The sequence below is a fragment of the Scardinius erythrophthalmus genome (genome assembly GCF_964197995.2).
Source record: "Scardinius erythrophthalmus genome assembly, chromosome: 13".
Classification (NCBI taxonomy): Eukaryota; Metazoa; Chordata; class Actinopteri; order Cypriniformes; family Leuciscidae; genus Scardinius; species Scardinius erythrophthalmus.
This window is the reverse complement of record NC_138233.1, coordinates 37,676,923-37,748,652: the sequence shown is the minus strand read 5'-3', so window position 1 is coordinate 37,748,652 and position 71,730 is coordinate 37,676,923. Positions and strand designations below refer to the sequence as shown.

The window sequence follows — 71,730 nt, the reverse complement described above, 5'->3', positions numbered from 1 at the left end:
GAGGGATGAGATGAGGGATAATCTCAACCAAGAAGCAAGGGACAAGAGAAAGGTTCAAACTAAAGAATCAGAACAACAGTGTGATATAAAAGAAAATACTTTAATAATGACTAAAGAGAACTTTCTAGCCTTTATTGTTAAGGTAATTAATGTTACTGCTATGCTGCCAAGCAGATCGGCAAAGATTAAAACAATTCTTGAAGCTGCATCAGAATTTCTAGGGATATCTGGGATTACAGTAAGCGCAATACATGAAATTCTATCTAGAGCAACAATAGTAGAAGGTTCACAGGGATCGGAGTAGACCAATGGTGATAAATGTAATGCAATGGAACGCAAGGAGCCTTGTGGCAAATGGTCAAGAATTTAAAAAATATGTACTCGATTTAGAATATAAACCAAGTGTAATTTGTGTTCAAGAGTCTTGGCTCAAGCCAAATCTGCAATTTGCGTTACCAGGATATAAATCTGTTCGAAAGGATAGGGTTGGGAAACAAGGGGGAGGAGTGGTAACTTTTATAAAAGAAGGAACTATTTATAGGGAATTAAGTGAGATTAAAGATATGGAATGTGTTGTAGTTGAGATATATTTTAGAGAAGAATCAATTGTAATATATAATTTTTATAACCCGTGTAAGAAGATTTCAATAAAGTTGTTTGAAAAGATTAGGAAAGAGACAAAGGAATTATGGTGTGGTGATTTTAATGCACATAATTGGCTATGGGGAAGTAAAAATATAGATTATAATGGGGAAGTAATTGAACAGCTCATGGATGATAGATCATTAGTATGTTTAAACACAGGAGAAGGAACTAGGTATAATTTAAGAGAGAATACGGTATCAAGTATAGATTTAACATTAATTTCAAATGGTATGGCTGATTTATGTGAATGGAAAGTAATTAGCGAGAACACAGTTGGGAGTGATCATTTTCCAATTATTTGTAAAATAAATGTAAATAATAATCCAGAATGTGTACTACAAAAGAAATGGTTGTATGAGAAGGCAGATTGGAATTCCTTTAGTAAGCATTGTGAAGATAATAAAGACTCAGTGGCTGAAGATACAGTAGAAACTTTTTGTGATTCAGTTACAAATTTAATAATGGAAGCTGCAACATTATTTATACCACAAAGAATAGCAGGTCAGAAAAACAGAAATATTCCATGGTGGAAGGAAGAATGCAGTAATGCAATTAAAGAAAGAAATAAAGCATTTAAACAACTTAGGGAAAATATGAGTATGAGAAATTTGGTAGAGTATAAGAAAGCAAGAGCTAAAACAAGAAGAATAATTAAGAATGCGAAGAGAGAAGGATGGAGAGAATTTTGTTCTACCATAGGAAAAGATACTCCTATGGAAAAAATATGGAATATGCTAAGGAATATGAGTGGGAAAGGAAAGAAGTCTGCTCTAATACCAGTTTTAATTGAAGAAGATAAAGTTGCAGTATTAGATATAGATAAAGCAAACATGTTAGGTAAGGTTTTGGAAAGAGCACATAGAATAGAATTGGGAGAAGAATATGAGATAAGGAAAAGGGATATTTTAGACAAAAATCCAGATATAATGAAGAAAAGAAATAGCAATAGTAGATGTATGGATATAGAGTTTACACTTACAGAATTGAAGGTTGCATTACAAAAATGTGCCAATACCGCTCCTGGGGTGGATAGGGTAAGTTATAAAATGATAAAGCATTTGTCAGATAGTATATTGTTAAAGATACTTGAGTTATATAATAAAATATGGATGGAAGGAATTATGCCAAAAATTTGGAAGAAAGCTGTAGTAATCCCTATTGTAAAGCCAGGAAAAAATTCAACAAACCCAGGAAGTTATCGACCAATTGCTCTGACTTCAAATTTATGTAAATTAATGGAAAAGATTATAGTCCAGAGGTTAACATATGAACTAGAGAAAAAGGGTAGATTTAGTAAGTATCAATGTGGATTTAGAGGTAAAAGGTCAACTATGGATGCATTAATCAAGGTTAGTAATGAAGTAGAGAAGACAATAGCTATGAAAGAAATCATGGCAGTTGTGTATTTTGATATAGAAAAAGCGTATGACACGGTATGGAGAGAAGGGCTATTAATCAAAGCATCAAGGATAGGAATAGATGGAAATATGTATAATTGGTTATCTCAATTTTTGTTTGAAAGAACATTTGTAGTTCAAGTGGGAATGTGTCAGTCATTAATTTATAAGGCAGAAAATGGTATTCCTCAAGGGAGTGTTATAAGTCCAATTCTTTTTAATATTATGATTAATGATATATTTGACAATGTAGGATTTGGTGTGGGATGTGCTTTATATGCTGATGACGGGGATATTTGGAAGAGAGGGCGAAATACAAAGCAAGTGATTTCAGGTATGCAAACAGCTATTAAAAAGGTGGAAGAATGGAGTATAGAATGGAGTTTTAAAATGTCAACTAGTAAATCAAGTTATATGATATTCAGTAGGAAAAAGGAAGATTTTAAGGATATTCAATTATTATTATATGGAAAGCCTTTAGAACAAGTTAAAAGTTTTAAATATTTAGGAATGTGGTTAGATGGGAGATATACCTGGAAAAAACATATTGAGGAAATAGATAAAAAATGCAGGAGGGTTTTAAATGTGATGAGGGCAATAGCTGGGAAAGAATGGGGAGCAGAAAGAGACTCAATGATAATAATTTATCAAGCCTTGATAAGATCGACAGTTGATTATGGATGCATGATTTATGGGTCGGCATCAGAATCATTGTTAAAAAAGCTAGATAGAATTCAATATAGAGCTATTAGAATATGCTTAGGAGCAGTTAAAACAACTCCAGTCAATGCATTATTAGTAGAAGCAAATGAAATGCCATTGAAATTACGGAGAGTTAAATTGTCTTTGGTATTTTGGACATCTTTAAAGAGTTACACTGGAGAAAGTATAGCTAAAGATGTTTTAAATAATTGTTGGGAATACTTAAGTAACGAGAGAGGATATGGATGGAAGATAAATCAGTTAGCAGAGAAATATCAGATTGCTAATATGGAATGTAGTGTGTCACCTGTATGGGGAGAGGTTCCGAAATGGATTATTTCTGAGGTTAAAATTGATTTAGGAATATTAGATAAGAAACGGGAATGGGAGGAAATGGGTATGATTAAGTACCATGTTAATAAATACATACAGGAAAGATTCTATGCAAGTATGCACATCTATACTGATGGATCTAAAGAACCAAGATCAGGAAATACAGGAATAGGAGTGTATATTCCAGAGTTTAAAATATCAATATCTAAACGATTAACATCTAAATTGTCAATATATACTGTGGAAATGGTCGCTATAATAATAGGATTAACATGGGTAGAGGAGGTAAAACCGGACAGAGTAGTCATATGCTCTGACTCTTCTTCTGTCTTAACATCACTGTTTACTTATTGTACTGCTAGAGAAGATTTGATGTGTGAAATATTTTCATTATTATGGAGAATACAAAGGATAGGAATAGAAGTTGGATTCTGCTGGGTGCCAGCGCATACAGGAGTAGCTGGTAATGAATCTGCTGATGAATTAGCAAAAAATGCTTTAAAAAGGGAAGAAATAGATTTTAATGTTTCATTAAGTAAATGCGAAATCAAATCTATTATTAAGGAAAATATTATTAAAGAGTGGCAGGAAAACTGGAATACAGATAATAAGGGGCGGCATTTATATAATATTAAAAAAATGGTAGGTAAGAAATGTATAAATGGTAGAAATAGGAAAGAAGAGGTTATAATGACTAGGATGAGACTTGGACACTCAAGACTTAACGCATCACTTTTTATAATTGGAGTTCATGAGACTGGTTTATGTGAGAATTGTGGGGAGAAAGAAACAGTAGAACATGTGATATACGATTGTAAAAGGTTTGATGAGGAAAGGAAGGAGTTGATGTCATATTTAAACGAAAGAGGGAAGGTTAATAAGGATTTGGCATATTTGTTAGGTTATGATTTTAATAGAGATAGAGTAGGATACAGAATGTTAATAGAATACATATATACTACAGGTTTAAGTGAAAGGATTTAATATAAATATGCTTTGGTCTATTCCAGATTTCATAGGCCGGTCTGGAGGAGCTGAACACGCAGCGCCAGATCGGATATGGGAGATGGAATGAGATGGAGCATCAAAAAATTATATATAAGGATTAATATGTGAGGAAGAGGCAAGTGAGAATGAAAAAAGAAAAAGAAAAAGAAAAGAAAAAAGGTAAAACTGACTATAAGAAATCATGACTGCATAACAGCAAAGGTAGGTGGCGCTATGCACTGAGAATGCAATGCGCCAAAAAACGAAAGAAGAAGAAGAAGAAGTCCGAAGCCATTTATTTTTAACAGCTTTACCAAAATTTTACTCCAAAAACACATATTTATATTTTTTTTTAATTCTTTTTAAGAGTCACAAAATGTTAGAGTGTAAAACTAGAAAATATTTATATTTTAAAAGCTATTTCATGATGCTGAAAGTCATGATATCATACTGTCCTTAGTGGGTGGTACTTTTTTCAAACAAAATATGCATTAAACATGTTTTAAATTACAAATTTCAGGTTGGGGTTTTAATTATTTTGTTTATAAATTATTATTGGTGACAGTTTCCAAATTATGCTAAATTAATTTGTTTAAAAGTAACTTTTATTGTTGAAAAATACCAATCCATAAATTCTGTGTCAATTCTGTTACTACATGTTATTGTCTCTTTAAATTATGCTTATCTGTCGCATCAGTATCCTAAGCAACGCAAGATGATGTCACTTCCCTTTTGGTATTAAACTCTGAAGAACTAGGAGGTATGTGTTTTGTTCTCTCTGAAGACATGTAATCTTACAGGCACTTGCACCAAGAGTTCTTATATAACATGTCAAAACTGTTTCAACAATCTCATAGGGAAAGCAAAGTTTAAAGATATTAACAAAAGGAGGTATTAAAAGTTTTTAAAATCATCTTTAGTATCAGGCCATGTGATCTTAGCCTTTATGCTAGCATGTGGTGTTATTAGTAAAAAATGCTAAAAATGTCAACTCTGTTACTGTCAATTCTGTTACCAAGGTACGGTAACAGAATTGACCAATGTCCATGCCTTGGTTTTCACCCTACCTTGGTTACAATCACACAATGATGCAAACACAAACAAAAATGCATAATGTGTGTTCATAGCCACACACACACACACACACACACACACACACACACACCACCAAACAAAGACATTCAAGTTCCCTGCTGATCCTCTCACATTAAATGGAAAGCAGAGAGTTGGACAAGAGAGAGCTGTTGGAGAGGAGAGAACCGTTGGAGAAGAGAGAACCGTTGGAGAAGAGAGAGCAGTTGGAGAAGAGAGCCGTTGGAGAAGAGAGAGCCGTTGGAGAAGAGAGCCGTTGGAGAAGAGAGAGCCGTTGGAGAAGAGAGAGCCGTTGGAGAAGAGAGAACCGTTGGAGAAGAGAGAACCGTTGGAGAAGAGAGCCGTTGGAGAAGAGAGAGCCGTTGGAGAAGAGAGAACCGTTGGAGAAGAGAGAGCCGTTGGAGAAGAGAGAACCGTTGGAGAAGAGAGAACCGTTGGAGAAGAGAGCCGTTGGAGAAGAGAGAGCCGTTGGAGAAGAGAGAACCGTTGGAGAGCCGTTGGAGAAGAGAGAACCGTTGGAGAAGAGAGAACCGTTGGAGAAGAGAGCCGTTGGAGAAGAGAGAGCCGTTGGAGAAGAGAGAACCGTTGGAGAAGAGAGCCGTTGGAGAAGAGAGAGCCGTTGGAGAAGAGAGAGCCGTTGGAGAAGAGAGAGCCGTTGGAGAAGAGAGAGCCGTTGGAGAAGAGAGAGCCGTTGGAGAAGAGAGAACCGTTGGAGAAGAGAGAGCCGTTGGAGAAGAGAGAGCCGTTGGAGAAGAGAGAGCCGTTGGAGAAGAGAGAGCCGTTGGAGAAGAGAGAGCCGTTGGAGAAGAGAGAACCGTTGGAGAAGAGAGCCGTTGGAGAAGAGAGAACCGTTGGAGAAGAGAGCCGTTGGAGAAGAGAGAGCCGTTGGAGAAGAGAGAGCCGTTGGAGAAGAGAGAGCCGTTGGAGAAGAGAGAACCGTTGGAGAGCCGTTGGAGAAGAGAGAACCGTTGGAGAAGAGAGAACCGTTGGAGAAGAGAGAGCCGTTGGAGAAGAGAGAGCCGTTGGAGAAGAGAGAGCCGTTGGAGAAGAGAGAGCCGTTGGAGAAGAGAGAACCGTTGGAGAAGAGAGCCGTTGGAGAAGAGAGAACCGTTGGAGAAGAGAGAACCGTTGGAGAAGAGAGCCGTTGGAGAAGAGAGAGCCGTTGGAGAAGAGAGAGCCGTTGGAGAAGAGAGAGCCGTTGGAGAAGAGAGAGCCGTTGGAGAAGAGAGAGCCGTTGGAGAGCCGTTGGAGAAGAGAGAGCCGTTGGAGAAGAGAGAACCGTTGGAGAAGAGAGAGCCGTTGGAGAAGAGAGAGCCGTTGGAGAAGAGAGAGCCGTTGGAGAAGAGAGAGCCGTTGGAGAAGAGAGAACCGTTGGAGAGCCGTTGGAGAAGAGAGAGCCGTTGGAGAAGAGAGAACCGTTGGAGAAGAGAGAGCCGTTGGAGAAGAGAGAGCCGTTGGAGAAGAGAGAGCCGTTGGAGAAGAGAGAGCCGTTGGAGAAGAGAGAACCGTTGGAGAAGAGAGCCGTTGGAGAAGAGAGAACCGTTGGAGAAGAGAGAACCGTTGGAGAAGAGAGCCGTTGGAGAAGAGAGAGCCGTTGGAGAAGAGAGAGCCGTTGGAGAAGAGAGAGCCGTTGGAGAAGAGAGAGCCGTTGGAGAGCCGTTGGAGAAGAGAGAACCGTTGGAGAAGAGAGAACCGTTGGAGAAGAGAGCCGTTGGAGAAGAGAGAGCCGTTGCAGAAGAGAGAACCGTTGGAGAAGAGAGAGCCGTTGGAGAAGAGAGAACCGTTGGAGAAGAGAGAACCGTTGGAGAAGAGAGAACCGTTGGAGAAGAGAGCCGTTGGAGAAGAGAGAGCCGTTGGAGAAGAGAGAACCGTTGGAGAAGAGAGCCGTTGGAGAAGAGAGAACCGTTGGAGAAGAGAACCGTTGGAGAAGAGAGCCGTTGGAGAAGAGAGAGCCGTTGGAGAAGAGAGAGCCGTTGGAGAAGAGAGAGCCGTTGGAGAAGAGAACCGTTGGAGAAGAGAGAACCGTTGGAGAAGAGAGAGCTGTTGGAGAAGAGAGAACCGTTGGAGAAGAGAGAGCCATTGGAGAAGAGAGAGCCGTTGGAGAAGAGAGCCGTTGGAGAAGAGAGAGCCGTTGGAGAAGAGAGAGCCGTTGGAGAAGAGAGCCGTTGGAGAAGAGAGAGCCGTTGGAGAAGAGAGAACCGTTGGAGAAGAGAGAGCCGTTGGAGAAGAGAGAGCAGAGCCGTTGGAGAAGAGAGAGCCGTTGGAGAAGAGAGAGCCGTTGGAGAAGAGAGAGCCGTTGGAGAAGAGAGAGCAGAGCCGTTGGAGAAGAGAGAGCCATGGAGAAGAGAGAGCCATGGAGAAGAGAGAGCCGTTGGAGAAGAGAGAGCCGTTGGAGAAGAGAGAGCAGAGCCGTTGGAGAAGAGAGACCCGTTGAAGAGAGAGATGAAGACCAACAGACAGACATACACTGGGAGAGCCAGGATGTGGTTGGACAATGGTGTGTCCTCACATATGACCATGATATCTATCCTGGTACCATCCTGGAGGTCAATGAGACTCATGTGAGGGTCAAGTGCATGCACCAAATAGGAAAAAATAGATTCTTTTGGCCTGGTCGTGAAGATGTTCATTGGTACCCACATGAGGACATCCTCAGATTAATTCCACCCCCGACCAAGGTTGCAACACGGCATGTAGAGATCCAGAGGGATATCTGGTCGAGTATTTCTCAAAAACTCAGCAGTTATTTTCTTGTTATAGGCATGTTCTGGTTGGTTTGGGTCAATTCTGTTGCCAGATGTGTCCATTCTGTTTTTAGTCTTTCATCTTGAATATTAATGAGATAAAACATTGAAATATCAAACTACTTAATATTGTTATTTTTATATTGTGCAAGAGTAAGATATATGTTATAGTTTTATCTCTACCCTGTAATGTTCAAGTAATTTGATAAAAAAATAAGTGCACCCTTTGGATAATCCACTATTGCCTGGGGGTGAATCTAATTTTGAAGTTGTATAAATATAACATTTAATATCTGTTTTAAAGGCCTGAATAAAAGGACTACATGACAAATGAAACTAAAAAGATTTATCATTTTTTGATGTACTGTTACTTCTATATATTTGGTTGTTCGTCCGTAACAGAATTGACGAGAAAAACTATGAACAGGTGATATTTTGATAAAATAGAGAAAATAATAAACTATCTGTATTTGTATAGCACTGAATATATCAACTTTAAAGTGTTTTCAAGGTAATTCTTAAACAATGGTTCTGTATGACAACCTTTTGAAAAAAAAAAAAAAATTGAAATGCAAAATGTATCTCCAATTATAGAATCACCCAGGTGACTGTGAGCCGGATCCGTCTTCAAACCGGCAAATCCGCGTCACAGTCACCTCCGTTTCACTGCTCTAAAACGGATCCACGCCGGGCCCGGTTTCAGTGGGTGGGAACAACAGTCGCAAAACAGATTCGGGCCGTATCCGTGGAAACGAGCGCGCATTTTTTCTGGAGTATAGAAGAGGAGGCTGCCACAGTCGGTACTCGGTATTCTACACTTCACCAAGGTAAGTCACACATGGTTAAACTGTTTTATTAATTAATAAATTTCTTATTGATTATATTGTGTACTCGTTAGCTTAACTAACTAACTAATTTTTAACTTAAGTTTTGGAGTTTGTATTGCTCCTTAGATCGGCACTGAATCGTAATGTTAGCTAGCCTAACTCTTATGTTTTCAGAGGGCATATGCTAACACGAAGACGACCCAGAGGATTGTAATTATATGTAATTGACGAATTTGAACTGCTTAAATTTATTTTCACTGTTGTTAAAGTTTTTACTGCGGTAATGTTAGTGATAGGCTAGCGTTAGCTTAGGTATAAGGCCTGCCGCAGACCTTCACTTTATAAGGTTTCATTTGTTAACATTAGTTAATATTAATTACAATTAACTAACCATGAACAATACATCTGTTACTGTATTTGTTAATGTTAGTTAATATAAATACTAACAGTTGTTCATTGTTTGGTCGGTTAACAAACAGCCTACAACATTTTATTTTAATAATGCATGTAGAAATCTTACTTTAATAAATGCAAATACATGCTGTTCAACTTGAACTTTATATTTATCAAAGAAGTCCTCTTCCCTGCTCTTAGCAGATCTCGCCTTAGGAGCCCTTTTAAGCGCTAGGAATCTTGAGGAATAGCTTTTATATTAACTAGGATTTTTGTGTCACTTTTAGGGGAAATTCTAAGAAAACGTCATGACTCTGATCATTTTCTTAGAATTTGGCCGCTAGGAGCCACTTTTGCACAAAAATTCTTTAGGGATACGGGCCCTGAACTGTAAAAGCTGTTAACCTTCCCTGATTGAGCAGAGGATACATCTTCCCTTACTTTACAGAGAATGACTCTTCTGGCATTGCTGTGCGTTAACCTTCCCTGATTAGACAGGATAAACCAACTTCCTCGACTATACAGAGGATGAAACACTTGTCGACACAGAGGATAACCACATGTACTCCCACAAAGAGAAGTATTTTTTTTTTACCAAAAACTCCAATCAACCAAAAATATTTCATTAAACGATTTATTTGGTGATAAACAGGGAACGTTCAAAACGAATAAAGCACTGAATTGATTTGTATGAGAACTTCAGCATGAGTTCAGCAAAATCAATGTCATGCTCCACAGCGGCCATCACGGTGATCATAACCACAGCAGCCATCACGGTGATCATAACCACAGCGGCCGTCACGGTGATCATAACCACGGCGGCCGTCACGACGCCCTAAGAGGGCGTGACCTAGGAGGAGGTGACCTAGAAGGCCGTGACCAAGGAGGCCGAAGTCATCAGCAGGTGTCAAGGAAGGCTTTGGCGGTTCAGCCGCAGGTGTCACGAAAGGCTTTGGCGGTTCGGCCACCGTTGTCATTGGAGGCTTTGGCGGTTCGGCCGCAGGTGTTGGTGGTTCGGCCGCAGACTTCACTGCAGGCTTCGGCGGTTCGGCCGCAGGTGTTGGTGGTTCGGCCGCAGACTTCACTGCAGGCTTTGGCGGTTCGGCCGCAGGTGTTGGTGGTTCGGCCGCAGACTTCACTGCAGGCTTTGGCGGTTCGGCCGCAGGTGTTGGTGGTTCGGCCGCAGACTCCACTGCAGGCTTCGGCGGTTCGGCCACAGGTGTCATGGGAAGCTTTGGAGGTTCAGCCGCAGGCGTCACTGGAGGGATACAGAGTCACCTTTAGTCTCTCAAATCATGAATGGCAAAAGTTACAGAGTGAATTGCATTTTAAATATTTATCATCTTTAATAATTTTGTAAAGCTATTCTGTGAAACTATATGAAAATGTATGTTATGGAGTAGGATGTCAAAAATAATTATAGAAGACAGTTCTATAGAAGTTCTCAAACTTTATAGGTCTCAAACTTGAAAATATGCATATTTATCTGCATAAAATCAAGAATACATTTATCACTAAACTGTCAATCAGTTTTGATGACAAGAGTAGTGAGGTGTGTAATACAAGCACAATGCACATAGGAGACATGGACAGTTAATGTGTTTTTCATAAGTTGCAACTAAATGTACTGTAGCTTCATTTTCAAAAGAAGTCATTTTGTAAGGCATTCATTTATGCATTTCTTCAGACTGTGCAATGAAGCTAAAAGATTCTCACCTGTGACTCCATTGTGTGTTGTGCACAAACATGCAGACAGGCACAATAAAACAACACTCAACGAGCAGTACACTCGAGTTGTCATTCTCTCGACCTGTGATATAAAGAGCTCTGCTGTAAAACACACTGAATTAATCAGTCAGAAGGAACAGTGATGCACAGAATACTCCAATGCAAACACGTGCTGCTGAACCGCTGTATAAAAGTTTTCTGAAAACGCGTTTTTAAAGATCCAAGGAGGTCTGGGTAACTCCAACCCTGATGAAACTCACCTGCGTGTAGCTTTCTAGTAGCCTAATCTTGAAGACCTTGATTAGCTTGTTCAGGTGTGTTTGATTAGGTTTGGAGGAGCGGAGCGCTGCGTTCATGCCAGATGTCGTAATACTACACACTTTAGTCTTGCAAAAAATGCAAGTGTTTACAGAGCTTTTATTTATTATATTTTCAATACTTTGCATAAAAAAATGTCTGTTCAGTATTTGCTATGTAAAGTAAGAAAACACAAATTTAAAAATTAAAACTGACCCTAAACTTTTGAACAGTAGTGTTTAATGTTACATAAGCTTTAGATTTCAGATAAATATTGTTCTTTTGAACTTTCTATTCATCATAGCATCATTGGGCATTGGAAAAGCGCTATATAAATAAAAAATAATTATAATTATTATTATTTTTAACCACAAAAACACAATTTAACACAAACTGCATGATACCAGTGCTCTGTGAAAAAGTCAGTAATTATTTAATGCCATTTACAAGGCTAAGGCATTCTTTCACAAAAACAAACAAATTGCTCAAACTTTCCATTTGCATTTGAAATTAACTCAAAGATGGCAGCATTTCTCCACTCTTGTACATTTCTGTGTGATTGTCATCAATGTCATTGTCTCTTGATGGTGCTGTCTCTGAAATTTTGGATTAAGCTGAGATTAGCTGAGAGATTTGTGCAAAGCTTTAAGAATGCACTACGGGCCATGACATGTGAAAAGATCACACTGAACCAGAAGCTACACAATTTCTTGTTTGCATATCGAAATGCAACTCATGTCACCACAAATCGAACACCTGCCATGTTGTTCCTTGGTAGACCCTTACGTTCAAGGCTGGATTTGTTGAAACGTAATTTGAGGATGACCGTACACGACAGACAAAGCAATCACAAGGAAGGGGAAAAACGAGAGAGATGGAAATAGGAGAGAGTGTGCTTGCTAGGAACTACAGAGGAGATCACAAATGGACACCTGCAAAGGTCAAAGAAAGAACAGGACCACTCTCATATACAGTTGAGATTGCACCAGATACTATCTGGAGACGACACATTGATCAGTTGAGAAGATCAAATGTTCCTCTGGAAAGTGTTCCCTCGAGTGTTCCATTCACCACTACTGATACTGTTTCCAGTGGAAGTGATACAACAACACTTCAAGATGGCACTTTATCTTCCAGTGAAGTGCCACAAGCACTAACTCCAACTTGTGAAGAGAAACGTTACCCTACCCAGGGGCGGACTGGGACCAAAAAGTGGCCCTGGACTTTCTGGCCCACAGCAGCCCACCACATAACGCATTGTCTCATTAATGTGCAGAATATTTTTTAACACCACTTATAGCATAAAAATATAACAAAATACAAGAAATGAGAAATTACACGAAATGCTATTTAAACATTTATTTTAATTAACGCAACATATATTAGGTAATATTTGTAAAGCAAAGGGGAAACAAACAAGAACATACAAGACATACAAGATTATTAATATAAAACTATTACGACAGTATATCAGCTAGTCATAAAGATCCAGGGCACCTTCTGGGAGCAGGTCAGCAGTTTATGAGGAGAAGGAGATGGCTTGTGTATGTGCACATTTGAAAGAGAGATTTGAGGATTCCTGTTAAGGAGACAAAACAGATTAGGGATTAATCAGCATTATCTGTTATAAATATTTGTTAGTGTAAAGTAAAGTGTAAAGCAAGTAGCCAAGACAACATAGAAATATGGTTAAACAGGGCTTATTGTACATACATCTGAAAATGACTACCTTCTTTTCCTTTTAATTAGGTGAGCAATTTCTGTAGTTGCTCACTTCTCTCAGCAATGCCATCTATGATCTGATCACTATCCAAGGCCATTAAAACATCTATTTCTGAAGCCATGAGCATGAAAGCTTCTAGATGCTGTTGTGTGAGAGAGCTCCTGAGCCTACTCTTTATGAATTTAAGAGTGCAGAAGCTTTGTTCGCAAGCTACCTGGGTGACTGACAGTGTAAGTAAGAACTTGTAAGCAAGTCCCAAAATGGGGTATGCATTTGTCAATAGGTTGAATTGACTAAGAATACGGTAACAACACACTGGACAGCTCTTGCAAGATGAACAGCTCTTGTTCACAATCTCCACCCCATCGTCTCCTTCAGGTACATCCTCTGTTGTCCTGATAGTGTATTCATCAAATGTTGATCTTTTCAATCTAGGCCACTGTTCAGCCAGACTTGAGAGCTCACTTTGTAAATTGGTCACTGTTGCTGTACTGTCAAACTTAAGCAAGCATTTGCTTAGTTCTTGAAGTGCGGTCTGCGGAAGATCGCTGGTGCTGGTCAAAATCTGGTCAAAGTTCTTAGGGTCCAGAAGAGCCAAGTCAGCATACAAAGTGCCATTACTCAGAAATCGTCGATGAAGGCTCTCAATAACTGTATCCATAATCAAATTATGGACCTCAATTCTATATGCACTCTCTGCATCAGTAAAAGTTTCATGTTCAGCCATCTCTCCAGGCATAGTTTTCTTCCTCCGTATACTTTTTGATGGCAGAGTGCCCTGCAGCTCCAAGTCTGTTTCTGCATCCCGCTCCAGTGTCTTCCTGTTGGCCCGCTGAACAAATGTGTCTGCAGCTGCTTTGACACTCTCAAAATCTCGTGCCACTTTTTTCAGCTGTTCCTCTGAGGAGACAATCATACGATGGGCAGAAAGGATATCCATGCCACTTGTCTGCAGATATTTAGACACTGGAGAGGTTACATCAAATATTCTCAGGAATATCTGGGCTGTGAGGATAGTCTCATATTTCAGAAGACCTTCGATGAAGCCTTGGGCCCTTATCCGTGCATTTGTGTTGAAATTTGTCTGGTCTTTCATGGCTGAAAGTGTGAAGAGAAGAGCAACATACATTCCACTCTCTGGCTTACCAAAATCTCCAAATACCTTCCTCAACATGCTGTCTTTGGACCACCACCTTGTTTCTCCAATGGGGGCGAGGCGTTTGTGTTTTGGGTCTTTGCCTTCGTTCTCCCAGATGCTCATCCTCTGGTATGATTCTCGAAGGAAAACAGCAGTGTCATTCAAAAGGGAAAAAAGTGATCCACTTGCCAACACACTCTCTGTAGTGTCTGCCAATACCAGGTTCAACACATGAGAATAGCACCATACGTGTACCTGATTAGGAGATTTTGCAGAAAGCAAGGCACTGAAGCCCTTATACTTCCCCTGCATACTAGCAGCTCCATCAGTAGAGTTGCTAATGCAACAGCTCAAGTCTAGCTTCATCCTTTCCAGTACATCAGTCAACACCTGGACAAAGTACTGCCCTGTAGATGCCTCACATTTCACCACTGCAACAAGCCTCTCGTGGATGTTGTTATCAGCGACGTATCTGACAATAACAGAACACTGATCTTGTGTTGTAATGTCCTGTGTTGTATCAATCTGCACAGAGAACATACCTGCATTCTTAATTTGTCTGGCCATGGTGGCTTGCATCGTCTGATGAATGGTGGTAATGACGTTATTGACAGTAGTTTTGGACAACAATGTGATGAGAGCACCTCTTCCCCCTCTTGACACAGACTTGTGGAGTGCTTGGCTTTTCTTTATACAATCAACAAGATGCTCATTCATACAAATGTCATATTTCCCCAACAGGATTATCATCTCTAAAAAGTTGCCATGGTCAAGACTGCTATCATCAAGGGTGTATGCTGCTTCAGACTTTTTGCCTCTGTAACTCAGCCCTCTTTTGCCAATGACTTTAATAACATCAATGATTCGTTCTAGCACTTGCCTTCTCCTGCGTACTTGTTCTCTGTGAGCTGATAACTGACTCCCCATAAGCAGACCCTCAATGTTACTTTTGGAGACCCTCAGAAAATATGCCTCAGCATAATCTCTGTGCATTTTGCTCTTCTCATGCTCTTCTATTCTTTGATGAACATGCTTCCAATCTACCATTCCAGATATAAAGGGGCTGGTGTCTGTGGGCTTTGCAAATGCCATACAAATGAAGCAATGTAATGCATGGTTCTCCTCATTGTATGACAACCACCTTCTGTTGGTGCCATCTTTACAGCAGAAAACCTTTTGAACCAAAGCTTTGCTTGAATTTTGTTGAGGGTGGAACTTGAAAAATATATCTAGATTTTCTGATGTCGGTACAGTGAAGAAATCAAAGCTGGTGATGGCTTCCTGACTCTGACTCTGTCTATCTTCCTGAATCTGAATGAATGAATAAATGAATAATAATAATAATAATAATAATAATAATAATAAAAGGTTGTTTAAGTTTATTTAACATATAGGTGCAGACAGTTCTTCACAAAATAGACTCATCTGTGTGTTGGCACACTCTTACCTAGCACTAAAATGCAAAAAGACAAATATATTAATACTCATAAAACCTGCCCAGAAAGCAACACGGACAAAAAGGTGCAAACTACTTGTGTAAGATGTGTTGGTCCTATCTGCAATGTCATAGCTACAAAATCTACAAAGGATAGTAACAAATTTACATTTCTCTAAAACACTATAACATAAAGATAAAAGATAAACATAAAACAAGGAACTAGTTTTTGGAAGAAAATAATATAATTTAATAGGGTTTATTATTTAAATTTTATACTAATGGTTGAGTTAAGAACTAATTTCTCAGCACTCAGCAGTGTTTGGAATTAATATTACCACCATTGTTAAAATGTGTAACTAGTTTACTAGTGCGAGTTAAATAATGCTAATGATTTCATTTTTAGCTTACCGGTTCAGTTTGATTGTCATCTTCACTACTAGGCTCAGGTACAGGTAGGGAGGGGGAGAGTAGTTCTTGTTCATCATCAGCAGGCGCTGGTTCATCATCAATGACCTTGGTGCTGGGTCCAGCCTCGCTATCATTGGCCTTGGCTGTAAAACTTGAGCTGTCAGAGCCTGCTGCTGAACCGCAACTTCCCTTCGCGCCGATTCCGCCAAATGCATAATCAGTTAATTTGAAACATTTCACAGCATCGAACTCTAATGCTTTTTTTTTTTACGCGTAACTTTTCAGCTCCACCTTTTCTTTTCTTCCCCCTTTCATCCATAGACAATTATTTGTTATTGTCTTATCTGATCAGAGAAATTCGCTGTACCGGATAAATCTCTTTCTCTCTCGCTCTGTAAATTAGACGACGTGAAAGGGGGCGTGTTTCAAGATACGCAATGGAGTAGACCAAACAGGGAGGGAGGGCAAAACACTCACATGCAAACAAAACACACTCCTTGTCGGCCGCGCCCGCGCGATAGACTTATTTATACATTTGCATATAAAGAGATGTAATATTATGATTTCCATCATTTAAAAAAAAAATGAAAAAAAAAAAAATGTGTACCGGATGGGCCGGCCCACATTGGCCAGCGGCCCACCGGGAAAAGTCCCGGTGCTCCAGATGGACAGTCCGCCCCTGACCCTACCCATGTACGGAAACCACCAACCTGTCTGGATTTATAAAAAGAAACCTGGAGTGGCACATTATAGTCATACAATAGCATAAGTTTGTTCCTTTTGAAAAAGAAAAAAAAAGTTTTGTTAACAGAGAAATATTGTTTGTTAAGATTTTCTTATCTAGGGGGAGGAAGTGTAGTGTATTGAGTAGAATGCACTCAGAGTAAACTCAGGAATAAGCACTGATTGGCCACTCTAGATTAACTCGGGGTTAGATTTTGGTTAATTGTCTAAAAAAGAAGAAATACAAAGTTGGTAATTCTGATATTGAACAGTAAAAAGAAAAGAAGAATTGCCCATCGTTGTCTCGACTCTGATTTGTGTTGTTTAAACAATAGACAAAAACGTGGCGCTTTTCTAAGCGGGTAAAAAGGATAACCATAATGTATGGCGGAATAGCACTTGGGAGCACTTCGCCTCGGCGCAGTAAAAAGACATGTTGGTTCTAATGACAGAAGTGAGAGGGAGAGGGGAAGAGGATTTTTCAGGCGTGACTTTTTACTACGCCGAGTTGAAGTGCTCCCAGTGCTATTCCGCCATACATTATAGTTATCCTTTTTACCGGCTTAGAAAAGCGCCACGTTTTATTTTGTGTCACCATACTTGGTCGTGTAACTACTCGTGTAACTGTATTTAAATAGGGAAAACGTGGAGGTGTTTGGTCGCTTCTAACTTCATCGTTTGGATCCTAATGAATTAACTGGGCTAAGCTAAGTACTATCAAAGTGTCACCGCGCGACAGAGCAATTGAGTGTATGCACTGAGATGAGAGAGGTATGTATCAACTCGTCTTAGTTAAGGGAATAACATGTTTAATATGAAAAAACGTTGAAGTATCCCTTTAATGGTCCTTTACAGTCTATTCATAACTTCATAACTCTTTTTTGAAACTAGACACTTGAAATTTTGTTACCCAAGAGACATAATAACTCAAAGTAGTATAGGAACAGAGTAAAACAAGGTAAAATATACATGAACGTGACAAACGATTTCTTTACTGTATGTTGCACCTTTTTTACTGGGTGGCAGTGTTAAACTGCTGACTGTTATTACTTGTATTAACAATCAACTGAACTTTTTGAATTTAAAAAAGCACAAAAATACACCATATTACTTACCATGTCCTTGTGCTTCCCAAGGCAGAGTAAAATCATCAGAGGGACTGCACGCTGCTTCGGTGTCCGTTTTCTCTTCACAGCAGGGATGGCGTTGCACAGCACTGTCCTCTCTCTGAGTGTCTTTCTGAGCTCACCAAGTCTCCAAAAATGCAGGAGAGAGCACGAACACAGTCGCAACACTGCCAGTAAGGCAGTCAAGATTGTACATTTGGGGAATTCGCAGGGATCAGCACAGCCGGAGTGCAATGGATGAACCACTTTCACGTTTTTAAGTAAACGACAAATAACATCTGAAATCAACATTTATTTTTACTTAAGTGTCAAATACCTTCTCCAGGGCCCAGAAAACGTACTCGGTTACTAACGTAACCTCGGTTCTCTCTAGAAGAGGGAACGAGTACTGCGTTTTATCAAAACGCTACGGGAAAAGTCTCTTTTCACGAAACACTGAAGCAAAAAATTATCCTTTAATTTTCATATATGTAAAACGCGTTGCGGCAGCAGCAGACAGCTATGGCGAGACGGCTTGCTCGCTCATTGGCTGCTCTGCGGCAACTGCTTAAGCCTATCGAGCGAGGCCTGAGATGACATCAGGCCAATGAGGGCGCTTCGCGCCCTCCTCGCCACTTCCCGCCGAAACGGGCGTGGCTTACCTCTATAAAAGGAGCTCGAGAAGGCTGACTCACTTGATTTTGATCGCCGAAGCGAACCAGAGTGAACCGTACGCACGGCAGAGAACGCAGTACTCGTTCCCTCTTCTAGAGAGAACCGAGGTTACGTTAGTAACCGAGTACGTTCTCTTACGAGAGTCCTCTCGTACTGCGTTTTATCAAAACGCTACGGGAACCCCTTGCAAAACGCCGTGCGTGCTGGGATAAAAAACACTGATCACCGGAAGCTATTTCAGGCATACAGTGCATAATCACCAGATTGACTCACACAGAGTCAGGGAATAAGGGTGGGAGCCTTAATTCCCTAAACTGTAGCGTCGTAGAATAGACATGTCCACAGACGCAAGTATAACATCACATAGACAGGGTAGGGAACCTGAACTAATGCGGAAAATGTGGGTCTTACACAGTTCTGCCCAAGATAGTCGGTAGCGCATAGCGCATGAGTTTCAGCGGTCTGACTAGACGGCTGAACGGATTACACCGACAAAAGCTTAGCCTGCAAGGCGGGAACCTCTAGGTTATAAAACCTGATAAATGTAGACGGCGAGGCCCAGCCTGCCGCCGTACATATATCCTGTAGGGAAATCCCGCTGGACCAAGCCCACGAAGAAGCAACGTTTCTCTTAGAGTGCGCTCTGACTCCCAAAGGGCATGGAATGCCCTTGGCAGTATACGCCAGTGCTATGGCGTCAACTATCCATCTGGATAGACTTTGTTTCGAAACAGCCATTCCTTTGGAACGTCCACTGAACGAGACAAAGAGCTGCTCTGTCTGTCTGAAGACAGCAGAGCGGGACATATAAGCTCTTAAAGCCCTAACAGGGCAAAGAAAACTCGAGTCCCCTTCCTCACTCGATGCCGGCAGGGCAGCCAGGGAAATGACCTGAGCCCGAAAAGGCGTGTTGAGGGATTTCGGCACATAGCCGTGCTTAGGTTTGAGTATGACTTTAGAGTCATTAGGACCAAACTCCAAGCACGCCGGGCTCACAGAGAGCGCGTGCAGGTCGCCTATGCGCTTCACTGAAGCGAGAGCCATCAAAAACACTGTTTTGAAAGACAAGTGTTTGAGGCTAATAGACTGGATAGGCTCGAAAGGGGCACCTTTCATGGCCGCCAGGACCGTAGAAAGGTCCCACAAAGGAACTGAAGGAGGTCTGGGCGGATTCAGTCTCCTAGCTCCCCTGAGGAAGCGGATGACTAAATCATTCCTTCCCAGCGACTGACCCAGCGTTGAACCAAAGAACGCTGAAATAGCCGCCACATACACTTTGAGCGTGGAAGGGGATCTGCCCTTATCCAACAGCTCTTGTAGGAAGGAGAAAACCTCCGTTACCTCACATTCGAGGGGTGAAATGCTCCGAGCTGTACACCAGCCGGAGAAAACCGACCACTTCGAAGCATAAAGCCGCCTTGTCGACGGCGCTCTAGCCTGAGTGATGGTATTCACGACTCCCTCTGTGAGACCAACGGGTATCCGTTGAGCACCCACACATGAAGGGACCACAGTTCCGGGTGTGGGTGCCAAATCGAGCCCCCGGCCTGCGAGAGGAGATCTCTCCTCAACGGCAGTGGCCATGGATCGATATCTGTCAACTGCATCAGAACTGGGAACCATATCTGGTTCTCCCAGAACGGAGCTACAAGCAGGACTGGGCATTTCGTTTCCCTGACCCGTTCCAGCACCTGTGGCAGGAGGGAGACGGGGGGAAAAACATATAACGGGCAGCGCGGCCACCTTCGGGACAGCGCGCTGTCGGTCTTTGAAAAGAACGCGGGGCAGTGCGCGTTTTCGCGGGACGCGAAAAGGTCCACCTCCGCTCTGCCTAATCTCTCCCACAACAGCCGGACTGTTTGTGGGTGTAGAGACCATTCGCCCGGGGGAACATTGTTCCTGGACAGTCTGTCTGGGCCCACATTCTGAAGCCCAGGTACATGCACTGCTCTCAGCGAGCGTAAGTTGTGCTGAGCCCATAATAGGAGGCGTTTCGCCAGCCTGTACAGGGATATGGACTTCAGACCGCCCTGGCGATTTATGTAGGACACCACAGCCATGTTGTCCGAACGGACTATGACGTGTTCGTCCTTGATGTGGGGACAAAAACGCGTCATCGCGTTGTGCACTGCCAGCATTTCTAGGCAGTTTATGTGTTGGAGCTTTTCTCGTTCCGACCACAGGCCGAAGAACGGTCTGCCCTCGAGCAGAGCTCCCCATCCCGAGGTGGATGCGTCTGTCGACACCATCCTCACTCTCGAGGAAGTCCCCAGGCTTACACCTGATTGGTACCAGCCGTCCAAGGCGCCAGGGCTGAAACACAGCTCTGATCGACCTTGAGGCGTAATCGACCGGTCGCCCACGCTCTGCGCGGTACCCGCGTTTTCAACCAGAACTGCAGCGGGCGCATGCGGAGCAGGCCCAGCCGGAGAACTGACGATGCTGAAGCCATGAGACCCAGCATCTTTTGAAACTTCCTGAGCGGGGTGACAGCGCCGCGGCGGAAAGACCTCGCCGCGCGCTGAATGATCAACACGCGCTGTGGTGACAGCCGCGCTGTCATAGACTGTGAGTCCAGAACGACGCCCAGAAACAAAATCGTTTGACTGGGGTTCAATGAACTCTTTGTCCAGTTGACTGTGATACCAAGATTCTCGAGGTGATCGAGTAAAATGGTTCTGTGCTCCACGAGCTGTGATCGTGATTGAGCTAGGATCAACCAGTCGTCCAAATAGTTCAGCACTCGCATGCCTCTGAGTCTGAGAGGAGCGAGCGCTGCGTCCCAGCATTTCGTAAATGTACGAGGTGCTAGGCGGCAAAACGGCATAACAGACTCACTTGCTGCAATAATTTTTCCAGTCGCCGAACAGGGAACTGAGAAATATGAGAGAAAAGAGGTGAGACCGACCAATGGTGGGACTGAGAACACTCTTTTCTCCTTCGCCGGTGAATGACACGCGCGGAGGCAGGGTAGCTTTTCTTGTAACGTAAAGAAAAACTAATCCCGCCGTCCGCTTCCAGGAAGGGCAGCCTCGGAAGGATGCCTGGCGAGTCCTCAGAGTCACCGTAGGCAATTGGCTCGGAGTAAGGGCATTTCGCCGTCAGCGAGCGCGAGCGCTGCATGAGAAGGCGTCTTGAAAAAGACGCAGCTCTTTTAGGGGTGAGTGTTGCAGCGAACACACACACACACACACACACAGAAAACAGAGCAATATAGCAATAAAGGATATAGGCGTCGGAAAGCGCAGCAGGTACGGCTGTAGAAGGCGGCGTTGGCCAGCGGCTTCGAGGGCTCGTCCCGCTGAAGTGCTTGCTTCGAACGACGCTTGCTTCCGTGATCCAGCGATGCGTGCGCTTCGCTGAAGAGATTAAAATCAAGTGAGTCAGCCTTCTCAAGCTCCTTTTATAGAGGTAAGCCACGCCCGTTTCGGCGGGAAGTGGCGAGGAGGGCGCGAAGCGCCCTCATTGGCCTGATGTCATCTCAGGCCTCGCTCGATAGGCTTAAGCAGTTGCCGCAGAGCAGCCAATGAGCGAGCAAGCCGTCTCGCCATAGCTGTCTGCTGCTGACGCAACGCGTTTTACATATATGAAAATTAAAGGATAATTTTTTGCTTCAGTGTTTCGTGAAAAGAGACTTTTCCCGTAGCGTTTTGATAAAACGCAGTACGAGAGGACTCTCGTAAGAGAACCCCTCAGACCCCGGAGGTTAATGTGCATTGTAGCCTTCTTCCAAGTGTCTTGTGGAGACTCTCCACCTTCCTATGGTTCTGTCCCATGGCAAGCACAGTTATCATATCTCCTCTGAATTTAAAAGACAAAACAGATAAGAACATTGTGTGTCAAACACAAGGGTTTACCCTTTTTCAACCAACCTGACTTGGTCATGTACTTTGTAGCAAGAGCTGCCCTTGAAAGAAAGCTATTGACCTGTTCCACCAAAAAATGTCTGTTGAAAAACATCACTGATAGTAATGTTAAAAATAAAAAAACTATGTTTTAAAAGTTCATAAGCATGTGTGTGTGTGTATAGGCTATATATATATTGTAGTGACTATCCTTAATCAAATTGTCCTGTTAGTCACTACTTGGGTCTGCTGAGGGGTTTGACGCTTCCTTTGTCTTAAAAATTCATTGTCCACCAAGTTGCACATGCTTTTCTTGTTGTTTATTATAAACTTGATTATAGATAATAAACTAATGTAAACTGAGAGAAGGTAATGCAATGTTTTTTGCTGGCAAACAAACAGAAGGCAAGGTCTAAAGAGCACACACTCCTACAAGACAGGCCGAGTGTAACGGATGACAGACAGGATGTATATGCAACGATGCTCTTTATTGAAAACACACAGGTGGTCAGAAACACAGAACTCAGATGAACGCCAACACAGCGGGACAGGTGGGCGGACACAAACGCTGGTGGTATGGTGACGCAGGGACCTCAGTGGGTAACTGGTGCTGGTGCAGTAATCCAGTGATGATCCCTCGTGAAGTGCTTGATGATCCAGTGAAGAGTGCAGGTAATCCAGGAAGACACGACGAAGACAGGAAGATCCAAAACGGCACGAGGAACACAGGAACAAGCACGGGAAACACACCAGGAGAACCACAACGATCTGACAACATGAGACACCAGTTACTGAGCTTATAAAGGGACAAACAATTGAAACCAGCTGGCGCTACTGATCACTGATGATTAGTGACCACGCCCACAGACACACACACACACACACACACACACACACACACACACACAACAGCACGTTAGACGAGAGAGAGACAGTGAATTCATGAACCGTGACACAGAGGCCTTTACGCTTTCCCTGTCCTGCATAGGGTGCACCTCTCAAGAAAACACAGATTAACACAATTATCCTTCAAATAAGGCAAATAAAAGGCTCCTATATATTAAGTATATTCACCCAACACACACATACTAAATAAGTGGTTTTAAACTTGTTCTTGAGGACTGCCAGCACTACACATTTTCACTATACACACTACACAATCTCACTTATATGACACACTTGATTTAACTCATCAGCTCATTAGTAGAGACAGCAAGACCTGAATATGGTGTGTCAGATAAGGGAGACATACTGTACACAATGCAGTGCTGGGGTCCTCAGGACCGGTGAAACGTGCATATTTACAGAGATAAAAATCAAACTACATTTTGTCTGATGCTGCAAGAATATGTTTCTAAAAACTGTGACGTAAACTAAACTCGCACACTGTACCTCACATTTGCCAGTGTGAGCCTTGGCACGCATTACAGATAGAAAAGGCTTCATCATGGGAAGTGGTTGGAGCTCGGATAACTTTTCTGCCATATTTTCCAAATGAGGCCAGTACCTGTAATGGGGAAATTTGCAAAACTGGTCAGGAGACAAACCAGGACCTATGTGACTTGTACAATTCCTGTAACCAATCAAAGATCACTACAGTATGTAGTCATATGTCTGGTAATCTGTGGTATCAGTAGTACTGATAACACGGTAGCCATATTAACTTTCTAAGTCCATAATATATTAAATGTGTGATTTTTAGCTAGTCATGGTGTTATTTCCATGCATGGCATAGATTAATAAAGGTAAAACATTAGTAAAAATTTCAGTTTACTTTCAAACACTTTTGTAATTGTAAAAGCATTTACGTTTGAATGTGAAGCAATCACACATTTGACACATGTTGTTACTTTCCATGAATTTCAAATAAAAGTATAATTATATAATGCCTAGAGCCAACATTTTTAAGTCAAAGAAATATGTTCAGATACCACAAAATGATTGTTACATGTTACAGCAATAAGGTGCAGCATAGTTTCTCTACAAATAACTATCAGTTCATCCAACCAATCGCTATACTTGCTTTGCCTTTAGAGGGTCATGGGGGTCTAGAGCCTATCCCATCATGCACTGGGTGAGAGGTGAGGTGCAGCATGGACGTATCTGCCGCTCTATTGCAGGGCTACACAAATACACCACTGCACCACTCTGTCACCCTATATCTAAATTGAAAAAAAAAAAAAAAAAAAAACAGTTCCACTGACCCTTTGGACTTCTTGAACCGGTAATGTTTTCTATTACCATCTGCAGTCTGGTGTGCATGCTGGGCATTTATAGGGCGCCATCAGGCACAGATCTTTTTTTTTTAAATTGCAGAAGGCAAACTCCCGAAAGACTCTGTGGAAGGTATCACCACAAATACCACCCGTCTGGAAAGAAGGATGGTATTATTTTGGTTAATTAAAGATTTTGAAGTCTGGAATTCAAAACCTTTGGAAATGATAACAGCCCTTACCTGACCTGTGCAAAGAGATCAATGTTCAAGAATTTTGAGAAATGCTTGTTGGGATAAAGCTAGTCTAGCTAATTTCATCTCCTCAAATGATGTGAACACATCAAACTTGAACAGCATTTGGCAGCGGGTGTTTGCTGGACAGTGTCTATATTCAAGCAAGTCATTAATCCCAGGAGTCCATTTAGAAGAACAAAGTGGACCGCATATACAAAGCAGGCACAGGTTTTATGGACCTTAAAACGAACATGTGTTTGCTATTTGACCAGTATTTGTACAGCACAGGACAAAACAATAATAGTAAGTCATTATTATGCTTGACTTCATCTGGTCAGATTTAAAAAGGTAGAAGGAAATGACAACACATACCGTTGATAGTCACCAAGACAGTCTGCGTTCCTGGGATAACTGTGAAGTCTTGGTTTGGACTGCAGGAGCAGATTTGCATCAGTGGAGGAATTGGAAGCACACACACTGCAGTAAATCAAATTTCAGAAAGTAATATCAGTAATGTCTACACATTTACTCAACAAAGTAAAAAAAAGAAAGAAATCAGTTAAAGGAAACTGCAGAGGACACCTACTACATTATCTGAACATACCTTGTTCACTGAGTTGATATTGGCCACTTTCATCAACCACCACTAAGGATGTTGTTAGATCAAACCATCAAACATAGCTTCTCTATCATGGAGAAAAAGACTTCTGTGGATCTCAGAGTCACATGTTGAACAGTAAAACTGACCTCCAGAGGGAACACAGTCTAGGCACCGGACAACAGCATCAACAGTTTTTGCATTTTAATAAAGCAAATTAGCAAATTCTTATATGGCTTTGACTCTTCATATGCATGATGGAAATGGGCATTACATACTTTTGACAGTTGCCTATACAGTATGTGACATTTTAAATGAGAGATTATATGATTAATTGTTATTATACATTTATACATATAATACATATGTATAATACATATTGTACATACAATTATATTATTATATTATTAATAATATTAAATTATAAAGACTGAAATTATTTAGGCTTTCAATTCAGTATGCTTACTAAGACTTGGGACCTCTTGCAGAATGTCATTAATCTGCACCTCCTCAACCTCTGAGAGTGCCGGCAGGTTTAACTGCAAACACAAAATGTAATGATATAGAAAACATTACTGCTGACTAAAAGCATAAACACTTGTGAACAACAGTACCCTTACGGAAAAGAAGTATACTTCAAGTTAATTTTATAAAGTATACTTAAGTATCAATCTTTTTTTTTCCCTTTTAGTCTTTTTTCTTTTTCTCTCTACAAGTCCATCCTCTTAGGTGGGTGTGACACTCTTCCTGAGCGGGTCACATAAAAACGAATCACTCCATCCTCTGTGCCAATCAGATAAGATCTCAGGACTGACGACACCACAGATCCCTGCATTTTCTCCAACAGCATGAAACATTTTCAGTATCTCTTGCCACATGGATCTGGGTATGACAATCCTTTGTCCTCTTAAAAGGAGGTGTCCCGCTATAGAAAAATGCCCTCGTTCTTGCTAATATGGCTACAGCTCTTTCTGCTGGTGCCTTTTCTCTGGCCACCCAGACTGGCAGTACTGACGGATTTTCTCACACACTGAGTCAGCTTATTGTTCTTCAACTATTTGTTCCAGCCTTGTTTCTGTGGCTGGCAAGCTCTGCACTTTCAGGAGTCAAGTTTGATTCCTCAGCTTGTTTCTCTTCTCCCTCTCCTTCATGTGCGCTCTCCCACAGCTGAACACAATGCCAGCAGCCATAGCACCCTGTAGCCCAAGACTGGTGGCCCACTGAAGCTAAGCAGGGCTGAGCCTGGTTAGTACCTGGATGAGAGACTCCTGGGAAAACCAGGTTGCTGATGGAAGAGGTGTTAGTGAGGCCAGCAGGGGGCGCTGTTCACCCTGTGGTCTGTGTGGGTCATAATGCCCCAGTGTAGTGACGGGGACACTATACTGTAACAAGCACCGTCCTTCGGATGAGACGTTAAAACAAGGTCCTGACTCTCTGTGGTCATTAAAAATCCCATGGCACTTCTTGTAAAGAGTAGAGGTGATACCCCGGTGCCCTGGCTAAATTCCCTCCAATGGCCCTTGCCATTCATGATCTCCTAATAATCCCCATCCACTGAACTGGCTCTATCACTCTCTCTCCTCTCCACCTGTAGCTGGTGTGTGTGTGAGTGCACTGGCGCCGTTGTTCTGTGGTTGCTGTCTCATCATCCCAGTGGATGCTGCACACTGGTGGTGGATGAGGAGAGATTCCCCTGACATGATTGTAAAGCGCTTTGGGTGTACAGTAGTGCATATGAAAAGTACTATATAAATGCCTCACTCACTCAATCTCAATCTGTGTTCGCGCCCTCACTCATCTTCCCACACCTGTTTCCCATTTGCCCTAATCTTCTTGCTATTTAGATCTGGTGTTCTTCTCCCCTCTTTGTTGGTTTATTGTTTGTTCATTCATGCCCTTTACAGACGCCTCATCATTGTGATTTACCTCTGCCTAATCTAGTCCTGTTCCGTCCTGTGTGTGTGTATCAGACGAGAGATATCACCTGTTATCCTGTGCCAAGCCTGCTAGTCTGTGCTGCTGTATCCGCAAAGTGGAGTCAGTGCTCCTGTGTGAACTTCCTGACAGCAACTCCCTGTGCCTTTCACCCTGCCTGGTTGTAGCCTGGTCCTTCAGTTTCATTGTTCTGTTCTGATCCTCAATAAACATTTGCAACCAGCTTTTGCTTTTGGGTCCTTTTCACACTGTGACAGAATAAACCAACCATGATGGACCCAGCAAACGAGACAACCATCCGCTCAGCTGTTGAACTGCAGGGAGCGATGCTGGGCAGACATGCCGAGGAATTAGATCCCGCCAAGTATGCCGTGGATACACTCGTTGCCCAGGTGTCAGATTTGACTGGTCAGCTACACCACCTGTGCCAAGACTAGCCATCATCGTCTGGGTCACGACACACCTCCGAGCCTCATATCAACATACTGAGGCCTACTGAGGTGGTGTTTTCCCTTAAGCTCCCAGGTATGTGTGTGAACAGAGAGTTTGGCTCTCCACACGCAATTTACCCCTTCAGGCGCCCACTCGGAAATTGGCTCCCTGTTTCATTGGGCCTTATGCCATCACTAAAGTTATCAGTCCGCTTAAGAGGAGCTCTTGACATCACATCTGCTGTGATCAGCTGCTTCCCAGGCACATGAATTATGTTCATACACATTGCAGACTCTTTTGAAAGTGGACAGGGGTCATCATAGGCACTCTGATTGGTCTTTGGCCCCATACACAGCAGAATGTGATGCACTGTGTGTTGTGACACATTCCTCCCATGTAAAGCGATCTTGAGCTATGGAAAGGCGTTTATTATAAATAAAACTTCTTCTTCCCATAACATCATTAAAGTTGTGTGTGACTTATGGCACACTAGACCTTCTGTTGGCTTGGACCAGACGGGATAGCCTTCATTGCCCTCGTCCATCGATGAGTCTTGGGTGTCCAACACCTTGTCGCCGGTGTGTGTTCGTCCCTCCTCGGACACTGTTGGTAAATCCTCACCACTGCTGACCGGCAGCGACACACAAGCCTTGAGTTTCAGAGATACTCTGACCCAGTCACCTTGCCATAACAATCTGGCCCTTGTCAAAGTCGCTCAGATCTTTATTCCTGCCCATTACACTGACAAAGATTTGAGCATGACAGAACATTAATGTCGAATTTTATGATTGGTCTTTGATCTTTGCGCTCTTTTTTTGTTTCTTAGATATTTATTTTGTTGTACAGCACAATGGCCAACCACTGAGTTCAACTATACTGAGTAAAAAAGTGAGTTTTTGCTTAAAACAAGCAAAATTATCTGTCCATGGGGTAAGAAAAATAATCTTGTTTCTGTTTGAATTAAGATTATTTTTCTTACCCCATGGACAGATAATTTTGCTTATTTTAAGCAAAAACTCACTTAATTTTGATTTATTTCCCCAGAAATCAAGACATAATATCTTATCTAATTCTACTTATCTAGTAAATGCATCTTGATTTAAGAATTTTTAGATATTTGGACTGGAAACCAGACAAAAATACTAAGTAAGACAAGCATTTTTTGCAGTGATCATAAACTCCTCCCTCTTACAACACTAACCAGGAAGAGACTGACTTGTTATTTCTCCTTTCTGTCACACCGACTTTGTCTCAACAAAAGCAATAAAGAATAAGCAATCAATGGAGAATGAAGAGAAAAACTTTACAGAAGGATTTTTGTGATGTTCATTTCTGAACAGACAGCAGATCTTTGATCTGGAAAACCGTCGTTCAGAAAGTGAAAGTAGAGTTTAGTTTGCGAGACTCAAACGGAGAAAATGGCTTCAGCAGCTGAAGATGATTATATTTGTCCTGTTTGCTATGAAATCTTCAAGGTTCCTGTTTTTCTGTCCTGTAGTCACAGTATTTGTAAAGAGTGTCTACAACAGTTCTGGAAAACTAAGGAAACTCAGGAGTGTCCTGTCTGCAGGAGGAGATCCTCAAAAGAATATCCTCTAGTTAATCTAGCGTTAAAAAACTTGTGTGAGTCGTTCCTGAAGGAGAGAAATGAGAAACGTTCATCAGGATCTGAGGAGATCTGCAGTTTACACAGTGAGAAACTCAAACTCTTCTGTCTGGAGGACAAACAGCCTGTGTGTTTAGTGTGCAGAGACTCAGAGAAACACACCAATCACACATTCAGACCCATCAGTGAAGTGCTTTCATCTTACAAGGTAAGACTAATGTTTCTTGTTTCACATGTAAAGAACAATAATTAGTCATTAACATAGATATCATCACATTCATGCATTACTATTTCAATGTCATTTTACTCAACTTTATATGACATTTACTGTGCTGTAAAAGTATTTGCCCATCCTGATTTCATATGTTTTTGTGTCTCATACTAAATAGTGGGGCCTTTTTCATAGATATCAATATTTTGCAAAAAAACAGCACAATTGAGCGGACAACTTTAGTTCAGCCTCATTGGAGGGTTTTCAAGCATGAACTCCCCATTTAAGGTCCTGCCACATCATCTCAATTGATTTCAAGTCAGGCCTTTGTCAAGGCCACTCCAAAACTGTAATTGTGCTTTTTTGAGCCATTCAGAGGTGGATTTACTCACTATTCTTTGAATCATTGTCTTGTTGCTTGAGCTTCAGTTTGCAGACTAAAGATGGGATATTGTGCTTTAGCATTTTCTGATAGAAAATAAGAAAATTCAGTTCCTACGATGTTGTTCTTGGCCCTTTGGTGACTTTGAGCCACTTCTGGGAAGGTTTGCTACTGTGTCGAGTTTTCTCCATTTGGATATAATGGCTCTCGCTGTGGTTCTTTGAGTCCAAGAGCCTTTGAAATAGCTTTGTAATCACAGACGGATGTGTTTCAATCACCGTCTTCATCATTATTCCTGGAGTTTCTTTCACCTTTGTCAAAAGTGTGTTACTGTTTAAGACCTTTTAACCAAATTCATGCTGTTGAAAAAGTCCTATTTGAGTGTTTATTTGATTGAACAGGGCTGCAGTGATCAGGGGCCCGTTCTTCGTACGTTGCTTAAAACATCCGAGATCAAATGAGACGTCCAAGATGATATCATCGTGCTAATCATGATCTGGCTAATTAGGTTCTTCGAACACACCTGCCGGATATGATTAGTATCGCTGGATTGAGTTATCTGAGATAATTGCGCGTTAATGCTAAGTTTAAAAGGGGATATGTATCGATAGTAGAAACATTGATCAGCAACGCTGCTATTGGCTGCTCAGCGTGGGCGTGGCCAAAGAGCGCGCTCAGTTTTTCTCCTCAGCAGAGCAAGAACTAATAGTCGAAGTTTATTCGGAATTTTAATGTTTAATCAAAACGCCAGGGAACACCTCAAAGTCTGCAAAAGCCAGGAGAGAGGGCTGGCAAAAAGTAGCAATTTAAATCCGTTAGAAGTGGCCATGTTAGATGTTTTTAACACTTATTAGCCTATATTTTTGTATTTTACTAATTGCATAATTACTGTGTTCATTGTAATGTCAGAGTCACCACACTAGAACATGGGAACAAATAAAAGTGAAGTACAAAAATATTCTACATAATGGTAATTTTTAGTTATATTATAGTCTCTTTTATAAAAGGCACTGTTAAATAAATGGTTGTCTGTTTATAAAAGCAACCAAGAAAAAGGCTGAGCAAAAGAAAGAAAAGATCTTAGTAGCCTACACTGTAAAATCATTTTTGCTGCATTAAATTAAGGCCGTATAGTCATTTCAACTGTTAAATCTTGAGTAATGATGAATTGCTTTGACTTGTGAAAGTGAAAACTGATAAACTTATGTTAATGTAAAAATATTTTGCCATGAGTTATTGATCACATTTTTCCAGAGTGTAGTTCATTGTAATGTCATTGTGTTTTCCTCTTTTGTGCACTTTTACATAATACACCAACACTTGTATCTGTTCCCAAGAAAGTGGTGGCTGAAATATGTGCAGTAAGTGGACATTTTCTAACTTTCCAAAGGAAAGAAAGTATAAGACTTTGTAATGTCTATTTGTTTCCATTGCACTGGACAGTGAAGAAACCCTCTCAGATAACTGTCATATGGAGGAACTAGCCTACCTGCAAGTGCATAAATAACTTTACTTCATTCATACTTGTATGCTTTATGGCTGCAATATAAGTTGCAGGATTCCACATCTACAGAAAGGCCTACAGAAGAGTCTGCCCAGACAGAGGAGACATAGGCCTACAGGTGGGCAGTGTATAGACAACTTTTCCTTTTTATTTGTTGCATGAGGCATGTGTCTAATATCTCTTGTTGCAGGCACCTAACCACTGGCTTTTCTTTACAAAGAACAATTGAAATAAAACTCAAGGAACTAAGCATATTTGTCTTTTATTAAACATTTAATGAAAAGTGTTGTTTTTTTTGGCAGTGTTGTGTAATATGGCACATGCAACAATGTAACAGGCCATGTCAGGAGTGCAACCCTCAGACTTTTCAGACACTGAAATCTTCCCTTTAGTTAGCCAAAGTTCATTTCATTGTGTGCCCTTGTCCTGGCTAGAGCTGCATTGTAACTGTTTTGGGTCAGGGAATGGGGTCATAAAACACCTGTCTGCAGGAACATGTCATAATCACCTATGAAGAAATGCAGTTCTGTTAGGATCAATAAGTGTATGTAATGCAGTGAGCTTGATATTTAAGTGTGGAACTTTCCTTACCACTTTCAAATAATGTGCATAAATGTGAATCTCTGAAAATGCTTAAGTCAAGCACAGATCCTGGCCATTTTGCTTTCACATTTGTGATATGGAAGATTTTAGTCAACTGCCTTTTTTAATTTGATATAATATTACTAATCTGGAATATAAAGAATCACAATAGTAACTGGGCTGCACATTTACATTGTGAACCCCCTTTCTGTTCACATAATCCCCTTCATTGAGGCCTTGATGGCAGTCTATGGTAGCCTATAGTCTATGGTACCAATCACGTTAGTGAAGCCCGAGTGACATATACTGTAATCGGCATGGTCATGATTGCATGATCTTCATAAAAAATTATGATAGCCTAAAAAAAAAACTGCTTTTAAAAAAACTGCTTTACAACATTGGGTCTAAAGTGGCTTGGAAATGCCACAAAAAAACGTAAAACTGTTTTTTTAAACCTAAAAGCGCCAGGTAAACTCCGAATGACACGACAGACAGCACTTTCCATCAAGTTCTCCGCATCTCCAATAGTGTAAAGGAAAGAGCCACTCGCAAATAATCATAGGGAAATGCAAACAGTTTGTGCTGTAGTTAAAGCCAGACTCCGACAAGTCGAAAATAAATGTGCGTTTCCAACAAATTAATAATGTAAACGACAATCTCACGAGTCACGAGAAAAAATATATATCTCAGAAAGAAAGTGCACTATCGCGCTGCGCTAGACTTCCCGTATCAGCGCTTATGAAGCCGGGATCTAATCCTGTTAACATGAAATAAGCTGCTCTCGAGCAGGTTTAAGCTTACGCAGCTGTTGCTATGACAGCAAGTCCAGGATGAGCGTTGAAGGACCAAACAATCCAAGATCATGCCAAATCGCCAACAATCAAATCCAGCTAAGTGAGTTAGCGACGTACGAAGAACGGGCCCCAGGACTGGCTGTGTTTAGTCCAGCTGAAAAACATTATAAATACAGTTTCATAGATTTGAGGAATTAGTAACTATGGGGCCAAATACATTATCACACAGGTCAAGTTAGTAACTTTTTTTTGCTTCAGTAAATAACATTGTCATTTACAAACTGTACTTTGTGTTCACTCAGGCTGCCTTTGTTTTATGGTAAGTTTTAATTTCTGAATCAATTTAGTATGAGATTTACACAAAAAAACTGAAGAAATCAGGGTGGGGGTCAATACTTTTGCACAGAATTGTATGATCATATCACTGTATTTTCTTCTCTTCACTGTAATCTGGTGTTTAATGTATTTTTGTTCAATTCTAGGAGGAGCTCAATGCAGCACTGAAGTCCTTACAACAGAAACTTCAACAGAATGAAAAGAAGAAAGGAGAGTTTGAGAAAACAGCTCAACACATCAATGTGAGGAAACAGAATCAAGAGTCATTTTCATTACAGCTGGAGGATCACTTTATACCGTTATGAATTGATATATTAAATATAATGGATTCCAGTTGATTATTTCTGTAAATGACGAGCAGCTTCTGCTTCTGGATCCGTTATATGTCGGGTATCCGAGATTTGTGTTGATTGAGATGATTGAAGTGAATGTGATTTGATTTCAGTCTCAAGCTGAGCACACAGAGCGTCAGATTAAAGAAGAGTTTGAGAAGCTTCATCAGTTTCTCAGAGACGAAGAAGAAGCTACAATCACTGCACTGAGAGAGGAAGAGGAGCAGAAGAAGCAGAGGATGAAGGAGAAGCTGGAGGAGATGAACACACACATCTCAGCTCTTTCACACACAATCAGAGACATGGAGGAGATGATGAAAGACAATGACGTCTCGTTTCTAAAGGTGACAAATCAATCTGGCTTCATTCTTTGTGCAGAAAACAACTTGTATAGAGAGACTCATTTACAATGAGAGTGTTTGATAAGATATTAAAATGTTTTCAAACTCTATATTTTCCAGAACTTTAAGGCCTCAATGGAAAGGTGAGTGAGCTGCTCGTATCTCTTCTCTCAGTGGATCTGAACTCAAATTCACTGCAGTTCTGACTCCTGAATGTTCCTCAGAGTCCAGATCTCACAGCCGGATCCACGGATGAGTTCTGGAGCTTTGATTCATGTGTCGCGTTATCTGGGTAACCTGCCGTTCAGAGTCTGGAAGAAGATGCTGGAAACTGTCCAACACAGTGAGTCTCAGCAGATTTGACACCAGTGCAGAAGATAGTTCACATATAAACACACACAACATCAACATTTGATAGAAATATATTTAATAATCACTTGAATTACTAAGTGAATCTAAACTGTATTTCAGAAAATCATCAGATCATACAGCGAACTCATAATGAAAAGTCTATTCCTCATGGTTTATGTTTATGTATTAGGATACAATAGTGTTTATTGAATACTGACATTAAACCTGAAGCCTCAATCCATTCTGACAGTAACTGAGAGACCATTGTTACGATAGCATGATTTATGATCTCTTTCAACAAAAGAAAAATGTTTTACATTTCTAATACATCATTTTTCATCTTGTAATCTGATGTTATTCTATTTGCAGCTCCGTTGACTCTGGATCCAAACACAGCACATCCTCGTCTCACACTCTCTGCTGATCTGACCAGTGTGTCGTACAGTAATGTATATAAAACACTTCCTGATAATCCAGAGAGGTTTGACAGGTGTGCATGTGTCCTGGGATCTGAGGGCTTTAACTCAGGAACACACTGCTGGGATGTGGAGGTTGGAGACAATACAAGCTGGATTCTTGGAATAACAACAGCATCAAACTGTGGAAAGGGAGTGGTTTTCTTTAAGTCTAATGTCTGGTATGTGCGGTACATGGACAGCAAATACAGCTCACAATCCCCAGAGCAACCCGGCACTTACTTTACTGTTAAACAGAAGCTTCAGCGTGTGAGAGTTCAGCTGGACTATGACAGAGGAACAGTGTCATTCTCTGATCCTGTAACTAAAGACTGTCTGTGCAGATTCAGGACATCCTTCACTGAGACTGTCTTTCCATTCTTATCTAATGCCTGCACAACTTCTCCTCTGAGGATCTTACCAGTTAAACTGTTTATTACAGCAGAAAATCACAGTTAAATCTGCTTCTGCTTCTAGATTAATACAGTTTTGCAAATTATGCTTCAGTAATAACACTGTAATCAAAGGGTCTCATTGATCAATCACACTTCAATGTAAAGTTTACAACCAAATTAACCCTTGTGTTTCCTTAAGGACATGTTTGTCTCTTTCAGTTTTTTTCTTTCAGGGTTTTTTTTTTATATATGTTTTTCCTGTGTTAATGCAAACTGCATACATTTTGGAACAAGTGTGTATTTTTAATTGAATTTTCTTATTTCCTTTCCACACTGTACACAAAATATTTACACTCAGGACCTTAAGGACAAAAATGTCCCCATTGAAACCCATTAAAACTGCCAATTTATTTTCATCCCAGGGCCATTTAACTATAAAATGATGCAGTCTTTGTTAATCTTTAAACGCATAGCAATTTGGATCATTTTGCCCTTGTTTAAATAATCTATCCATCAAACATTTATACCATGTTTCAGCTTGTCATTTTTGATGATTTTCTACTTTTAATTGTTATATTGTTACGGCCTCAGCCTTATGGGTGTTGCCTGTGTGTATTTGTGTTTGTTTCGTTTTCTAATTGGGGTTTCTTTCTGATTGTAGGCTCCGCCCTTGCGCACCTGTGGCCCGTTGCTCTGATGGCTCGTGCTGAGCATATAAGTGGAGTGTGAAGGAGGGTGAGGCACTCGACGGTGAACTCCGTGTGCGTCATGATGCCTAGCCGCTGGTTAACTCAAGCTGTGGTCTTTGTATTTTGTGCTACTATTTTGTTTCATTTTGTTAGTGTTTGTTATGTCTGTGTTGACTTTAGTGTAGAGTAAATGTGTGTTTACATGTGGAGAGAAAAAAGAATCGAGAGACATGAGTTTGTGCAGTCATTTATTAGTCTTAATAAATGTTTTAAACTGCTCTTTGCCTTGCGTCTCCTTTTATGTTGCTGAACCCTTTCGAGACGAGCATTTAAACAACAGGGGTTCGTAACATATATAATAGAGAATTTTATATCTTTGTATTTTAAATGTCAATTTAATTTCATCCATCCATGACCCCAATTCCAAAATGTTGGATGTTTTGTAATATGCCGTGAAATCAAGAATATGTAATTTGTTAATTCTCTTTAAAGGGATAGTTCACCCAAAAGTGAAAAGTACCCTCTGATTTACTCACCCTCAAGCCATCCTAAGTGTATATGACTTTCTTCTTTCAGACAAATACATTCAGAGTTACATTAAAATAAAATATCCTGGCTTTAGCCCAAGCTTTATAATGGCAGGGAATGGCCCCATCCCACTTGTGTCTATAACTTAACTGTCGCAATGTAGGATGTAGCGTACATTGTGTAAGTTACACTTTAGAAGCAAGTTGAATCATATAGCCATTTTGTCTGTTTAATTATGGATATTTGTCTTGCACAAACCCATCAGTCTAGACCCCCGGAGCTGTTTGGAGTATGTTTATGATGGATGGATGCACTTTTTTGAGCTTCAAACTCAGGGGTGTCCCCATTCACTGCCATTATAAACATATTTAACACAGCAGGATGACTGTTTCTCATGCAGTGCTGTCTGAGGGGTCAAAGGTCACATACATTCAACAGAGGTTTCCTGCCTTGCCCTACACGGATTGAGTTTTCTCTTATGGGATGAATATAGTATCAAAATGATTAACACGTGCAAGCAAACTTATCAATGAACTTGATACATGTTGCAGAAATGTTTTATCCATGCCTTTCAACTTGTGTGTGCAAAATCCAAAATCACATGAATGTGCAGCATTTTGTACAAATAGAGACATAGTTGTCAATACAAAACCTCGATTTTGTATTAAGGTAGGCCAGAATTTGTGCATGCAACAAGTAAGATGTGTATTTGTGGATGAGGTGACACGTAATGCCTGTTTCTCAAGTTGCATCTGTGTGTGGATCGTGCACGGCGAAACCCGCGAAATGAAAGTCTCAAAATCCAAATGAATCAAATAGGATCGACTCAGAAACTGTCACAGTGTCTGGTTGTGTTCCCCTGGTATCCACTACATGTCCTCCTTTCCCCACGGTGTCATTCAAGAACTACCTTTCCCACAATTCCTGTATGTGTGATTGCACAGGTGTTTGTTATCTGTTCCCAGCTGTTTCTCGTTGTCATCTAGTTTGTTCCTGTATTTAAAGCCCTGTTTGTTCCATGTCCTGTGTGTATCGTTGTTTATGTCACACCGCGTTTGGTTTACCATGTTCCCTGCCTGAGTCTGTTTGTTGTTTTGTACTGCCTGTTTTGACTACTCTTTTGGATTACCCTTAATAAACCTCAATTTGACTGCACTTGGATCCACCTTGCTTTTTCCCTTGAGCGGACCGTGACAGAACGATACACACCATGTATAGATCCAGCAGTACGGGGTTTCGGATCCTTCCCCCCACCACTGAGAAGGAGAGGAGGGAAAGACTCCAAAATTTAATGGCCCTACACCAGCAGGGTCAGACAGTGAGTTGTTTGTCTCAAACTTTTTGGACCTTATCGAGAGGCATGAGCTATAATGATGCAACCTTGAAGGACCTTTTTAACCACTGTCTTGATGACCCGTTACCGCAATGGGAGATGAAGGGACTGGAGATCTTTGACTTTTGGGGGTTTACGAGGTATCTACACCACCGTAGTCACTGGGATACCCCAGCTTCGCCGGCATCTCCTAGCGAGATGTTACCACTGCCCGGTCGAGAGAGTGCATCACCGCTGCCCGGCCGAGAGAATGCTTCGCCGCTGCCCGGCCGAGAGAATGCTTCGCCGCTGCCCAGCCGAGAGAGTGCATCGCCGCTGCCCAGCCGAGAGAATGCATCGCCGCTGCCCGGCCGAGAGAACACATTGCCGCTACCTATCAGGCCCGGAGCCGGATCAGTATCTGGGCGTCTTAGATTAAGGTCCAGCGTGATGGACCCAGCGCTCATGTCAGCACGGAGGGCCCAGAGGATCAGCCGAACGGGGTTCCACAAGCTCATAGCATCCCCTCAGCCTGAGCCCTCTTCACCAGTGGTCCCGTCCAGCACAGAGCCTGTGCCGGTGGTCCCAGTGCCGGTGGTCCCAGTGCCGGTGGTCCCAGTGCCGGTGGTCCCAGTGCCGGTGGTCCCAGTGCCGGTGGTCCCGAGTCCGGTGGTCCCGAGTACGGTGGTGCCAGTTCCAGTGCCTGAGCCGGAGCCAGTGTCTGTTCCTGAGCCGGAGCCAGTGTCTGTTCCTGAGCCGGAGCCAGTGTCTGTTCCTGAGCCGGAGCCAGTGTCTGTTCCTGAGCCGGAGCCAGTGTCTGTTCCTGAGCCGGAGCCAGTGTCTGTTCCTGAGCCGGAGCCAGTGTCTGTTCCTGAGCCGGAGCCAGTGTCTGTTCCTGAGCCGGAGCCAGTGTCTGTTCCTGAGCCGGAGCCAGTGTCTGTTCCTGGGCCGGAGCCGGTAGTGTCTGTTCCTGGGCCGGAGCCGGTGGGGTCTGTTTCTGAGCCGGAGCCAGTAGTGTCTGTTCCTGGGCCGGAGCCGGTGGGGTCTGTTCCTGAGCCGGAGCCAGTGTCTGTTCCTGGGCCGGAGCCGGTAGTGTCTGTTCCTGGGCCGGAGCCGGTGGGGTCTGTTCCTGGGCCGGAGCCGGTGGGGTCTTCACCGCCGTGGCCGCCCGAGGGGTCTTCACCGCCGTGGCCGCCCGAGGGGTCTTCACCGCCTTGGCCGCCCCGAGGGGTCTTCACCGCCGTGGCCGCCCGAGGGGTCTTCACCGCCGTGGCCGCCCGAGGGGTCTTCACCGCCGTGGTCGCCCGAGGGAAAGTCTCCACCCTGGCCGCCCGAGGGACTGTCTGCTCCGCCCTGGCCGCCCGAGGGAAAGTCTCCGCCTTGCCCGCCGAGGGACTGTCTGCTCCGCCCTGGCCGCCCGAGGGAAAGTCTCCGCCCTGGCCGCCCGAGGGACTGTCTGCTCCGCCGTGGCCGCCCGAGGGAAAGTCTCCGCTCTGGCCGCCCGAGGGACTGTCTGCTCCGCCCTGGCCGCCCGAGGGAAAGTCTCCGCCCTGGCCGCCCGAGGGACTGTCTGCTCCGCCCTGGCCGCCCGAGGGAAAGTCTCCGCCCTGGCCGCCCGAGGGACTGTCTGCTCCGCCGTGGCCGCCCGAGGGAAAGTCTCCGCTCTGGCCGCCCGAGGGACTGTCTGCTCCGCCCTGGCCGCCCGAGGGACTGTCTGCTCCGCCCTGGTCGCCCGATGAACTGTCTTCACCGCCCTGGCCGCCCAATGGACTGTCGTCTCCGTCCTGGCCGCCCGATGAACTGTTTGCTTCGCCCTGTTCCCCCTCTGTACTGTCTGTCACCCTGGCCCCCTTTGAGTCTGTTACCCCCTGTTTCTGTGTCCCTTCATGGACCTGGCCCCCCGTCCCTCCCCCTGATCCTCCACCTTGCCACCTCCCTCCTGAACTTTTGTTTTGTTCTGTGTCCGGTCTTGGAGTGTCTGGGAGCCACTCCGTAGAGGGGGGGTTATGTCACAGTGTCTGGTTGTGTTCCCCTGGTATCCACTACATGTCCTCCTTTCCCCACGGTGTCATTCAAGAACTACCTTTCCCACAATTCCTGTATGTGTGATTGCACAGGTGTTTGTTATCTGTTCCCAGCTGTTTCTCGTTGTCATCTAGTTTGTTCCTGTATTTAAAGCCCTGTTTGTTCCATGTCCTGTGTGTATCGTTGTTTATGTCACACCGCGTTTGGTTTACCGTGTTCCCTGCCTGAGTCTGTTTGTTTTGTACTGCCTGTCTGGATATCGAACCCTGCCTGTTTTGACTACTCTTTTGGATTACCCTTAATAAACCTCAATTTGACTGCACTTGGATCCACCTTGCTTTTTCCCTTGAGCGGATCGTGACAGAAACGAGTCAATGAATGCACGCGTGTCACCTGATCCACAAATACACATCTTACTTGTTGCATGCACAAATTCTGGCCTACCTTAATACAAAAATCCTGGCCTACCTTAATACAAAATCGAGGTTTTGTATTAACAACTATGTCTCTATTTGTACAAAATGCTGCACATTCTTGTGATTTTGGATTTGGCACACACAAGTTGTATTGTATTAGTTTAAATGTAGTGACTCACATTTGTGAATGTGTCAAATAGATGGGTAGTTGTGCACACATTAATAATTAGCACCAGGCTTATTCATTTGTAGTTGTTTATGTGTGGGTTGTGAAATGCTTAAAAACAGTGAAAAGAAAGTCTCAAAATCCAAATGAATCACATGAGATTGACTCAGAAAAGACATCAATGAATGTACGCGTGTCACCTGATCCACACATGCACATTTTATTTGTTGCATGTGCAAATTATGATACACTAATACAAAGGAAAACATTTGAATTCACAAAAAATGTCTATGTGTACAAATTGCTTCACATTCATTCAATTTTTAATTTTGCACACGCAAGTTGAAAGGCATGGATAAAACATTTCTGCAACATGTATCATGTTCATTGATAACTGCTTGCACGTGTTAATCATTTTGATACTATTCATCCCATATTCTCTGGATTCCCTGAATCTTCTCACAATATTATGAATGGTAGATGGTGAAACACCTAAATTCTTTGCAATATTGCATTGAGAAATGTGAATTTTTATTTTTTTTTTTTTTTTGTCTGACAATTCTGTCATGAAATTTAGCACAAAGTAATATGCCTTGATCCAGTTTTCCTGGCAAATATGCACATTTTACATCCAATCACCTATTACCAATTCACCTGCTTATTATGGACAGTTTTAAAACCTTTTAACTGGGATATTCTTTCATCTTTTCACTTTTATTATGACTCTGTCCTAACGTTTTTGGAGTGTGTTGCAGCCATAAAATGAAAAATGTGTGTGTGTGTGTGTGTATATATATATATATACAAAATACATTTAAGTTGGTCCGTGAAAACATTGGAAATCTTTAGTACTTTTGTAATTTAAATAAAGGTTAAAAATAATGAACCAATCACAGATTCTTGATTTTATTGCATTTTTCAAAACATCCCAACTTTTCTGGAATTATTGGGTTGTATCTATCTACCTATAAAGATAGTTTAGTTAGTCAATCAGACTGTCTTATACTATTTTCTTATTGTGATGATAAATGTCTGTGTAAATGTCTCAACAGGATAGCCTGTTGTGATAAAATGTTGAATGTTGGAAATACTACTATTTTAGAAATTACAAATTAAAGAAAGGATATTACAACTTTCCTATGAATGAGACAAGGGGCTGCATAAAACTTTTATATTTCTGATCCTATGCAAATATTTCCTTGTCACCTGCACACTTCGTTCATGCCTACATATTTTTCTTTGATTTGTCTTTTTAGAAGAGGCTCCAACTGCCCATATAACTCTTTCCAAAACAAAACAGACAGTAGAGATGCTGAAGACGAAGATCCAAGCTCTGGAGGAAAAAGTGGAGTCTTTGACTGAAGAGAGAAACTTTCTCAGAGAGAGACTGGAAGATGGTAAGTTCCCCCTCCCTTCCTGTGGCACAAATTGGGAATTACTGATTATTGTGCCATAAAGAAAAAAGGTTACTCAAACATGTAAAAAAAAAAAAAAAAAACATTAATTAACTCATAATTAACTCATACTGTTCACTTTATTTAAAAACAGTTGCATTTGGTAATTTTCATGAGAGTACATGTACTTCCTGTGTGAGGATGCCTGAAGAATACACATTTAGGATGAAGTCACTTATCTTCTAAGTTTATATATATATATAAATATATATATATATAATAAAATATACAGGGCTTGCCATTAACTTTTTTTGCTCACCAGCCACTGTGGCTAGTGGTTTTCCAAAGTTACTAGCCAGTCAGCATTTTCACTGACCACAATTTTGACATCGATACCATGGGGGAAAACTGATATTGATATTTTTAATATTATCTCATGATTCCAATATCTCCATAATTTGGCAGCCGCTATTAGGCTGCTGTCTTTTTAAGACCTGACGCACGACCCATTATACTGAGTAATTATACAAAATCTGCAGGAAGAAGTAAAATTAAGCGCAATACGCGCAGTCACACACTGAAATTCAAGTCCTGTAACAGCAACAATATTCATTCGGAGCAAATTAAATGAGTGGATAAAGGGATGGTTTGTTTGTGAACTTGCTATTGGAGAGATCACGAGAGAACGATAAAGTGTAGATGGTATAGTTTCTGTTCTGCGGGAAATGAGTATTTGAAGTGCTTCAGATATTTCAGTATCAATAGACTACTATATATATATATATATATATATATATATATATATATATATATATATATATATATATATATATATATATATATATATTATTGTTATTATATATATATATATATATATATATATATATATATATATATATATATTTTTTTTTTTTATGTATTTCAAGACTCAAAGAAGATATAACTATCTGTACATCCTATTTTGTCTCTCACAGCCCTTAAACTGAAAGCTGAATTATCTAATTAGCTAATGTCTATTAGGGCTGGGCAGTTTGACCAAAAATCTTTATCACGTTTTTTTTTTCTGGCGGTTTGGCGGTATATCACGTTTTTTTTTTTACTGGACCTTTATTATGGCTAATTTTGCTTTAAGGAGTACAGGGAATGTGTATTGTAAGGACAAATAATAATAATAATAATAATAATAATAATAATAATAAAATCAGTTCATAAAGCTACCAGTTTAGTTTAAAATGGAATCAAAAGAAAATGTAATTACTTAAATTAATAAAAAGTGTTTTACTGTGTGCAATTTCTGTAATTTCAATAAAGACCTTTTGAGTTTTTTTTTTGATAAACGGTATTATTATTATTATCACTATTAATCGGAGTACACTCTACTGTACAATAGTAATAGCCTCTATTTTTGTTATTTCAAATCAAATGGCTCTACATGGTATGTGCAGTATTAAAGAGAGTTTGTTTTGTGAGTTAGTTACTGTTGTGTTAAAGTTGTTACTATTGGTGTAAGAAGGGTATGCAGTTAATAGAGGTCCGCCCTCGACACACTCTACATTGCACTCTTCATGGCCATTGAATAGATACTGCAGCAGTTTCAGCGGTATGGCGGTTTTTGAAAAATACATGTTGGTCTCGAAATTGAAACATGGTTTACTGCCAGCACTACTGTCTATATATTTAATAAATGCACCTTACTTATTTTTAAGTCTCTCCATCATTGTGTAACTCTTTTAAAATTGGTTATAATTAGTGCTGTCAATCGATAAAAAAAACAAAAAAACAATAATTAAACTATAAAACTGTAATTAAGCGTGATTAAAAACATCTGCGTTTTTAATATTTTAAATATTGTAATAATTTCACAGTTACTCCAAATTAATGTAGAAACAACTTAAATACGGTATATTTGAAATATTTGTTGTAATGGCATCTTTTTATGAAGCCTAGTATCACTGATATTAAAACTGCTACTGATGTCTCTGAATTTTTTTTTTTTTTTAAACAATGATACAGACATTCAGCATTACAGTATAATTAGAAGCTATATAAATTTCAAGTGAACTTAAAACAATCTTCACATAAACCTACACTGTAAAAAAAAACCACAGAAAAAAACGAGCAAATGCATGGCAGCACAGGGTGCCAAACGTTTGCCATTAATGAAAATAACGGTAAAACCCCATGAACTGAAGTAACCTGTTTACACAGCAACATGAAAAAAGATCATTGACCATACAGTACTATAAAATGTTTAAAACATAATCTGAAATAACATATTTTGTCTGTACAATTGCAAATACATGCATAGACCATTAAATGTAATGGCATTATTTGACTGTAAGTTCACGTAACATGTTTAAACCCTTATTTAATAAAACATGTTTTAACTGTAAATGTAAAAACACGGTGTAGCATTTATTTAACTAAACATGATTTGAATGTAGATATAAATTACATGTTGATACCATTACTTCATAAAGCATGTTTTGACTGTAAACTGAAATCATGTTTTAATCATTATTTAACAGAGTTTGACTGTAAATTGAAATAACATGTTTTGACCGTTATTTGAAACAACATGTGTTGACCGTTATTTGAAAAAATTAACTGTGATGGACCATAATTTTGAAAGGCATGTAGGCCTACAGCATTTTGATTTTGATTATGGCTTACAGATAATTTTATATGTAGTTTATGAAATATATGTTATATATGTCACACAAAAAGTCATTAGAGAAAATCATTTATATTTTTCCCTCTTTATTTTCTTCTGTTACAGTAGTTTCCATTGTAAATAACAACAATATTAAAAACTTTAAACAGTGCTACAGTACCATCATCTAAACATTGCTTTTATGCTTAAAATACAACATTGACAATTCAAATTAATTTCATTATTGCATCTTTCACAAACTACACTTCGAACAGAACAATGGTCTCCAATTCAATCTCCATGGTGATGCCTTTAAAAAATAAGAGGGAAAATGGTTATATATCATACATCACATATCTATATTCATTATCATGTCTGAGTTACTCTTTTTAAATATTTTCTTACATAAAAAAAATTATTGTTTTTTTCTTAAAAAAATATTTGTTCATTAAATATGTAATGCACTTACAAATTTGATGATGGTCCACGACACCTTACTTCTTCAGACAGTTTAGTGATGTGACCTCACCCACTGACAAGGCCAAGGGTGCACTGCAACAGCAGAAACAATGTAAATACAGTAACACTTGTTGATTACAATTTTATATTTAATATTACATGCCAGCATATTTACCCAGTATGATTACCTCACAATGTTGCAGGAAATTTCCCAGTTTGCTTTCTATGGTAGACATTTTTTGGTGTGCTTTTTTTTTTTAAATATCGTAAGTGACTTTGTTAAGTAGCTTTGTGTGTAAACGTGACCGTTTAGGCAACATATTCTGCTGTATGAATGCAATACATAACAGAATGACAACAAAACAATCATGGACCTCAATGTCGAGTGGTAAATGGTAAGTGTTTAAAAAAAATCTGTTGACATCCAACGTAATTTAAAAGTTAATTGGCAACAGGTGAATACAATTAATCATTAATCTATACCTTTTTTTAATCTTATTCTTAATGTTTGATGCAAGTTGCATTAAAAAGTACTAAATAGGTTTCAGAATTGTGATGTTGGTTTAGAACGTTGCTTGCCTTTCACAATCATTTAAGAACACTCATATGCATGGACAACGGATTTCATCTTATGAGGTGTGTTACCTTTAACCATATGGATGATGATGTATTCGTGCAAATTTTGTGATTGCTCTCTGAAGACAGTTAAGGGATATGTTAATCATCAAATCTTACACAGACATGAAGCAAATGCTCAATTTCCATGTTGCTTCCCAGAATGCAAATGTAAATTCTCAAAATACAATGCTCTCAAAGCTCATGTTTATCGCCATCACAAAAGACCACATACTCATTTTGATGATTCGACGGGCACGTTTGTTTGCAACAATACAGACTGTCAACAACAATTTACAGACATGAACAATGTCCTTTCTCATCTCAGGTCACATTTAGCCAAGGGAGAGGTGGTGTGTTGTCCTTTTGAAAAATGTGACAAAAATTTCAGTTTAAGATCAAGTTTCACTGCCCATGTTTCACGAAAGCACAGGACGTCTACATTTGCACAATTACGGATTATGGATACTTTATCTGAGCAACCTTCTTCAGCATTTGTTGATGTTACTGAGGATGAGGTTGATGAATGTGAATTCACAGACTCACTGACGAAATGCAACGCAGAGTCATTGTACATGAAAAATCTCTGCCTGTTTTATATGCAGCTACAAGCCAAATACCTGGTGCCATCGTCAACCATTCAGATGATTGTGGAGGAATTCAGTGGTTTAAATTATATCTGTCATCAGTACACACAGAAGATGTTCAGGGAAATACTCAAGTCAAAAACGACCCTCTCACAATGTGATATTGAATCTGTGGTGCAGACTTTGCAAGGCCAAGATTTACATTCAGCTTGTAATTCATTACTTTCCACAGAATACCAAAGAAGACAGTATTATCAGAAAAAAATTTCGTACGTGCATCCACAAAGTATGTATCTTGGTCGTGATGAGAACCGAAACCAACGTTATGCACAGTATATTCCATTGAAGAACACTTTAAAAACCATGTTAATAGACCCAGTGGTGTGGGAGCAGTGTGCCAAACATCAGCATGTACATTCTTCTGTGTTCTCTGACATCTGTGATGGCTCTGTATTCAAATCAAATGACTTGTTTAAGCAGCCTGAGATTACAATCCAACTTATCTTGTACCAGGATGCCTTTGAGATTGTGAATCCCCTTGGGTCAGCTAAAAAAAGACACAAAATGATTGGAGTGTATTTTACACTTGGCAACTTTGAGCCATTTTACAGATCATGCATTGATAACATTCAGTTATCACTTTTGTGTTATGAGAGAGACTTTAACTATTTTGGTCAAACCAAGATTTTTGCTAAGTTGTTGGCAGATGTCAAAGAACTTGAAGAGCATGGATTTGTGACATCTTCAGGTGACATAGTACGTGCAACAATAGTGGCTATTATTGGTGATAATTTGGGGTCCCACTGCATCGGTGGTTACTCACAGAACTTCAGTACTGCCAAGCATTGCTGTAGGTATTGCTTGGTATCTCGCAGTGAACTTCAGAATGTGTGTGTAGACTTTCCCAATCGCACAGTTGAGTCCTATAAGGCGGCAGTGGAAACTCTAAGGACGACCGAAGAAAATGTTGTAAATGGGTTGAAGTTTGACTCCATTTTCAACTCTCTCAAATATTTTCATGTTGCTCAGCCTGGCCTTCCCCCATGCCTTGGCCACGACTTGTTTGAAGGCGTTGTAGCTATTGATCTTGCCATTTTCTTGGAATACTTTGTAAAAAGGAAGTGGTTTTCATATACACAGTTGAACAGGAGACTTGCACAATTCAAATATCTGGATTCTGATGCTGGTTCTGCCCCCTCCCAGATATGTGAAAAAGGCAGAAAGTTAGGTGGTCAAGCAGCTGAGAACTGGTGTCTCCTCAGATTTCTTCCTGTCATAATTGGAGACAGAGTAGAGTCACAAGACCCTGTATGGCAACTGACTGTTAAGTTGAAAGAACTGGTTGAGCTAGTGTGTGCTCCCAAGATTACCACTGCACAGATTGCATATCTCAATGTCTTAATACCAGAATATCTGGAAACAAGAAAGGAGCTGTTTCCTGGTGAAAATTTGAAACCAAAACATCATTACATGCTTCACTATACGTCACTCATTTTAAGTCTTGGACCTTTAATTCGTTTATGGTCATTGAGATTTGAAAGCAAACATTCCTACTTCAAAAGAAGTGTGAGAAGAACACAGAACTTCAAAAATGTATGCAAGACATTGTCACACAACCATCAACTTCTTCAAGCATATCTTCACTCTCGGTCATTTTTTTCACCAAAGCTTAAAAGTGTTGACTTGGCCACATACTCTCCTCATTTGTACAGTGATGCTGTGTGCAAAGCTGTTGAGACAAGCTTGCTTAACGAACCAGACTTTGTTTCAACACGGGTGGAATACAAGGGTACCCTGTACAGGAAAGGAAACTTAATTTGCCTTAAATGTGAAGAGGAGTATTCTATTTTACAGTTTGGACAGATTGAGCTGATTTTCGTGAAAGATGACGAGGTGACTTTCCTTGTGACTCCCCGCCCCTCAGTGTATTTGCATGATTATGGACTTTATGAGATTTTGCCTGCGACAAATGAATTCATTTGTGTAAATGCTGAGGAATGTCTGGATTATTATCCCTTAAATGAGTACAGTTTTATGGGACTGAAGGTCCTTACTCTGAAGCACAGCGTTGTTCATATGTAAAAGGGATAAACTGTCCTCTCCCAACAGAAATGGATGCATTGTTGACTTTTATTGAGAATGTGTTCCCAAACCCTATAACTTCAAAGCTAGCCATAGAGGGTTTGAACAGCCTAGGTGTGGAGACCATAGATGACCTACAGTTTTTGAAAGAGGATGATCTAGGTGGCTTTCTGAGACCGATTGAAGCAAGAAAACTAATAGCCCAAATCCCAAGTAAGTTTTCAAATCAATGGTTGTTTTTACATATAAACAAGTCAACATTTGAAGCGGATCAAAAAGTTCATTAAGTTCACAAGAGCAGGTATTGTTTTTTAGACAACTATTATGAAAGGTTTGATCCACTTTAAATGTTGACTTTGTGTACATGCATACAATTAGATGAACTGGAAAAACAACACCCCAGTCTCTTTCATTCTGTACTTTGTTAGCTGTACTCTTTACTTGTATTACAGTATATCAATGTGTTTCTTGTTTCTGCAGTATGGTTTTTAATGCAGTTTTTTGTTTATGCCATGTAGATATTGCTTCCACTCTGCAAAACACTGCCAATGATTTGTCTGCTGAATACACTTCTGATGCATCAGGTTCACCTGCTCCTGGATGCTCAATTTCACCATCCAGCTCTTCAAGTGGAAGACGTGAGTAAAACGCTTATACAACATTAAACAATCCACAAACATTTTGAAAGCAAAACATGTAATTTGTCAATTCTTGTAATTCATATACAGAGAATTTGCAATGTGAGCTTGCCCAGCCTTTAGCACACCTGGCAAACAAATTGTGCCACACGTGCAGTTCACAGAGCGATATATGTATATGTACAAACCCGATTCCAAAAAAGTTGGGATACTGTAGAAATTGTGAGTAAAAAAGGAATGGAATAATTTACAAATCTCATAAACTTATATTTTATTCACAATAGAATATAGATAACATATCAAATGTTGAAAGTGAGACATTTTGAAATGTCATGCCAAAAAATTGGCTCATTTTGGATTTCATGAGAGCTACACATTCCAAACAAGTGAGACATTTCATTCCATGAAAGTGACACATTTCAAAATGTCTCACTTTCAACATTTGATATGTTGTCTATATTCTATTGTGAAAAAAATATAAGTTTGAGATTTGTAAATTATTCCATTCCTTTTTTACTCACAATTTCTACAGTGTCCCAACTTTTTTGGAATCGTGTTTGTTATGTTTATGTGTATATGTATACAAATCTGCAGATTTATTGTACACTAGTCCACATTTGAAGAGTTTTGGGTATTGGTTTTAAGACAACTATTATGAAAGGTTTTGATCCTCTTAAAATTTTGACTAGTCTAGTTTGATGGTAAAAATCAAACTGTGATGGCACGGGGCCTCAAAACATTGATTTTGGAAATTGCTTACATTGTGATCTGTACATGTGCCACTGTGGTGATTACCTGGTGCATGAATGTCCAAAACGTCTGCAGTTGAGTCTGCAGCTCATGCCAGCGGAGAGTGAAGACTGTTGTGCATTGTTCAGAGCAACTACAGGGCCACAGTGCAGCAAATCACCAGCAACACGTTAAATGTGCCCATTTCATGCTAGTGATTTGTTGCGGTCCCTGTGAAAAATGCACAACAGTCTCCCCTCTGACAATAATGCACTGCAGACATAAAACAAGTCTGTGCACCACTTTAAATGCATACTATATATAGTGGCACATGAACAACCCACAAAGCCCTATGCCATCTCTGTTTGTCCGTTATTAAACTTCAATAAATCTGCAGCTTGGGAATAGGCAAATTTGCCAAAAATTTACAGCTGTATAAAAAGTGTTCATCCTGTAACCTGTGGACAATTGGTTTATCTTCTAGGTGACAGTAGCTGTGAAACTTCGTTTTATGACCATGACTGGCATTACAGTTTTGATGTTCCATGGCAAAAAATGCCAGCAAGTTTTACGGAAAAGTTGCAAAATGGCGAAAGGCCAAGTTGCTCTGAGAGAAGACAGTTGGTCCGCATTGTTGCTTCTGAGATCCTGGAAGTCAGTAAATGTCCAGCAAAAAAACATGTATCAGAAATAGCCCGACAAATGGTGATTGCATACCCAAAGTCTTTCAGAGATGAAATTAATTCCCAGGTTGTAGGAAGTGGATATGATTCTCTCCTCAAACAACTGGTGTGTAGAATTGACAATTTTAAAAGAGCAAAAGCTATTAGTACACCACTTTGTGGTACTCTAGAAGTATCAACAAAGAAACGAAAATTGTTATATGGTTGTATAAATTCTGATCCACAACTGCTAGTTGGAGAAACATCCGAATTGCAGCAGGAAAAGAAAGAGAAGTTGCTAGTAATGTTTCAAAATAATGAAAGTGATGTAAAGACAATCTATGACTTAATGACTTCTACTTACACCTCTCAAAGAAACAACATCCAATCTGGAAAGGAAACCAAAGATTTACTTGATGAGTGGCCATATCTTTTTCAGCCAGCAGGAATGAAAGCACACTTTAAAGAGCTCACTGGCATTGACATAAACAACAGCTTTGAAGAATCTGCTTCCAGTAAGTTCAGAAGAATATTGGAGTACTTTCAATTTCAGTGCACAGAAAGAGCAAGCAGAGCAGGGAGAATCCTCACAAAGTATAGAGCTGGAGGGGATCATGTTTGTGGGGCAGTGATGTTGCTGCTAACCCATTTCAAAAATGACCAAGACCACTTTCTTGTGATGGTAGAAGACACCTCTGTTCCAAGTGATATATGCTCAGAACAGCTTCCAGCAACACCATGTATAGTAGTGTGTGGTGGGTATTATTTACTATGGTCTTGCAACACAATAATTACTGGTTTCGGGTGACCAGAACTCACATTCTGTTAAATATTATGTCTTACTGATTTTGTGTTTGTTCAAAGGAGATAACCCACTGACAGCCAGTGTGTACATGGTAGCAGTAGACCAGATGATTGTAAATGACCATCTCTTGAGTTTTACAGAAGCCCTGTATCTGATGTTCTCTCTTTACTATATATTGAACATCAGTTACCCTGTAGAACTGGGAGCCACACTAGAATTCTTGCAAAGGTAATTCATAGACTGCATTCCTTTGGTTAAGAAGCATACAACAATTATTTAAGGATATTGTTTGTGTTGTGTTTTAAAGGTGCATCTTTAGGATAAATCCTCATAAAGGTACCAAGGTGGAAAAGAGAGAGAAAAAGAGAGCGTACTCTGTCAACCCCAGAGTATTGAGTCTGACGTCAAAAATTGCTGCATTTGACTGGGGAGAGTAACAGGTATAGAAGCTCTGTTGTCTTGTATAGTAGTGGTAGACTTCATCTTCTGTGTTTATTCATCGATGATAAAGTGCACCAAAGGACAATAATTGTTATTATTAACTCCAATAAATGTGATGTAAGTGTCTGTGACCAAAACTGAGAGTATTTGGTTAAGGCTTGTTGCTGTTTCAGCTCTTCTTTTAGTTTGGGTTTTAATTATAACTGTTTGTGTCCCCACAGATGTGGTCTTTCAGAAGATTGACATTTCGCTGAAGAACAGGACAGACTGACTTTTTGTACTTCAGTGCAGCGCTTTGTTCCTTAAATCATTTTTATTATCTTGTGATGTGATAAACTTCAAAATTATCAGAATCCAGGCCCAGTGTTTTTTTTTTTTGTTTTTTTTTTTTTTTTAAATTGAACACATTTGTGTTCTGAAAGTGAAACATGCTTTATGCATTTTCCCCATGTGACATGTTCAGGATTATCAGAATCCAGGTCGACTTTTTTTTTTTTTATTGAACAAATTTGTGTTCTAAAACATGACTTTTGCTGGGAAGTGTTTTTCCATTGTTTGATCTTGAAGGTTTGCTATATAATAAAAATCTGAAGTTGTTTACAGCAATACTCTGGCTACCATCATTTGTTGTATAACATTTTACAAAAATTTGTGTTTCAAGAGTATTTTTAAATTTTTTTTTTTTTTTTTGCATTACTTCTGTCACACAGTATAAAAAGATGTCCCTGTACATTTGGTTTAAAGGAATACTCCACCGTCTTTTCATATTAAACTATGTTATTCCCTTAACTAAGACGAGTTGATACATACCTCTCTCGTCTCAGTGCGTGCACTCAATCGCTCTGGCGCGCGGCGAAACTTTGTTCACTCAGTTCATTCAATACGGGCCAAGCAGAGAAGCTACCAAACACCTCCACGGTTTCCCTATTTAAACACAGTTACTCGCGTAGTGTAACTCGACCTAGGACGGTGACACAAAACAAAACGTTGCGCTTTTCTAAGCGTGTAAAATGGATAACTATATTGTATGGCGGAATACCATAGCAAGTGCTTATGAGCACTTCGACTTGGCGGAGTAATATCTTCACTCGTGAAAAATCCTCTCACCGGCCCCCGCTCCCTCTGGTGAAGATATTACTCCGCCAAGACGAAGTGCTTACAAGCCCTTGCTATGGTATTCCGCCATACAATATAGTTATCCATTTTACACGCTTAGAAAAGCGCAACGTTTTGTTTTGTGTCACCGTCCTAGGTCGAGTTACACTACGCGAGTAACTGTGTTTAAATAGGGAAAACGTGGAGGTGTTTGGTAGCTTCTCTGCTTGGCCCGTATTGAATGAACTGAGTGAACAAAGTTTCGCCGCGCGCCAGAGCGATTGAGTGCACGCACTGAGACGAGAGAGGTATGTATCAACTCATCTTAGTTAAGGGAATAACATAGTTTAATATGAAAAGACGGTGGAGTATTCCTTTAAATGGGGGTGCACACCGAGGAAGTTTGAGAACCACTGGCTTATAGATTTGGCTTTTTTGTGATTAAAAAAGCCATTTATTTGCAATGAAAATTTAGAAAATGTTTGAAAAGTGGAAATAAAGTGCTTTATTAAGAGAAGAGTGTTTATTAAAAATAAAGTATTTATTGGGTAGGCTTGGGGGTCGGTGTAGAAGGGCTTTTATTCTCACACCAATGTAGCATCCATTTAACAATTTTAATAAATATAATCATTTGCACTCTATGATAATTATTGGATCCTGTTAATCTACAAAAATACTAAGGTGCAACTATCTGCCAATATAGATAGCATCTAATTAGTATTTACACTTAGGCCTACTGCAAATTTGATAATTATATTTATTAAATGAAAATTATTTACACCTAATGTAAATAGCATTACGTAAAAATGCTGATATTGTCACTTAGTGAAAATAAAAATATATCTGTATTTTTCTTAGTGTAAATAGCATCTACAGGTGGTTATTTCGGATTTTGATATGGAAATCATGACAATTAGCTTACCTTAACAATAAATGGTTTTCCAGAAGTGGTGTAACAAGTGGGTTGGACAGGAGTGTGTGTTTGGATGAGGATAACAATAAGTGAAAGTTAAACGCATACTCGAAATGTGACCTCTTTAACCCATCCCAGTGACTGGTGAACACACACACCCGCAACAATTTTAATAAACAGTCGCAATACGCTGCCCGTGAGACTCGAACCGGTAACTCTTGGGATACAAGACCGACTCACTAACCACTAAGCCACTAACCACCTTGGCCATAGCAACAGCGGCAAAAAGAAAAAAACTAAAAAAAATCTGATTTTATAAATAACACAGTCCGGCGCCAGATCGCCTCTTTAACAAACGAACAATATGTAGCCTATGACATGCATAAAAACAATAGTAGGCAAAACACTGACTATAAATCAAGGAAACAACATAGTACATTGTGTCACCAATGAAGTTTAGAAAATATGCGTAATTTAACTTAATGTCTTCAATGGCACAGGCACTAGTGTGGAAGCCTCGTTTATTTGATGCTTGTTTCAAAGTCCTTGGTTCGAATCTGTATTTTATACCTTTTGGTATCACAAATCACATCGAAAAGGCATTTATTTTCAACAAAAATGAAGTAGAAATAAAGTGTCTAACGAGTGTTTAATAAAACACTTTATAGCCTAGCCTACTATTTGCATCCTGTTAATGTACACAATTACTGAGATGCAAACAGAATCTGCCTAAATATAGAATAGAATCTAATTATTTACACTTATTGCAAACTATCGAGACATTTACATGATGTAAATAGAATATATAGCTATTTGTTTTTAGTGTAAATCACAACTGTTGCTTTTTGCACTTAGTGCATAGTCACTGCCTAATTCAACTGGAAAATGTAGGCTATATTTGGTGTTAATGTATGCATTTTTAGTGGAGGTTTACCGTTCTGATGAAAATGTGATATATGACTGTGAAATTCTACTGGTTTTCTCTGTAAAACTAAATTTTTTTCAACTCTGACCAAAAAATATACAGGAATGTTTTTTTAAGGACGTGTCAGGATAACAATAGACAACAATTACTGTTATTTAAAGGAAAATGTCATTTTTTTGCAGTAACAAATTTAAATAGTTAAAAAACAGGGATAATGTACATTTGATGTCAAAGTTAGCATTTTTATGGAATTTCACAGTTCTGATCAAAATGTCATAATACTGTTAAATTCTACCGTTTTTTTCTGTAAAAATACATTTATTTTTTACAGTGTATTATAATTAACATAAACAAAAAAAATGAATCGCCTGTGTTAATGCACTAATCTTGACAGCACTAGTTATAATTGATCAGCTTTAATTAAAGCTACATGATTGAATAGTTTGGGTTAGATTGATTAAGCCAGTGCTATGGCCTTAAAAGTACCTTATTTGCATATATTTGTGTGAGTAGTGGCAGCATGCTTTGTCTATGGAATGATTTCTCCTCATTTGCTTTTCTGTTCTTTTATGCATTTATTCCAGTACGAACTCCTGAGGAGTCCGTTTTGCGATACCACAAAGTCCTCCGACTTGTCAAAAGTGGCTCAACAAAGACAGATGCCTATAACAGCGTGGGAGTGGACCGAAACACAATTGTGACCCAAGCACCAATTGCAGAGCTGGCTGCAGTTAGCCCTGACATGTTCAAGCTCCTGAGGGCTGGTTTCCAAAAAGGAGACAGTCTGCAAAAATTTGCGGACAAATGTTTGGCTCAGTGTATTTTAGAGCCAAATGCAGGTCTCATATGTGCTATGAAACAGGCCAATGACCTGTTAGACATTCTGAAAAAGTAGTTACTGAAAAGTAGTTAAGTACATTTTAAGCAGCATTGTTTCTTATGACTGCTTTTGTTCTAGTGGTACTAATCATCCCAGCCCTTTAGTACAGCTCAGCCCATGAGCTAGTTTTTTTTTTGTGTGTGTGTTTAGGCAGTTCAGTACAGTTGTCATAGAAAGGGGAGTATACAGTATATTATTTAATTTTATATTTTGTTTTAATGTTTTGTTTTAATGTAATGTGTTATGGAAATGTGTTTTTGTAAAGTGTTTAATAAACAGCTTTTATAAACTCAAGTGATGGTTATTAATGATAAATTAATCATTAGCTAATGGTTTGCAAATATATAATTATGTTGTGACTTTACTTGTTGAGGCACATTATTATTAACTAGTCATTTAGTAATTGTAGTAATTTACACATGAATTTGCACTAATAATGCAGTAATTAAGCATGTATTAATGCATATTAGTTTACCTGCATTGTCTGGAAGATGAAATACAAGGCTTTGGCTCATTGTGGTAATTAACATATTAATTAACACTATTAGTTAAAAAAATGAGTTATTAGGGAATTAATCCACAATGACATATTTAATTAATAACAATTCATGTATGCACTAATATATTATCCAGACATACTCTTAATTAGTTCCTAATGTGGTAATCATTAATGAATAGCTTAGATAATCATGAGTTACACATTAATTCAGTATTATCTGTGCATTAGTTAAGCATGAATTAATGCTTATTAGTATTGTAAAGTGTTACCGAAATGTCTAGGCGTTTTTTTTTTTAAAGGCCATTTGGAGACTCCAAATAGACACCTGGTAACCAAATGACATAAGGAGTCAACACTACATATGTATAGCAATTCAGAACTGCTCTACCCACCAAACCACACAAGAAAAAACTATTTCAGAACAACATTTGAACGTTCTTACTAAAAACTCTTATTTTGAACAATTTGAATACCGTAAAAGTGATTTTCAGTTAAAACATTGGAATTAATGCCAGATTCCAGTCATCTGTGTCAGGGAAGGCTATTTTAAGAAAAATGTAACAAAACAAAAGTGGATTTGTTTGAGTCAAACATTAGAGACATACAACTATTAGCAGCATCAATATTCCTTCACATTACAACTATAAACATATTCTTGCCATATACCTTATTGCTCTGATGCATCTTAATGGTCAGTGCCACCATTTTCTCTCAAGATGCACAACAGTAATGTTTTTATTCTAAGACACATTTATAAAAGTTTCTTAAATGTCCTAATCGAATTTAGGTTTAACCATGTCTTAATCTAAGCCGTCTGTGAAAACCAGGCCGTGGGACTATATTTACAATGTGAATTAATGTTAAGTACAAGTACTATAAATATATAAGAATGAAAGGCATCTCACCTGTTTATAATCCAATATATTGGATTATTTTCATATTTTGCACTTGTTTACAGTCATTTATTAATATTTTGTCTTGTGCAAAGTAATAGACTTTAAGCACATGCTAACATTACATTTTTACTGAAATGTAAAGAGTGAACTCAGTCTAAGCCCATCCATTGTCATGTAACTATCCTACCAAAGACACAGAGAAACTGATTACAAGATAAACACTTACAAAGAGTAACAATCACTTCAGCCTTTATTTCAAATTCATCTTATTTACAAATAGTACAAAGATCATCCGTTCAGTTTAACATTTCATATATCCCGAAAACACAATACAGTGATTATCTCTGATAATCTGCAAGTAAACTTGTGTTAACAGCAAACACTGATCATTTAAATCAGGAACAGATCTTAATTCCTCTAGATCTTCACACACACACCTTTCCTACAACGAAAGAAAGCACAGTCAAACACACACCACAACATTAATAGTAAGTTAAGAGAAGTGTAGCAGGCTTCTTTGTCAGATTTCTGTAGACCATCTCAACAAAAATCAGTGCCAACCCTGCAGATGCTCTTCCAAGAGTAAAGACACCACAGCAGAGGAGCGCGTCTGCCATGATGGTATCAGCTTGGATCATAACACTGAGGAGCGGATTAAAGGTTACCTGCACTAGGATGATCTCCATGACCTTTCAACTCAGTGTTCGTTCATCTCTTCCTGCAGAGAAGGGGAAAAGGCTGATATTCACAACCCGTTTTACTTTGTGCATTAAGGAAAGGGGCCACTGATAAATAGAAACTTCAATGAACAACATTTATTAAATCTATTTATTAAATAGAAATCTTTTGTAACATTATAAATATCTTCACTGTCACTTTTGCTCAATTTAATGCATGCTTGATGAATAATAGTATTAATTTCTGTAATCTTAAAGGAGACATATATCATGCTTTTAAATCCTTCCTTTTTACATATAAATCATACATTTGTAGTCTATATAAAGCTGAACTGCAATGCTTGGGTCTGAATTCCTCATTATTAAAGCTCCACAGGCCCCTTTTCTACCCCTTTTCTGATGTGCGTCTGAGAGCAACTCGTTTTGGTGCGGCCTCTTTAAATACAACTGAGACACTTCATACCCCGCCCCCTCTCCAGGTTGCAGAGGTGACACTCGGTTCAACTCCACCCCGTTCGGCCATTTTTTGTAGTTTGATAGCAGAGATACGATTATCTAGCGGCACAGAAACTTTTTATTCACACGTTATTAACAAAATGTCAACAACGGAAGACTTGTCCAGCCAGCCTTACATGTTCGAGCCAGAGTCGGAGCCGGAGCGAGATGAAAATGAAGACGATGAACCTGCAGAACAACGTCTTCATATGGATGTATCGCAATGGTGCGTTACTGTATTTACACATGAAACTTTGGTCTTCCGACCTTTTACCACTGTGTCGATTTATTTTGATTAATATGTGCGAGGGAGAGAGAGCAAGACAGTTTGGAGACGGTGAAGTCTTGTTTACATTTTCGCCTGGCTCTGAAGAGAGAGAGTGCGTGCGCACGACCGGGTCTCTCTCTCTCTGCTCGTTCTTTCAGTTAAACATGCGCCCTGTCACAAGCGCGGCAGTTCATCTACATTAGACGGTGTAATGAAGCGTGTGGGTTACTACATCCAACAACCAAACATTTTAACTTACCCTCTCGTAACTTCTGCATCTTTTAGCTTGGACTACAAAATTGCAGCGAGAAATAGAAATGGCGGATTGCTCGAAGTGTTGGGCTGGAAGTCAATGTCCTTATTTGGCAGTTCCGCTGCAAATACTGTGACGTAATAGTTCACAAAACGTCATAGATAACAGAAAAATCTGAACAGGTTGAAAAATATGACCAAAACAGAATATAAAGATATCAACGAAGCACCTGAAGAGAATAATTTCAACTTTTCTGTACTTCTAAACACTCCAAATATACAACAAAATGCATTCAAGGGCTAAAAAAGTGGATTTAGCATGACGTAATGAGTAATGATGCTGAACATTCAGCTTTGATCACAGAAATAAATTACACTTTACTATATATTCACATAGAAAACAGCCGTTTTAAATGTTAATAGCTACTATTTTTTACAATATTACTGTTTTTACTGAATCTTTGATTAAATAAATGGAGCCTTTAAGAGCAGAAGAGACGACTCTTAAAAAATTAAACAATTGTATTGTTTTCAAACTTTCGATAGGTACTGTATATTTTCAGCCTTATTTTGTGATATATATAGATATTGTATAAAATCCATGAGAACTTAATGCACAAGTGTTTGTAGTATGAAAAAATGTTATAGTTATTAGTGGTTATTGTTCAGCAGTGTATTTAGATTTATTATAGTATTAAAAACAAGAGATGAGATAAAAATAAAATCTGTCAATAAGACAAAGGTCAGATAAAAACTGGTATTACACCTGACAAATTCCCCTGGTTATTTCAGTACTTAAAAAAAAACGGTAAGACATAAGATAAGACATAATGGTTGTGTTATTTTAATATAACACAGACAATACTTATTTGAAATTGCCAATAAAAACAAATATATATTTTTAACATGGTATTTTATTTGTTTATTTAAAGATGTAATGGTAAAATTAAAGTCCGGACCATTATGACATTTTTACAGCTTTTTCACCCATATTTTGACATTTTATTTTCACAAATGTTATTTAAAAACATGAAGTAGACGCTTTACTTGCATATTTATGTTTATGAAATCACTCTAGTACATTTTAATTTGATGCGGACAGCACAGGACACCAACATGGTGATGTCTCCTCTTTGACCCATAAACATTTTGTAAAGGTGTAAAACATATCTGCACATAACAGTAATGAATCACTTTTTATTGAAAAGTTACTTTACTCTTTCATGTCTGTCTTTTTTAAAGTAAACGTGCTGTATTAATTCATTTTTTGAGATTCTCTTATAAATTATCCTATTAAAACATCCAGGAGAATGACATATCGAGCCATCTTGGCATCACATATGTAAGAGCATTGAGTGGTTCACTGGCTGCAGGATCAGCTTCTTCGTCAGCGCGACTTCATAGACAGGCATTTGTTTGAACCTCATCTTCTCACTGCTAACCTCATCATTCACATAAAGCAGGATTGTCAGGATGTCTGTGCCTCTGGAAACAAAAATAAATCAATAAAATAAATATTTTTTGATAGAACATATAGTTCTGACTTTGTGCATGTGATCGATTTCAGTACACTTTATTTTCCTTTATAATTCTTTTTCTTTTTTTTCTTTGTATACTGAAATTTTAATAATGAACAAAACTGCGGGATGCAAAACTGCTGTTCAAACTTACAGTGGACAATGTTTCTCCAGGTTTCTGCAAAGTGACTGAATAAACAGGGTGCCCACAGCTCGCTTTCTAAAAGAAATGTGACCAGCAGTGGTTGCCCTGGCAATAAGGAAATCTGTGTCCACCTCTATCTCTGACTCTCCATCTTTTGCAGCATCCAAACCAGAGTGATATGTTTTCGAACGACATGCCTGTAGAAAAAACAGTTTTGGTTTGCCGGCAAGGCTTTTGCAGTTAATGCCAGTGAAAGGCTTCCGTATTTCATCAACCGAAACAACGCCACCATCGGTTCCGTAGACTCCTTCTTTTAAGCCATGGGTGAGGACACAGCACACAAAGCAGTCTCCATCTACTGTCGTCCCCAAGTCCTTGAGCAGAATCTTCATTTCAGCAGCAGTTTTATTTCTGTGCACCACCACCTCAAACCCCAGCCAGCAGAAAACTTTGGCAAGATAGTCTGGGGTTGAAAAGATTATAATAAAAATACATCTATAAATATTATCATTTTATAATAATTAAAAATATAGTCTATAAATATTTAGAATTATTGAAGCAAATCTAATTATTGTCTCTCTCTAATTATTTACTAATAGTTTTCTTTACACAATAACAAAGTAAATAACTTAAAATATATAATGCTAACTACCCAAATACAACACAAAATATATAATCATCAAATTGTATTTAAAATACTAACTTTGGTCCTCATCTGATCCCATTCTTTCAGGCAATTCCCTCGTAAAATTTACATTATTGATGATTACGCAGATACCACGTGGAATTTTTGTCATTTCGTATTGAGAGACCTGAAATAAAAACACAAATATACTGAAAAAGCACATATACACACATCAGTGGAACAGAACATACTTTACTGCAGCATTTACAGCAACCTGAATATATGAATATCAAATATTCATCACCTTCTGCACAAGTGTCACCTCTTGCACTGGAGAATCAAAAATGGCATGATCCTTTAACGCTGGGAAAGTTTCCAATATACAATCCTTTCTTAAATAGTCAATGAACTGACGACAAGTTTCCTCCCCCTTTCCCATGAGTTTGTCAAGAAGGTTGATGATTCTCTTGTCTCTTTCAGGAATATCTGAGAGTTTCGTGTAGTCGTTTTGAGTAATAAGTTTAGCCTGCTGCACATGCTGCAAGATAATGTCATGCTCTACAGATAAAGTCTCCAAGAGGAAGACTTTATTTTCGCAAATCTTGTTAATGGATTCTTTTTTGGCCATAGTACAAAATCAACACAGATGAACTGGAGAGAAGAAGAACATAAATGTTAGTTTATGTCAGTAAGTAATTATAGGCAGAACATCTACAGTAAAAAAAAATGTTTAAGTTTATTTTAAAGCAAAGAATAATATACAAATTTAGTCAATAGCCAGAGCTGCCAACTCTCATGCATTCACCGTGAGACTCGCGCAATTGACACTTTTCACACGCTCTCACGCCACACATCCATTTTCTCACGCACAGAAAAATCGCGAAGCAAAGAGGACACTGAGACCGACAGACTAGACAGAGCAGGTTACTTATGATATAAAAAAAATCTCAACTCTCAGATTCTGTCAATTTAATTACGCAATTCAAACAATAAATACCGTTTTAGCGCATGTTTTTAGCCAATGTTACACGACAGATCCCTAGCGCACGTGAACCGATCATCTCTATAGTAAATAAACACTGAACAATGAACACTGTTGAAAGATACAGTACAACTTACCCAAATGTATATTCCTCATACATGATATCGATCAATCAGTGTTTTTCATCCGCAGAAAGGGGTCAATAAAACAGCTGGAGAACAATTATGTCACAGAACATTTACCTCAGGAAAGCCATTTAATGACTATTAATATATTAATGACTGTTAATATTAAATCAAATCACAAGAATTGAATTGAATTGCAGTGACATTGTGAAACCTGTGTCAAGCAATAATAAAAAAACGTAGTTTATCAGAAATTTTACCATGTCAACATTGTAACATGTTGTCACTAAACCGAATAAAATTCAGCTTAGTTACTAAAATGTTTTGACAATTCACAATACACTTATTGTGGTGCAAGATTTATTTATTTTTTTGTACCTTTTTTTACATTCAGCTTTGGGAAGGGAAGATATACAGGTCAAGATAAAGAGACTGAGAGAAGAAAGAGAGGAGATGGAGATGAGAGAGGAAGAGCAGGTATTGCAAACTGTGCCCAGAATGAATTCATACAAATTGGGCAACTCGTAAAATGTGTACAATTTAGCAAAGATTAAAATTAAATAAAAATGTGATGAAGGGGGCCTTTGAGACATCCGTGCCCAGGGCACATCATCGCCATAATCCATCCCTGAGTGGATGCGAAGCTTTTGAACACTTTTCCTGTGGCTTTTCCTTCCTTCCTTTGATTCATGAATGCATTTTACAACAACATTTTACCAGATTTAGTGGTAGACATATTCACTCTTATTTGTTCCCCCAGTTGTTTTTTTCCACTAAACGTTTAGATTTTATACAATTATTGTGCACTCATGGTTTTTCTAAACTTTTACTGCTGAATTGTACACTAATCTAGTTTATAATAGCATTTTTGTCATAGATTATGATCATATTTTTTTTTCATTTGTTGTTTTTTTATAATGAAGTTGTCTGTATATAGTAAAGTGTGTTTAACACGCAAAAGACTGATTATAAGGTCAACATAGAAATTCTACATTGATTTAAGAAGAAAACTGCACTGTATCAGATCGGTATCGGTCACTCAGAATTTTCGGGATTGGATCTGAAAAAATGGTATCGTTGCATCCCTACTTCAAAAGAAACAAAAACATTTATCTTTACCTCATCCAAGTAAATAAAAAGTAAATACATACATACATAAAAGTAATAGCCTAATATTAAACTGGAAGGAAAGAACAAAAATATCTATTACCCAATAGAGACATAGTTCAATAGAGACATTAAAACTTGAGAAAATGACTACCTCACTTAGAAACAAAATGACTTGCATGAAACATGAAATAATGCATACAATCAAAGGTGCGGATAAATTCGATGTTTAGTGACGGTTAAGACATTAAAGAATGTGAGTTTACAGTAAAGTGTATTTGTTTTTGTTGTTTTTAAGTAGATTTGTTTAGGCTATTTGTCATGTATCCTGCAATGTATGACTTTTTTTTTTTTGTACTTTGCTACAATGAAAAGACAAGCACGCGCAAGAAACCTTCACCTGTGTAATAGTCACGCAAGCACTGAATATTTGTGACACTGATTTACTGCGCTACAGTAAAGGCGGGCATACACTGTGCGATTTTCGTCCGATTTTGAGCCGAATTCTGACTCGCGTGACTCTTTTTCGGGTCGGGCTGATGTTCAGCTTTGTCGTGCGTCGTTTGTAGTGCAGTGTACAGGGAGAAACGAGAGGCGATTAACCTCTCCCCACCGGCAATCAGATGATCGGATGAATTTCTGGCGTGTTAGAAATTTTGGTTGCTCCTCATGACTATATCGCACAGTTGAAGCAGAGCTACGAACTGATTGCCCTGAACTCAACACTGTGCCTGCGCGAAAACAGAAGTTTAACCATTTCATCTGCAGCAACAACAAAAAAAGAAAAAAAAGAAAACAAAACTTTAAGTTCTGTAGTTCAAGCTAGCAACAAATTACTGTAGCTTACCTCCAGTTCGTGTTGCAAAATGGATTAATCAATACCCACGTGACTGCGCACCCATTACTCATCAGGTTAATTTGTCAATAAAACAATGTTATTTCCCAAGAGACTGGAAGTCAGCAGTAATAGCACCTATATTTAAGTAATTTGTAATCAGTTAGTAGAGTTTTAAAATCTTGGTTATTTTACACTACATCCTGCAGGTTGGATTTAGGGCACCTCATTCTACAGAGACAGCAAACTGTTACTTGGCTGAACAAATTAAATCCAATCGTGATAGAGGAGGTGTTGTTGGCGCTGTCTTCCTTGATTTTAAGAAATAAAAAATGTTATAAAAAAGTTTTCTATAGGTGTAAGAGCAAGCTTAGTGATCTTTAGGAGTATTAGGCATTGCCTTTGGCTGCTGCTAAACTCTTGATGCACACAATGATTATTTCCACATTTATCCTGTTGTGCTACAAGCTGGTCTCAAGCAAGTGTAACAACATTAAAACCATTATATACTCGCTATAAACAAATGTGAAAATTCTAAAGTCTAGTTGTCATTACATTATTATCAAAAATGATAAATTGTTGACATTTGACAGTTTTTTATGCGTTTAATATATAAATTAATTGATGATCTCCAAAGTCACCACCTCTTAAACAATGTGTGACTTGCTGTAAGGACAACTTTAGGGAGACCAGGGCATGCGTTAGAGGTGACTGTTCAGTTCAGTTTAAGAAAACTGTCTTTGGACAATCAGCTTTTTCATTTAGAGCAGCAGAATGATGGAATTCAGTGCCTGATCATATTATAAAGCGTACATCATATAGTATTTTTAAAACTGTATTTAAAATATGGCTTAAAGGCACAAATGTAACTTTTTTGCTTTAAAAATAGCAAAAATCACCATATCTATGTTATATATATTTTTTAGTTGTGTACTTACATTATTCCGACTTTCCAACAACTTTCAAACCAGGAGAAATTTGTAATTTAATTCGAGAAACGTCCCGTTTCTTATTTCCGTTTTGTCGCCGCCAATGGCGTCATATCCGCATTGTCCCTTGTTTCCGCTCGTACTACCATGGCAACCAGAGCTATGAACCAGAGCCCTCTGATAGTAACCAAAGCGACTGACGCGGACAACTTTGTAGTTCGCAATGCCACGTCCGAGACTTCGACCGCTCCTACATGTACTTTATTAAACAGGTGAGCACATTTACATAAAACTAATCAATGTTATATAGTTCAACAATGATAAAATGTTATAATATGATCTGTATGTTATTCTAATGTTGATCTAGCGCACTGCTAGTCTCATACAGACAAACTAACACATACATTTCAACACATTTAAATGCAGTTTAGTGTGATAGTGTAATGTTAGACCAAGTGAAACAGCGCTGCGTTACCTCACAAGTTTAATTTGTCTAATAAACTGACCTGTGAGTTGTAATTCTGCACGTGTAGTTCGGTAGAATGAAATGTCCATATTCCTTTTATATCCGCGGGACTCGCGTTGCGTGTGGAGCTGATAGCTGTCTCTTAGCAATCCCGAACTGCTTCATATCACAGTCATGATAAAAGCATCGATGTATTCACTCCATAAACATTATTAGATCGGTCGGCTTGACGTTGACGACAAGATCCATAATTCTTAGCAAATATTGCGTCATCAATCTACGCCTTTGTTATTGTAAATAGGTTAGCGACCCCTAGTGGCAAAAAATGCCATATTGTACGTTTAAGAAAAATAAATCATGTGATCATTAATTTTTTTTTTTATGTTATATTGTGATGTGATATTATTATTTTCTTTTCTTTTTTTGGATTGTAATGGAGTGCTGTAATTTGATGCAACAACATCTTAACAGCTTTCTAGCTAACTCTGGCACAACATTTGTTGTGCATGGCCCCTGTTAAAGAAATTAAATAAACTAAACTAAACTTTTCTTTGTGTTTTAAAGATGTTTCCTTTGGATTGTTTGATTGCTCAAAAGAGAATATAGGGATATATTACATAATTAATTTGTGTTTCCTACTGGCTTAATTTCACATATATAAACAATAATTTACTGGCTCTAAACATCTCTTTTCTCTATTCAGTGATCTGACAAGTATGTGCAAACTATCCAAAGCTCTGTTAATCCCAAAGCAGTGAAAACTATCTCTTTATTCATCCTTTTTGTCCTCTTACGCCTGTATCTGTTTCTGTTTCGTTTTGTCTTCTTTGTTTTATTGTTTCCATGTTTATTTGTAATGTATTAAAAATAAGTAACAGGCCACCAGGTAATCCACAGGGCTTGTTCACACAAGTTAAAGCATTCAGGTGAGTCGTTGTTCTGCCCTTTGGGTATTGTAGTAAAGTATATGCAGGCTGAATCAGTTGTAAGAGTCAAAGCACATAGTGAAGATTTTCCAGCTGCAATAATCCAAAAAAGTTTTAATAATCCAAATAAAAAAAAAAAAAGTTATGTTTTGATTTCTCCTTAGCAAGAACTGCCTGTAAATTGTTTATATATTTTCTGTTTTACAGTATTTCTAATAATAGATTTGTGCCGATTTCATTTTGATTTTAAACCATATACGAGTATAAATCTTTGATTTCAATTCGTGAACTGATTGTTTACTGAGACATTATATTTAATTGTAATTAATCTTTGTTAGTATTTATACGAGAGACAGTTTCACCTTAGTGTATTTTTTGTGCTTGTTTTCAGTTTCACTCCTTTGTTCATGTCTTCATGCTCAACAAGAGTTTCTATTAAACTGAGCTAAGAAGCTATATTCTGACTCTCATGTTTTTCATGACGGGAGTTTGGCTGGCTGTCTAATTTTGGTTAAGAACACACCAATTGGAGGACAGTAGGCTATAGTCGTAAAATTACCATGCTTTAAATAGATTCATCCATAGTTCGAATAACAATAACATTTTTGATAATACTTTAAGATAAATTCGATCAGTTTACGATTCTCTGACGATTCAGATAAAAGAAACGCGATTAATAGTTTATCTCCTATTTTGCTTCGTTTTTCTTTTGCTGTGGTAAAACTGTAAATTAAATCTATTGAAAAAACATAGACTACAAATCGCAAACAACTATATATTTAAGAAGTAACAATAACATAGACGCTTGAAGATATGTGTTAGGTTACATTAGTTGCATGTAAAACACCCACCTTGTTGAGGAAGTAGCCTACTCGTCAAGTAGTGTTGGGCGCTTTCGAAACACACTGCTTCGTGAATCATTTATTTTGAACAGTGACGTGGAGAGCTTATCAACAGGCGTGTGTGACTTTGGCTGCAGAGTATGCAGGGCTGCATTCCAGTCCTGTGCTGCGTTCCAGTCCACTTTTAGACACGCACTTGCGAACTTCCCTAAGCACTTCCCCTCGGGGGAATCCCTGCCGCCCTTTTGAAGTGCGTTCCACTTCGTGAAGTGGACGAGGGAAGTTTATATGGACAGACCCTCGTTCCCTCGATTTTGACCGAGGGAGCGAGTCTGCTTCAAATGTACACTTCAGGCACCTATATGTCCCACAATGCAGTACGATTGTGACGTCACCACATATCTCGTCTAATCACCACCACACAGACAACTCTATGATATATTAATTATAATGTTTTAAATTTAAAACAACCCAAACACACCTATAAACATTTGGATGCTGCATTAAACAAATTCTTAAAGGGAAAAAAATGTAAATAATAAATCAACTCCACAGCTGATTCCAAGTGATCAAGGGCTTAGGACGTTCCAGTTCAGCCCATTGCAGTTTCCGCCAGTAGTGGGCACTCGCAATGACGTACATCCGAGTGAACGAGACGAAGGGAAGTTAGCAAGTGAAGGGCATGTCCTTCACTCACTAATATAACTTCCCTCATCTCGTTCACTCGGATGTTCTCATTGCTTACGATGCACGAGTGCCCACTACTGGCGGAAACTGCGGCTAAGCCCTTGATCACTTGGAATCATCTACAGAGTAGATTTATTATATACATTTTTTTTCCCCTTTAAGAATTTGTTTAATGCAGCATCCAAATGTATATAGGTGTGTTTGGGTTGCTTTAAATTTAAAAAAATACATAATTAATATATCATAGAGTTGTTTGTTGTGTTTTTTTTGTGTGTTTTTGTTTTTAATTGCAAAAAAAAGGTACAAATCACAGATGACTAAACAAAACATACTTAACAACATACAAAATTATAGCACATAAATAGCGTACAATGCAATATTGCCACGCTTATGGGCCATTACAAAGAGAAAGAGGACCATATGTTGACAGTTTTAACTGCCTTTTTGTTGTTGGAGCCAGAAATCAGATTCATATAAAGTACAACTTCATGGAGAAACATTACAAAATTTGTTTTTTTAGCGCTGAATTTACACTTATGAATGTGAAATTTTGCCAAAAGAATTAATACATTTATAATGAAGTACATCTTTTCTTTACTTTGACTTCTATAAAAGCAAAATACAACATTCATCCACAATAAGGTAAAGTCTTTATAAATATGGTCAATGATGAATCTGCTGAAGTTTTGCCCAAATGTTTTGGTGTGTGAGAAAAACCAAAAGAGGTGCAAAACTGTTTCTGGGTGGTCTTCACAAAAAGAACAGTTTGTATTGATGTCTCTTTTAAATTTAACCATGTAATGATTAGCAGGGTAATATCTGTGAATTATTCTGAACGACACTTCTTTCACCTTGTTTACTATCAAGTATCTGTGAGGAATCATCCAAACCTTTTTCCAGTCAATATCATTAACAAATCGGTTTCAATAAAAAGTAACATTTGGAATAGAAACAATTTCTTTCTGAAATAATGCATGAATGTTCTTATTATTTTGAGGAAATTGGGAAAAACAGATTTGTCCAACTAGTGATTCGGCCACATCGGGGAGGGAGACAGAAGTAAGTGGAAGTCTGCCATTATATATAAAAAAGCATGATTGTGCCTGATGGAATGGCGTCAAACACAATTGCAAATTCTCTTGGCGTAACTGGAATGTTATATGTTGATAAAAACTCTGTATAGGAGAAAAGTCGCCCCTCTCCATTAAATAGCTGGTCCACCAGCAGAATCTGATTAAGTACCCAATTCTCAAAAAAGAGTGACTTGTTCTTATATAAAATATCTCTGTTATTCCAAATTAGATACCTGTGAGGTGAGAAGTTATGCTTATAAATTAGAGACCAAGCTAAAAGGACCTGCTTGTGAAAAGTGGACAGTTTTACAGGGAGTTTGTCCACATTGTAGTTACAGTTCATAATAAAGCCCAGACCACCAAAGCGAGAGCATATATAGTGAGGAATAAAATTCCAGATCGAGACAGGGTTTTTTAAGAAAATGCTTAGCCCAATTAATCCTAAAGGTAGCCTATTATTTAGGGTATTGAAGTCCAAAAAGTTGAGCCCACCAGGTTCATAATTATTCATAACAACCCTTTTTTTGATATAATAGGTACGATTTTTCCAGATTAAGTCAAAAAGCATTCTATCAATGTCTTTGCAAATTTTACTGTCCAGGTGTAAAGAGAGAGCTGCGTATGTAAGCCGAGATATCCCTTCAGCCTTGGTAAGCAACACTCTGCCTTTTAGAGATAAGTCCCTTTGCAACCACTGGTTCAATTTGTTCTGAGTTTTTTTTTAATGATTGGAGAGAAATTTAACGGACATCTCATTTTTTGATCTTTAGAGATAATAATACCCAAGTATGTAACTTCTTCCTTGATCGGAATGTTGCAAATAGTTTGTATATTACAATCTTTTAAGGGCAACAGTTCACATTTATTAATATTAAGGTATAGACCAGAGGCCTCTGAGAATTTTGATACTATTGTATCAAAAGCCTTATAGAAATCTAAGGCTACGTTCACACTGCAGGGCTTAATGCTCAATTCCGATTTTTTGAAAAAATTTGATTTTTTTGCAAGGCCGTTCACATTTCCAATTAAATGCGACCTTTTGTGATCTCCTGTGTGAACGTGAAATGACCCAGAAGTGACCCGCATGCGCAGAAGAGTACTCAACGGTCAACGACGTCACATGTTGTTTGCGGAAGTAGCTAAACTTGAACTAACTGTGATTCCCTCACTCACACACACACACACACACACACACACACACACACACACACGAGCGCGCGCAGCGACCGTTACACAAGAGCCAGACAGCAGCCGCTGACCTATCTAATATCAGATTCAGCACAAATAAGTTAACATAACGTGTATATATAATGGCCGTGGGCTTTTTTTTTTTTTTTTTAATTAACGGGCTCGTCGAGGTCGACCCGTTCGGCAGATTTACCTCAGCTCGACGAATATGCAGTCCGTTTTCAAACCGACGACTACAGAATTATGACGTTTTTCGCGTATCAATGACGTGCGGGTCGGATACATGCGACCTGGCCGTTCAGACTGAAGTCGCATTTCAAAAGATCGGATATGTATCGGATTTGGGACCACATACCCAAGTGGCCTGGGTCGCATTTGTAAAGATCGGATCTGTGTCGTTCAGACTGTCATGAAAAGATCAGATACAGGTCGCATAGGGGCAAAAAAATCGGAATTGGGTCGTTTCAGCCTGCAGTGTGAACGTAGCCTAAGAGGAGGATGAAGCCATCTTCAGATATCAAATCAGAATAGTCAATATATAAGTTATATATAAGTTAAAATACATTAATGACTCGTTATAACGTAGTACAAACTTCTTCTATAATAAAGTGATTTTGTATTATTTGTAACCAGGCACTAAAGCGATTACCCATAAAATGTGCTTTGAACCAATCGAATTGCTTGGGTCCTAAGCTCGGACTCATCTCTTCAACCGGACTCGATTGTTCACCACACCGGCGCTGCACAGACCGATCGGTTTATGACATCAAAGTACCGCATCAAAGCCGTCTACTTTCTATTCGCTCTCGCGGTACTTTGATGTCATTCACCGATCGGTCTGTGCCGCGCCGGTTCAAGCAGGGGGTCAATCCAGCGCTTGAAACCCGTACCACCCCCGGAGGCCGCCATTGGCTAACAAGCCATCACTGGCTGTTAGCATCCCATTGACTCCCATTCATTTTGACGTCACTTTGACAGCGAATAACTTCACATCTGAGGCGTTTAAAGACTCCATTTGTCCATTATTTATTTCTAAAGAAACACGACAATGTATAAAAGGCTCCATTACCTTGTATCTTACATTATGGCCCCGTAGAAGCAAGATCTGCGCAGAACCGATCAGCGTGAAATGCATGCCGGTTAGAAATGTGTCCGAGTGCAGTCTGCCTTGCTCTGATGTCATGCAAGGCGGACGTGTCAAATTCTGCAGTTGAGCGCAGTTGCTCTCCACTGACTGCGCTGATCAAAAGCATGATGGGAAACGACTTGCTGACGACACAGCTTAATGCTCATTGGTTTAAACAACTGTGATGTATTGTTCTCTTTTAAAATGTTTGATTTTAAAACTCTGATATCATGTTTTATGTGTATATGTTATGTGTGAATATTCCCAAGCTATCTGACAGTGCGATCTCTTTGGGTTATGCAATTTAATTTTTATAAAAAAATTAAATAAATAAAAACACATATGTCTGTATTAAAGAAAAAAATATTGATAAACATGTATTTGGAATGGAATTAAATAACAAGTACTTTGGGTGTCTCGTTCATTTTATTTTTTTTCATATAAAAGCAACAGAACTTGAATTACATCCAGTTTATTAGCAACACTGTGCACGAGCGTGAATCCCGCGACATCCGCCTTCGATCTCACAGGTGTCAGATACACTGCGAGAAGAGAGATCTGTCCGGCTTGCCTGCGCTTTTTTCACTCCTCCTCTCACTGCAGCCGCCTACTCTCGACTACATTTCAGGCGAGGCATGGCGCATCTCAAACAAGCCTGCAGTTTTTGTAAAAGTAGGCTAACGATTGCGTTATAACCACGCGACTCTCTGGAAATTACCGTATAGACAGGAGGAGAAGCTCACAGTCAATCGGGGGGACGTGGAGGCATAAAGTCAAGGGAGAAGCCCATAGAGTCATAAAGTTTCTCCTGCTCCAAGATCATGGACAGCTCCTACTCACACTCTCCGTCTCTGCAAGTTTCGGAAGGGAATGATTCAGATTGATCTTGGCACAGCTACTAGAAGACAGACGGGTTGCTCACGTCACATCTACGTCGTCAAGCTCAGTTTGAGTCTGCGCAGTCGCTCAGCCATCAGGAAGAGAGTAGGCTTGTTCGACTTCATGCAGCTCTGCGCAGACCGATCGGCGGCTGACTTAAAGCAGTGCATGCCGGTTAGAAATTTTGTCCGACTTGATACAGCGCCGACGCCACGTGACTGTGACGTATGCCATCAAAGTACCGCGAGAGCGATTTGAGAGTAGCCGGAGAAC

The 71,730-nt window shown here is 39.4% G+C and overlaps 4 protein-coding genes across 8 annotated transcripts; 2 read left to right on the top strand and 2 right to left on the bottom strand.

The window, feature by feature from the left end:
• Window positions 1-9,611: 9,611 nt before the first annotated feature.
• Window positions 9,612-11,116, bottom strand: LOC308700425 (uncharacterized protein). The gene is made up of 2 exons (XM_081382060.1): window positions 10,837-11,116; window positions 9,612-10,378 (listed from the first exon to the last, which is right to left on the bottom strand). The coding sequence occupies exons 1-2, from the start codon at window positions 10,919-10,921 to the stop codon at window positions 9,846-9,848; spliced, it is 618 nt and encodes a 205-aa protein (XP_081238186.1). The 5' UTR covers window positions 10,922-11,116; the 3' UTR covers window positions 9,612-9,845.
• A 17,663-nt stretch (window positions 11,117-28,779) lies between these two features.
• On the top strand, window positions 28,780-35,872 carry LOC308701164 (E3 ubiquitin-protein ligase TRIM35-like). Of its 2 annotated transcripts, none has more exons than XM_081383294.1 (7): window positions 28,780-29,429; window positions 33,177-33,272; window positions 33,476-33,706; window positions 33,824-33,846; window positions 33,928-34,046; window positions 34,424-34,691; window positions 35,566-35,872. In XM_081383294.1, the coding sequence occupies exons 1-7, from the start codon at window positions 29,034-29,036 to the stop codon at window positions 35,612-35,614; spliced, it is 1,182 nt and encodes a 393-aa protein (XP_081239420.1). In that variant the 5' UTR covers window positions 28,780-29,033; the 3' UTR covers window positions 35,615-35,872. The 2 variants fall into 2 exon arrangements, with proteins under 2 accessions (XP_081239420.1, XP_081239419.1); XM_081383293.1 differs by having other exon boundaries at window positions 34,424-34,932.
• Window positions 35,824-51,709, top strand: LOC308701161 (uncharacterized protein; the record flags this gene model as incomplete). The annotated part of the gene is made up of 8 exons (XM_081383290.1): window positions 35,824-35,935; window positions 41,297-41,437; window positions 47,858-48,043; window positions 48,349-48,468; window positions 49,682-50,614; window positions 50,724-50,892; window positions 50,972-51,104; window positions 51,327-51,709. The coding sequence occupies 7 exons, from the start codon at window positions 35,824-35,826 to the stop codon at window positions 51,099-51,101; spliced, it is 1,791 nt and encodes a 596-aa protein (XP_081239416.1). The 3' UTR covers window positions 51,102-51,104; window positions 51,327-51,709.
• Window positions 51,710-58,837: 7,128 nt separating this feature from the next.
• On the bottom strand, window positions 58,838-67,207 carry LOC308701171 (caspase-8-like). Of its 4 annotated transcripts, XM_081383305.1 has the most exons (7): window positions 66,514-66,883; window positions 61,778-61,831; window positions 61,412-61,485; window positions 60,597-60,943; window positions 60,371-60,479; window positions 59,677-60,130; window positions 58,909-59,490 (listed from the first exon to the last, which is right to left on the bottom strand). In XM_081383305.1, exons 4-7 carry the CDS (start codon window positions 60,918-60,920, stop codon window positions 59,340-59,342), a joined length of 1,038 nt encoding a protein of 345 aa, XP_081239431.1. In that variant the 5' UTR covers window positions 60,921-60,943; window positions 61,412-61,485; window positions 61,778-61,831; window positions 66,514-66,883; the 3' UTR covers window positions 58,909-59,339. The 4 variants fall into 4 exon arrangements, with proteins under 4 accessions (XP_081239430.1, XP_081239429.1, XP_081239431.1 ...); XM_081383304.1 differs by lacking the exon at window positions 61,778-61,831 and having other exon boundaries at window positions 58,838-59,490; window positions 66,514-67,207; XM_081383303.1 differs by lacking the exons at window positions 61,412-61,485; window positions 61,778-61,831 and having other exon boundaries at window positions 58,892-59,490; window positions 66,514-67,124.
• Window positions 67,208-71,730: the final 4,523 nt, after the last annotated feature.

What these genes read in the sequence shown, in the direction of transcription:
- LOC308700425 (XM_081382060.1), bottom strand. Translation starts at nt 10,921, where the DNA reads ATGACAACTCGAGTGTACTGCTCGTTGAGTGTTGTTTTATTGTGCCTG. An exon ending in AACACACAATGGAGTCACAG is followed by an intron (nt 10,379 to 10,836) that starts GTGAGAATCTTT and finishes GTATCCCTCCAG; the next exon opens with TGACGCCTGCGGCTGAACCT.
- LOC308701171 (XM_081383304.1), bottom strand. Translation starts at nt 60,920, where the DNA reads ATGGCCAAAAAAGAATCCATTAACAAGATTTGCGAAAATAAAGTCTTC. An exon ending in GGGATCAGATGAGGACCAAA is followed by an intron (nt 60,131 to 60,370) that starts GTTAGTATTTTA and finishes TTTCAACCCCAG; the next exon opens with ACTATCTTGCCAAAGTTTTC. An exon ending in CTGGAGAAACATTGTCCACT is followed by an intron (nt 59,491 to 59,676) that starts GTAAGTTTGAAC and finishes TTTTGTTTCCAG; the next exon opens with AGGCACAGACATCCTGACAA.
- LOC308701164 (XM_081383293.1), top strand. Translation starts at nt 29,034, where the DNA reads ATGGCTTCAGCAGCTGAAGATGATTATATTTGTCCTGTTTGCTATGAA. An exon ending in ATGACGTCTCGTTTCTAAAG is followed by an intron (nt 33,707 to 33,823) that starts GTGACAAATCAA and finishes TATATTTTCCAG; the next exon opens with AACTTTAAGGCCTCAATGGA. An exon ending in GCTGGAAACTGTCCAACACA is followed by an intron (nt 34,047 to 34,423) that starts GTGAGTCTCAGC and finishes TTCTATTTGCAG; the next exon opens with CTCCGTTGACTCTGGATCCA.